The sequence below is a fragment of the Syngnathus scovelli genome, chromosome 14 (genome assembly GCF_024217435.2).
Source record: "Syngnathus scovelli strain Florida chromosome 14, RoL_Ssco_1.2, whole genome shotgun sequence".
In the NCBI taxonomy this organism is placed as follows: Eukaryota; Metazoa; Chordata; class Actinopteri; order Syngnathiformes; family Syngnathidae; genus Syngnathus; species Syngnathus scovelli.
Genome location: NC_090860.1, coordinates 1,749,013 through 1,821,101, shown reverse-complemented (window position 1 = coordinate 1,821,101; position 72,089 = coordinate 1,749,013). Strand labels below are relative to the sequence as shown.

At 43.9% G+C, this 72,089-nt stretch overlaps 4 non-coding genes across 4 annotated transcripts; 1 reads left to right on the top strand and 3 right to left on the bottom strand.

The window, feature by feature from the left end:
- Positions 1 to 54,354: 54,354 nt before the first annotated feature.
- Positions 54,355 to 54,466, bottom strand: LOC125981577 (U5 spliceosomal RNA). Its single transcript, XR_007486066.1, has one exon. It is a non-coding gene; the product is annotated as a U5 spliceosomal RNA (small nuclear RNA).
- A 5,699-nt stretch (positions 54,467 to 60,165) lies between these two features.
- Positions 60,166 to 60,277, bottom strand: LOC125981582 (U5 spliceosomal RNA). Its single transcript, XR_007486070.1, has one exon. It is a non-coding gene; the product is annotated as a U5 spliceosomal RNA (small nuclear RNA).
- Positions 60,278 to 67,791: 7,514 nt separating this feature from the next.
- Positions 67,792 to 67,864, bottom strand: trnak-cuu (transfer RNA lysine (anticodon CUU)). The gene has a single exon. It is a non-coding gene; the product is annotated as a tRNA-Lys (tRNA).
- A 751-nt stretch (positions 67,865 to 68,615) lies between these two features.
- Positions 68,616 to 68,688, top strand: trnat-agu (transfer RNA threonine (anticodon AGU)). Its single transcript has one exon. It is a non-coding gene; the product is annotated as a tRNA-Thr (tRNA).
- Positions 68,689 to 72,089: the final 3,401 nt, after the last annotated feature.

Sequence of the window (72,089 nt, the reverse complement as noted above, 5' to 3'; positions counted from 1 at the left end):
CTTCTAAACAACAGCCGACGGCTTGCGAAGAGCCTGTAGCGGAGCCACACAGGATGCGTCCCAGAAACCCACGAGAGCGGGTTAAACACAATTACAATGAGAGAGCGCGTCGCGACCGCATCAAGAGGTCTGTGACCGAGCTGGCCATGCTCGTGAACAGATACGGCTATCACCTGCACAGGACGGACACAGAGACTGTCTTGAGTATGGCTATACAATGTATCGGTGAGATATTGAATGGGCGCAGTCAATAAAATATGTACACCGTTGTCTCTTACTGAAATACATTGTTTATCACGTGAGCCTATGGGGCCTGCACAGGATGGACACTGTTATGATATGGGTGAGGCTGGATGTGGTTACGATGTTTACACTGTGTGACATGGTGTATTGCTATTAAAATGGATGTCTTTAGCTGGCTAGAGTTGGCCAAATGCATGTACAATACACTATTGCACAAGGAGGTTGTCGGCCGTAGTTCCCGCGGGGAGGAGGAGTGCCATCGGGCTATAGAAGCCATCACAGGCAAAAGATTTGCAAAAAGCAGATGCATTAAAAACCCGGTAACGGGTCACTACTTGGAACTCGACTGCTACAACGGGGCGCTCAAACTGGCCGTAGAGTACAACGGCCGACAGCACTACAGCCACGTGCGCCACTTCCACGGGCCCGACAAGCACAAGTTTGTAGAGCAGAGGTACAGAGACGAGCTCAAGACGCGACTGTGTAAGGAGCAGGGCATAAAACTAATTGTAGTGCCCTACACGGTAGCAGTGGGTGACATAGAGAGCTACCTCAGGAGACATGTTTAAGGATTTCGTTGTAGACTTTATACTGGTGCACTGTTGCCAGATGGACAAGAGCTTTGCCCTGTCCATGTACAAATCCAATGCCCGGACATTCAAAAGCGCCTTCACCCACTCCAAGGTGGACCCGGTCTACAACTACGAGTGGTACGAGAAACTGGGCGACACCATCATCGCCAGCGTCATGTCCCAGTACTACCTTGAGAGGTTCCCCAAGCTGGCACGTGAGCCACCTGTAACTATCGCGCGCACCGTGTCCCAGCTAGCCATCACGTATCAATCCGGTACCACCATGAGCACTGTGGCGCACAAGATGGGCTTCCTCAAGTGGATCGTAACTCACACGGGCACGGGCCCGCTCACATATCAGGAGCAGCGTCATTTGCTTGAAGACACGTTTGAGGCTGTGGTGGGTGCCATTTCGGTGGCCATGGACAGTGTTACGGGCATCAAGTGTTCAGGCCATATAGCCTGCTACCGATTTCTCAAGTATGCGTATGGCTTGGTGCCCATGAGACTGGACGGTCTCATTGACAACAAGAGCATGCTCAAGGAGCTGGTGGACATGCACCGTGACAAGCTGGGCCCCTTTGCCTTTACGTACAGCAACAACACCATGACCCTCACGGTGGGTACCAAGTACAGCCACTCAGAGGTTAACACAAAGGGCGTGTCCAAGAGGGACCTGGAGAAGATTGTGGCTGGCAAGGTGCTGACCCAGTTGGCCGAGGATGGCTTTGTGCACCGGTCTGTCAGGTCCTAGACGACCATGGTCCAGTCGTAAGGCATGCCCAGCTCCTTGCACATCTCCACTGCCCCACGGTCTAGGGGCAGCACCTCCCCATTAGAATACACACCGATCACTATAAGCCTATGAGCAAACAGCGTCTTGTCTGGGTGCGGGTTTACCATGGTGCACAGACCCGTGGCTGGATCGTAAGTGACTCCGGGCATGCCAGGCACATTGGGTGCGATATCCTGGGCCTGCATCCTCACTGCGGGCCTCACAACCCGAGGCATCAGAGTGTTATTGAGAATGTGCAGTTTGGTAAACCGGTTCGAAAAAATGGAGGTGGATATATGCGGCCACTTGTTCCCGTGGAACATTCTCAGCATAGCATACGAGACTGTCCGAGTGAGGCCCAGGGCCACAGTGCGCACCGCTCTGGATATCGCCCTGCGCAGCTCTTTTTACACGGCCAAGACCCAGGGTGAGTACATGCAGTACAGTGGCGGGGGGTCTTGCGAAAAGGTGGCGTACTGTCGGACAGTGCGAGCCCGCAAAGATCAGCTGGCCCTGGAACAACGCATTTACATCGTGGCCAAAACGTATCTGGCACAGCACAACCGCACCGGCGTGAGGGTGACATGTGCCCAGTACGGTGAGCTGCTGCGCAAAGCGGCGGCCAGGGTCGGTCAGTGTTCCAGATATGTCACAGACGCCCAGGCGCTTTCGTATTATGCCAGAGCCGTAACAGTCTTTGAACTCGATGAGCTGGCCCTGCCTGTTAGAAAAATTGTATATATATGTTATCATGCGTTCTCTAATGAGTACTTATTCACAATATTACTGTTCAGTATGCTTGCTGCTTTGCCTTGCTTATTCTTATCTTGTACAACAGAACAGAAGGATTACGGCTGGGTCAGGGGCGAGATGACGGTTGTGTCAAACAAGATGCTGCTGACAGCTCAGCGTCCACCAGAACAGATCGTGAAAACAACACGTCAAACAATGCGTCATGAACCTTCTGATCTTCCTTAAAGAACGTCACTTTCTCTTTTTATCTCTCGGAATATTGCTTAAACTGTTTTGCTGATATAGCCATATCTGCACGCAACACTTTGTGCGTTACTTTTTGTTTCTTTTCTTACGAGACAAAGCCACAATCTCTCCCCCCCCCCCCTTAAGGGCTAATCGTCTCACACTGTGGGTAGGGCATTCCAAATAAAAAGAGCGAGGAGTGTAAAACATATTTTTAGTGTAGTCGGATTGCTGTAAGTCTGAATGCACTACTCGCGAGAAAAGACTCAATATTCTGTGTTAGATAAATTGTATATATATGTTATCATACGTTCCCTAATGAGTACTTATTAATAAAGTTATTGCGCAGAATGCTTGCTGTTTCTTCTTGCAGACATCACCCAGTCCACAACAAGTCAAACGATGCTGTCTGGAGCTTCCTGACCTTCTACACATCTGGGAATCCAAGAAAGTTGTTGATGTCTGCACATGTCATTTTGTCTATGCACTCTTTCCACATGACTACTTTGTTTCCCATAACATTTTATCCTTGCACACTTTTCGTTTCTCATGGGATCCTGTCTGCGACTTCTAGTTTCACATAGAATCTCGTTTCTTCTCTCATGAGACAAAGCCCACGTTTTCCCCCCACCTATCAGGGGCTAGTCTCACATTGTAGGTAGGGCATTCCTGAATAAAAAGAGAGGAGAGTAAACAAGACCTTTAGTGTAGTTGGATTGATGTATGTCTGAATGCACTCCTCGCGAGAAAAGACTCAACATTCTGCCTCACTGGTTTTGTCTGCTGATCCTTTTGCTGATTCTGAACCTAACAGATTTTTGGGGGCTCGTCCGGGATCTCAAAAGACCTATTTCGGGGTTCCGGCCGACTTTTCGACGCAGGACAAGTCCTTGGCCAAGGCATATAGATAGAGAAACCCTTTTCACGGGGCTGTCTCGATCAGTCGGTTGGACGCCGGAGTGGTTGACGAGATCATCAGAGGAGAAGGCCCAGCAGACTGTGAGTACGAATCTTGATTCTGTTGAAAGTAATGAAAGTGCAGTGACAAGAGGTCACTTAAAACCTTGACAATTCTAGACCCTATCAAGTGCAATTAGAAACAGTTAAATTCCGCTGGGATGATGGAGTCCCCTGACTGATGAGTCAGTTAAATTCCATGGGAGAGCGGACCCATCTGTTTTCTAAAGAAGTACAGGTAATTTGGAGCAGTTAAATTCCGCTGAGGTGTCGTGGGGCCTCCTAGTTAACCTTCCTAATTTGTTAGCTTTCTGCTGCCATCTGGGGTGTTTTTTTTTTTTTTTAACTCTTGTTTAGCTGGTTTGGCTTCTTTATCCATGAAAAGATAGGTTTTATATCTACTTTGAGAAAAAGGCAAAAATAAGTTTTTCTTACACAATAGGAAGGTTAAAGAGTTTAGATTTTGTAAAGATCCACGGGAGGGCGGACTCCCCTGCTTGCCTGTGAGACGATAAGGATGCGCATTGTGTGTGTGTGTGTGTGTGTGTATGGTTTGACTGAGAGTGATCTCATTTGAGCTCTCCTTTATGTAAACAGTGGTTTTGTGTAAAAGCAGAGGAAAGGGGACTTACCACTCATTGAATATTTTACCACTGTCCGGTGAATAAAGTTTGCTTTAGGACACTGTAGGTGCCATTCGAATTGCCAACTCCAAAATTTAGAGAAATAAACCATGGGAAAATCAAATAGCAAACAAAAGACGCTACCCCGACATGAATTGAAATGCAAGGGGTCGGCACCGACAATATAAAATATCTTGACAAATGCATATTTTGGACAGAGGGGATTGCATTATGTGACGTGGCGGTGGCGAGGCTCTCCGCACTTCAGTTGCTCCCCCCACCCTTGTTATCAGCTGGGAAGATTGTCATGTCTATGTTGTGGGCCTGTGTGTTCGTTTCTGTGTATGTTTGTCTTTGTGTAGCAGTTCGTTATAAAGGATGGAATTGCGTTAAATTGGTGCACGAAAGCGGTGTGCTAGACAATGGTTTATCAGATTTGCATTGTTAAATGTAAAAATTAGAAATGATAGAATAATCTGAGGGTTGTGGTCAGAAACTCGTCCAACGAGGAGAGTGCCCAGCCCTCATAAAAATGTGAGAGTAGGAAAGAACATACATCGTAGTATTGGATAAAATTAAAGTATTGATTCGTTATGACATAAGACTATACAAGGACACATGTAAGGACAAGTCAAAGATTTGGATCACTTAGAGTGAAAAACAACATTGCAAGGGGGGCACTTTTTATCAAAAGAACACCAAGTAAAGTATTAAGTAGTGGGCATTCGTGATTGGGATTGAATTAAGGATAAAATTAGGTCAGTGATTAGAAATCAATGGTGCTCTACACAAAAAGGCTTAAATTTTAATGGGGAAATATTTGGAGTACTGGCCCCCTCTCTGCACGTTGTTGGTCTACATAGGTCATGGGCCTAGTTTATTTGGTTTTGTTTGTGGTTTGGGTTTATTGTGTTTATTGTTAAGGTGTTCCTTGGTATTCTCTTATCCCCTGCATTACAAATGTCTTCTTGATGCAGATAGGTTAACAGGCTGGGACTTTAGTGAGGAGATAATTTGTCGACTGATGGGGGTTAGTAATTGTCCAAATTCTAGTCACATGTTTTGAGGGACCACAGCAACAACATTATATTTAATTTCCAGGCCATTATTTGGTATGATATGACAGTGTCTAGCTAAATAGACTGTTCTATCAACAAAATGTGAGAGTGAAGGAGGAGGGTTGATTTGTAATCTGACATTTGGGTCCCATTTTGAAGAGTCTCTGCAGGAGCATAGATTGTTTTTGTTTGTTTATTTTTAAAGATATATTTAACAGTTTATCTCGGTGCAGTAAGGATATAGCAATTTTGCAGGACTTAAAATTAAAAATTAAAAAGCAAAATTACATTCTCATTTTCCCAGATGAGAGGAAAATCTAAAGATAAGGAAGACAAAGAAAAGATAAGAAATAACTTGCTGTTGCACAGACAGGAAGATGATGACACAGTGTCAGCACGAGCGCGCTTAAAAACCGCAGCTGAGAATGTGATGAATGGAGATGAGAAAAATGATCAAATTACAAAGACAGATGTTGGCAAAGCGAACCATCCTTTCCGTCTTTGTACCCCAAATTAAACAACTCATTGCTTCCTATAATTTGAGAGGTGATGAAGTACAACAGGTTTTCATGGCATCCTTAACCAAACATTGGGCAAGAGTTAAAGACACCTGGAGTCCTTTTGATCTCCAGGGCCGTCCATTGGAATATAACGAGGTGCCATTACAAATACAAATTGACCAACTATTGCAGGATAGAAATATTTCAACGTAGAGCAAATTACACAGACATTGGCCGGACTAAACAAAAACAAGATAAGTTGTTTGAAGACTTTAGACACAGACCAGAAAGAGTGTTCAACTGATGTCTATGATCAACAACTCAAAAATGCTCTACATGCAAATTTGCGACCAGTATTATGTCGACAACGAATAGATTCGACAATTTTTTTCCCTATAAAATGGTGCCGTTTGGTTTTGAAGTACATAGTGGCTTCAAAGGAGAAAAAGCATGATTTAAGATACGCGATTGATCAATGAGAAGGCCCTTGTGCCAGGGGTGTCAAACTCATTTGTTCGCGGGCCGAGGTTTAGTCATGGCTTCTTTTGGAGGGCCAGTATGACTGTCATACCCGAGTAGATGTGTGAGCGCCTCATATTGTGGGGGCTGCGGAACAAGCTGACGAGTACCTCGCTTTCAAATCAGACAAGTAAAAACTGGTCTGATATTTGAAATTTAACATATTACTAAAAGTGAAGATAATTTGCGATTCGAGTGATGGCACATGTATGTGAAGCACAATTTGACACCTGTGCCTTATACAAAGGTAAAGTTGGATTGGAATTTGATGAAACGGATATGGACATCCACATATTCCATTAGAGTTTAAATTGCTTGCAATGCAATTGCGAATTAGTTAACACCTGTGTGGTTGATTGAGTGAGTGAGTGAGTGAGTGAGTGAGTGAGTGAGTGAGTGAGTGAGTGAGTGAGTGAGTGAGTGAGTGAGTGAGTGAGTGAGTGAGTGAGTGAGTGAGTGAGTGAGTGAGTGAGTGAGTGAGTGAGTGAGTGAGTGAGTGACTTTTCTGTCGCCTGCACGTCATCTTTCCTGCATGGCTACGTTGCTGTCTCAGCTGCTCTCAATCCTGCCACTCTCATTCCCCTTCCTGACGACGGCGGATTCCATGATTGTGTCGATGCTGCCCAACAGATTGCAAAGGCTCGGCCTGATTTAGAAGATACGCCTCTGCCAGATGGTCATGTGGGTTTTGTTGATGGGTCTTCTAAGAAAATGAATCTGATGTGACCCTTACTGGGTATGCCATTGTTACTGCCGACGAAGTCTTGGAGGCTGCTAAACAGCCATCCAATATGTCTGCACAGGCCGCTGAGCTCATTGCTTTGACTGGGGCCTGCAAATTGTTTGCAAACAAATCCGTCACTATCTGGGCTGATAGTCATGTATGCTTTTGCTACATTGCACGTTTTTGCTCAGCAGTGGAGCAACCGTGGCATGATAACTTCTGCAGGGAAGCCCGTCGCCCATTCCACATTACTGACTCAATTTTTGGACGCTGTCCAGCTACCTTTAAAGGTAGCGGTTTGCAAGTGTGCTGCTCACACTGCGTGCTCTGATCCTGTTTCTCTCGGTAATGCTTTTGCTGACATATCCGCGAAGGCCGCTGCAGAAGGCCTGCTCCGTGTCCTCTCGTCTCTCACAGCTCATGATTCGATGTCACACATCTCCCCTGATGTGTTGCTTGACACTGTTGTCTTTTTGTGTGACCTTTGGGCAAACCTGTCTTGCCTCGTAACTTGTTCAAATGGGCTGCTATTTCGAGTCATGGGGTCACCCATGTCTCGACGGGGGGTATGGTGAAACAAGTTGAAGCTATTTATACAACATACGGCTTTGCAGCTTTTTCAAAACAATTCTGCAGAGCGTGTTTGATCTGTGCTAAACATATCCCACAAGGCAATTTAAGACCTCAGAGAGGGAAATTCCCGACTCCATTGTATCCATTTCAGACAATACATATGGATTATATCCAATTACATAAATGTGAAGGGAAAGAATATTGTTTGGTCATAATAGACGCATTTTCCAAATGGGTAGAAACATTTCCTACCAAACATGCTGATGCACTCACAGTGGCAAAATCATTATGCAAAGACATCATTCCAAGATACGGTATTCCAGAAAAAAATTACAGCGACAATGGTCCACATTTTGTAAATCAGTGCATAACATTGGGAGAATGTTCCACATAAATCTAAAGAACCATTGTTCCTATCGTTCACAATCAGTTGTTGAGAGCTCTAACGCGACTATAAAAAACAGATTAAAGAAATGTATGGAAGAAACCAAACGACCATGGGCTCAGTGCTTAGACCTGGTCAAAATGTACATAAATATTACAAGTACAACAGGGCTAACTCCCTATGAAACTATGTTTGGAAGACCTTACAGGCTTCCTCAGTTCAAGACCACATGGGAGATCCCCGAGGAAGCCACGTTAGCTGATTACATGAGAAAAAATGTTGGAACGTCAAAATAATCTAACCAATAACACTGATGATGAACCCATTTCTCCGCAGGAAGACCCCAAAGTGGTACCGGGAGACTGGGTCTTGATCAAGAGTATCAAGAGGAAGAATTGGCATTCACCCAAGTGGGAAGGTCCTTTTTTGGTACTACTCACGACACCTAATGCTTTGAAAATAGCCGAACGCAACACGTGGATTCATTTATCTCATTGTAAAAAGGTGATCTCTGCAGACCCAACCTAAAGTACGGAAGGTGAGCAAAGTCTGGTAATAGTGCCTGATCCTGGTGCCAAGATCCAGGGTTGACACGAAAGCTAGCAGAAGCCAATTTCCAAGACACCAACCCGAAGCTCAGGGTGTTGACTCTGAGGAGATCCAAAAACATGAGCATTAGAGAGTCATTTGGTGAGTGCTTTAATCAGGCTGTGGCCTGCGCTAAGTCTCCCATGTGTTTTTGGTTGCTTTTGCTGGTTTGTGTTACCATTGTGTTTTTTCGGGGGTTATTTTATTTGGAGGGATAGAGTACCATGAGCCTCGAACATTCTTCTCTCAGGCGACTGCTAACGCTAATTCTAATCGATATGGCTCATGGGGAGAAATTGCTAGACATAAGCGCGACACTAAATCCCCTTTTGATCGTTTTGTTTGTGTTCCAGGAGCCGTCTGCGTTCCAACTTGCGTACCATGGCTTTTGTCTTGTGTTAGAGATTTGCTCACTCCAACTTATTTTGCAAGAACCAAACAGGAGACAAGCAAGTTCTTTTAGACACCTGCAGGTGGAGAGTCCATTCGTCGCTGTCTGAACAGCGATTATCGAATGAAGTCTAAAAGTCTCCTCCCTGCAAGGGCATATTTATTAGGAGGAACAGAGTGGGGTGGGAGTGGACAGGTTTGGTGAACCCCCGGCCTCTGATAAGATCAGAGCAGGGGGTGTTTTACACTATTGTGGGAAACAGAACAACTTTGATTGCTTCCCCTGCAGCTGGTCAATCAAGCAGAGGAAGCAACCACTTCATCTTACTCTGCATTGTGAGGGCCAGACGTGATTGATTTAATCATTACATTGTGAGGGCAAGACATGATTGATTTAATCATTACAGTCTACATTCCAACATAATCATAGGATCAAACTAACCTGAAAACACCTAACATCTCCCTCCTGATTTATCATATGATTATGCCACCCCAAACAACAACGATAAGCAAGAAAAAAAACATATATACGTATAATGAAGAAAGTAGAATGGTAAAAATAAAAACAACAAACAATGATAGCAACACTTTCCAGTGAAGATGAGGCATTACCTCAACACCCCAGATCAAACTTATTGTGTAAGCGAAAAACCTGCTGGCCAGATGTTATTAGCAGGAAAATTCTTACACGGCCCCTGTGCCACAGGCGACCAGAATGCTATCAATAAAAACAAAAAGAAAAACACAGAAACAGTATATCTGAGGGAAGAGCGCAAGGACAACTTTGTCTCCGACGGACCATACTTTATGGTCATCTGGAACGTTCGCACCCCAGACAGGGTCATGAGGGTCAAAGGTTGCAACTGCTCTGCGTCGAGTCCAGAAGAGTTGTGTGCTCCTGTCAGCTGATGATGTCATATCCTGTAGGTGTGGTCTGTCACCCACACTGGTGCACACACTCCTGTCCAGTTGGCGGGCAGCATCGGATAAACCACCTTGGATGTAACATGTGTAATTCACTCCAGCTGGTCTCTCTGTGTAGGCCACTTGTGGTATTGTTCGTCCTTTAACAGTCACATTGAGATTTGCCCAGAAGTGTTCATCATAGGCACCGTCTGCAAGTCCAGAGTGGGATGGGTCGGCATCACTGATTGTGACTGCTCGGCGTTGATATCCAACTCCTCCCATGGATGCCATACGTTTCGCTTCAGTGACATTCATTGCTCTGGCCTCCAAGCGAACTTGCGTGGAGGAAGGGGGGAGTTTCGAACACGCATAGCACGCCTCCTGTGTGTGAGCTCTCACAGTGAACCTGAGGGTTGTCCACCTGTGAGGGGGAGAGATCAGGCGGCAGTAAATTTGCATTGGACACATCTTTCAGTTTGAGCGTCCTGATTAGATAATCTGCCCAGGACTGCTCTTCATCTGTTGCTTGCAACTCTCGTAGTCAATGTTAGTGCCCATTTAACTGGCAAACAGGAGTTTTTTTTGTTTTTGTTTTTTTTTTGTTTGTTTTTTGTTTTTTTTTTGTTTTTTTTGAAACAAGCTCTACAAAAAAAAATGTTTGTTTTGTTTTGAAAATATTTTGAATATGAATCAAATCCATATGTTGTATAAAGCTGACTGACCTGCCCCACTATCCCTCCTCTTGAGCCATGTGACGCGCACCATGGCTCAATATTGCAGCCCATTTGCATAGGTTCTTTGGTAGGGTAGGTCATTTATAGATGCCCTTCTCTAATCTTGCCCCTGTTTTGACAACTAGCTTAGCAAGTAAATGGATGGCCTCCCCGAATGGGGAGCGACTCAGCTAGCAAATGATTAGACATTTTCACTTTGTTGTAGTTTCTTTAGTTACTTTTCAATCGTTTTCTCATTGTTTATCACAAGAATCTTAGAAATTTGAATACAAATCAAAACGTATGTTTTATTTTACTCAATTGTATGATTTAGAGAATCCATATGTAGTAAAGTTTTGTAGTACTACATATGATTTCATCATCATTTAGTTTGACTTTCTTTCCAAAACGCTTCTTAATTTCTCAGTTCACACATCTTCTACATGTGTTACTGGTTCTCCATTTTTTTCTAGTTAATTATCAATCCAAAAGTTACGTGTTTCTTTCTAACATTCAACCTGCTCAAAATCACTCTTTCATCAAAGTCGCTCTACTAATTTTCTATAGTAGTCGCCAACAACTTCAACCATTCAACCTGTAATTTCTTTTCATTCAGGCTATCATTCATCAATGCTCATCATATGTATCTCACACAGTCTCCAAAAAGGAGTCTTCCTATCACATCGGTCCCAATTCATCCAAGCTCACCACACAACACTCATATATCACTTTCAACTCAGGTTTCCTGGTAGAACAATCCACCAATTCAAAAAAAAGACTTAACTAAACCAAACAACTGGCAAATTAATCTGAATTTTTTTCTTTGTTTTTAAATTTGAAGAACTCAATCTCTCAGATTTAGCTTGCATTTAGAATTTTGCATAATCTTATAACACAACCAATCAATTATTCCTATTAAATGTAGCATTGCAAAATCTTAAATTCACAATTTAGCTTCTTCCAATTCCTGAAAGCATGTTCTGTCATTTTTTTTTTTTCCGAATTTCTCATGTGGGCTCGACACTTTACATGCACTAGTGTGGATTAGTTTCTGCTTGCAAACAGATTTCTTTTTCCTCTCATTTTTATCTTTCAAAATCATTTCTGTTCTGCGGTGCAAATTGGATAGACCACAGTCTAGCAATTTTTTTTATACTAAAACTTTAGCGAATGTTCATCATTTTAACATATACGCACACACATGCACAGCTCTCGCATGCAAAAGGTAGGTCTCAGCCACAATGATTCGTCACAGGCTGGCCATTTCCTGTGGTCGATCATGAGCTGGTCCCTCCCATGCACACGAGGACAGCACATTCTAATTTTATTTATTTATCTTCTAGAAGCAAGTTGCATTTCTTTACCACTTGATTTGCATATTTTAACTTCAGTGTAACACAATTTGAGCTCTAGTCATTTGTAATTTGGGCATACAAACAGCATTGTCATACTTCTTGGATGGACAGGACTTCTAATAATCTAAAAAAAATTCTAATAATCTGACAATGACATGTTTTGCTGTCATATGGGCATCTATTCTTTCTTTCTCTGTATGAGCATAAGCGGTCAAAGAGGAGGAAGCTTGTCATGCTAAAAATTTGGCTTCTCCTCTGCTCTTTCCTCCACCCTTTGATTGATATTGTTTTGCAAAACGACACTCTCGTGTGAAGTGTCCTCGTCTCCCACAGTTCCAACAGTTGTCAGAATCTCGTGGGGGTTTTAAATTATATGGCGGCCTGCGACCTTGTTGGCCTCTACCTCTCCCTCTGCCTAGCTGGGACCCTTGGAAGAAGACTGTTGTATCTTCATCTAGTTCATCATCATCATTATCTAGATGAAATACATCCGAACTTTTGCCTTTTTTGATCACCTTTTCAGCATGTCTGGCCCATTGCATAGTTGTTGTCACACTTGCAACATCCACTTCCACCAAATGTTTCCTCACCCAGTTGCCTATTTCAGGGCGGAAATTAGTGAGGAGCGCATTTTTAAGCTGTTGTTGATAAGCACTCTCAGCTGTATCATTGAATGGGATGCCACTATGCACCCTGAATTCTTTTTCAAATCTCAATTGAATGGCGGCCTCATCACTTTTCAACTTTCTATCTTTTGTCTTTTGGATTTGTTTTCTTCTTTCTTGTGAAGCTTTCAACCACATTTTAGCACAATCCAATTCACTCTCTTTTCTTTTCTTTTTCAGTCCTATCTTCCTAGCCACACTGTCCTCCAAAACTTCAACCACTATCTTCCACACTTCAACTTTCAACTTCCCTTCTACACCATACTTTTTCTTCCACTTTGGCATGTATTGCATACAATTAAGAAATCTACTCGCCATGTACTTCTCATCTCCGTCAAGAGGTAGAGATTTACCGTTTTTATTTCCCATCTTAATTCTAGTAGTTTTAGGTTTTACAATCTCTGTCTCAAAAATATTATTATTATTATTATTACTATTATTCCTTATTTATTTCTTTGAGGATCCTCAATGCAGGTTTAAATTGACCTTTCAACAAATTACTAGCCTGTTTTTTTGCCATGGATCAACGCTAGAACTGCTTCTTAGTCAATTTATCCTACCAGTCACACACTCAATCACACTAACTCCAGCGCTTTTTTAGGCCTCATGGCTCGGACAAACCAAAGCCGTATCTCATAGCTCGGATAAACCAAAGCCGAATCTCATAGCTCGGACAAACCAAAGCCGAATCTCATAGCTCGGACAAACCAAAGCCGAATCTCATAGCTCGGACAAACCAAAGCCGTATCTCATAGCTCGGACAAACCAAAGCCGTATCTCATAGCTCGGACAAACCAAAGCCGAATCTCATAGCTCGGACAAACCAAAGCCGTATCTTTAGCGCTTTAACTTACTTGTCCCCTGGTTCGTTGCACCGCCGGATCCCGTCAATCCACCTCTGTCAGACGAAGGCAGACCTAAGATGCTGGCCCAGCGAAGAATTCTCTTCCCAGGACTTTCTTTTCCAGGTCCTCCTAATGGACGCTGGCTTGTCGACAATGCAGCACGTACTCCTTCGCCGGTCAGATGGTGGGTATGAGGATCCCGGGTTTCGGCACCAAAATGTTAGAGATTTGCTCACTCCAACTTATTTTGCAAGAACCAAACAGGAGACAAGCAAGTTCTTTTAGACACCTGCAGGTGGAGAGTCCATTCGTCGCTGTCTGAACAGCGATTATCGAATGAAGTCTAAAAGTCTCCTCCCTGCAAGGGCATATTTATTAGGAGGAACAGAGTGGGGGTGGGAGTGGACAGGTTTGGTGAACCCCCGGCCTCTGATAAGATCAGAGCAGGGGGTGTTTTACACTATTGTGGGAAACAGAACAACTTTGATTGCTTCCCCTGCAGCTGGTCAATCAAGCAGAGGAAGCAACCACTTCATCTTACTCTGCATTGTGAGGGCCAGACGTGATTGATTTAATCATTACATTGTGAGGGCAAGACATGATTGATTTAATCATTACAGTCTACATTCCAACATAATCATAGGATCAAACTAACCTGAAAACCCTAACATCTTGGACTTACAATAAGTCATTAATGTTTACTGTGGCTCCTAATACATCTTCTTCTATTATTTTACCTATGAAGAGTTTGAAAGGTTTCGAAATGGTCACCCCGCTCTCTGGTTCCAGTGAAGAGGCTGTGTTCTTTGCTAAACGAGTGACTTTGAAAAATCAGGGCAAAAGCCTCCTTTTGTCTCTTACACTCACTGATGGTCAAATTCTTCCTCCAAATGCCACCTTGTTTAACACTTCTTGTTGGGGTTTTCAGCTGTGGGCTTGGTCCTCTGGAATCGATCCTCGCTTTCCTATTGCTATTTGCCTTAATGAAACAATGTCGATCGCTGACCGTCCCGTTACAAATGATTACACCCTGTCAGCAGGAGCAAAAATCACAAGTATGCTCCTCACTGATGTAGACAGCTATTTTGTAGCCTCCACAGGAATAAGCGGTCAAACCAACAACTGGCTTCTTCTGGCTGAGCAGGCCGCGAAGATGGCTAACACCAGTTGCATTGCATGCATGGGTCCAAGACCTCTTTTGAAAATAATACCTGCAAATATAGTTCCTAAGTGTGCTGTTGCTTTAATGTAAAACTCATCCATTTCACCCACTCATGATTGTTTTAAATGTGATAAGGTTTACCCTGTTGCCTCTATGACGAAGTATAAACCCCTTTTTTTCGTTCTATGTAGCTAAGGGTAATTTTACTTGCATTAGATTACCTGGTACCGGTGAGAAGCTCGGCGCTCTACCTACTCCATGGTGTGGGTCCATGACCAATGTCACTGCCCCTTTTTTGCCCATTGCTCGTAGTGATATTTGGTTTTGGTGTAATAGTAACAAACTTTATGATAGGTTGCCTTTCAACAGCTCCGGAATTTGCGATTTGGTAACCCTATTGCTACCTGTTCATTTGATGCCGATGTCCTCTTATGATCTAACATCTTTTGCTAAGTCCGTGGTTCCCGTATTCTGGCCGAGAACGAAACGAAACGCCGAATGGCGGGGCGCGGCTAATCCAATTTACATAGACGCCATTGGTGTTCCTAGAGGAGTACCGGATGAGTATAAGCTGGTGAATCAGATAGCAGCTGGTTTTGAATCCGCCCTGTGTTGGTGGTGTACTATTAACAAAAATGTTGACAGGATTAACTACGTCCATTACAACGTGCAGAGGCTTGGAAACTGGTCCGAGGCGGGTTTCAAGGCGGTCCACTCCCAACTGGCCGCTACTTCCCTCATGGCTTTCCAGAACCGAATGGCCCTTGACATGCTACTCTCAAAAGAGGGCGGTGTCTGCGCCATGTTCGGTGAGCAATGTTGCACGTTTATTCCGAATAATACTGCAGCCGGCGGAAGCCTGTCCCAGGTCCTTGAGGGCCTGCGGACCTTGAACGGGAAGATGAAGGAGCACAGTGAGGTGAACACAGAGGTTTGGACCGACTGGCTGAACGTGTTCGGAAAGTACCGCACCCTGGTTTCCTCTGCCCTGGTCTCCATAGCCGTTTTCTCTGCCATTTTGACCTTGTTTGGATGTTGTTGCATCCCTTGTCTCCGATCCCTAATTAACAGACTAATTACAACTGCTATCTCTCCACCAGCTGAGACTTTCCCATTGCTCCAAAGGGATGACCTTTTGATCGACGCGGGTTCCTTCTCTAGTGACGACCCGGTCGGCGACTCTATTGTGGTAAACCTGTCCGGTTTGTTTCTTGACCCTAGCTTTGCCGATTATGACTCAGTTTCCTCCTGAGTGTAAGTTAGTTCTTGCGAAATGTGATCCCTTGGCTGAAAATCTTTTTGAAGTGGCCATATGGGTGATGGGTTGTTCTCCGGGAACTTATGATAAGACAGGGGGGAATTGTTAGATAAATTGTATATATATGTTATCATGCGTTCCCTAATGAGTACTTATTAATAAAGTTATTGCGCAGAATGCTTGCTGTTTCTTCTTGCAGACATCACCCAGTCCACAACAAGTCAAACGATGCTGTCTGGAGCTTCCTGACCTTCTCCAAGAAAGTTGTTGATGTCTGTACATGTCATTTTGTCTGTGCACTCTTTTCACATGACTACTTTGTTTCCCATTGTATTTTGTCCTTGCACACTTTTCGTTTCTCATGGGATCCTGTCTGCGACTTCTAGTTTCACATAGAATCTCGTTTCTTCTCTCATGAGACAAAGCCCACGCTTTCCCCCCCACCTATCAGGGGCTAGTCTCACATTGTAGGTAGGGCATTCCTAAATAAAAAGAGAGGAGTGTAAACAAGACCTTTAGTGTATTTTGGATTGCTGTAAGTCTGGATGCACTCCTCGCGAGAAAAGACTCAACATTCTGTCTCACTGGTTTTGTCTGCTGATCCTTTTGCTGAATCTGAACCTAACAGCCGCTGTTATTTTTTTCCTTTGTCTTGTTGCTTTGCTTTGATGGCTTTTAACTTTCGCACTTACTGGCTTTCTTTGTGGCGCCGTTGTGTGGCAGCCTTATAGGAGCCTATTGAGTTGCGCTCATGTCATCTTTGTGTCTTTTATATACCCGCTCTGTGGTATGAATATTGCTGGGGCCTGAATATCCCCACCCCCGGGATCTATAAAGTTTCAATGAATCAATGAATGAATGAATCAATCAATGAATCAATCAATGAAGCAATCAATGAATCAACCAATGAACGAAAGAATCAATCAATCAATCAATCAATCAATCATCTGACTTAGCTCCCACAATAGCTCCTACAAGATGTCTCCGGGGTCTCTTAGCTGGCTCGTATCTTTGTTTGTTAGCCTTGGAAACTCCTCTATTTTGTTTAGCAGTGTGTCCTCAATTGCTTCTGAGAAACGGTGACACTCTTCAAACCGTTCCCAAATCATCTTTACGCCTCTAGTGGGTAGTGCATGAACCCTTTTTGTCTGCTCTGCAGATCTTGGACCTAGCCACCTTGTTAGTAGGTCGAACTCCTCTGTTTCTGATAAATTTAAGTCTTTAGTTGCGCCAATAAATGATACTTTCCATGCCCAATAGTTTTGCGGTTTGTCGTCAAATTGCAGTAAACCAACGCTGACGAGTTACCGCATTTTCACGATTAAAACGTGCACCGTAATGAAAGGCGCAGTCTCAGTTATGTGTGCCATGACTGGGTTTAACGCACATAGGGCGCACCGCATCATAGGGCGCGTGTTTTATATATACAATCCACGCCCACGCTCTCAACTACGTCCGCCTTACAACGACACACACATACACATACACATACACACACGTACACACACGTACACGCATACACACACACAAATACACACACAAACACACACACACACACACACACACACACACACACACACAGCAGTGACTCTCCAATACACATCGATACCAAATGATCAGGTGACGCTTTCCCGCCTTTTCCGGACAGTATAAAACCTTCTGACCTGGAGATGGGGGTGAGTTACATCTGCTGAAGTTCCATGTGTACTGACCGCCATTAAACAACCCAAGATTTGCCAATAAAGAACCAACCGTTACCCCACATCTTAGTTTTCCTGACCCAACAACGGACATCATCAACACGCAACAGCCGTTGGTGGAATCGAACCCGCACTTTCTTAACTGTGAAGCGGACATGCTAACCAATTCACCAACGAGCCGCCAAAGAATATAAATATTACTATATTGAGTCAAATACAAACCAGATTACAGATACAGGGGAGCCTTGGTTTTCGAGCACAATCCGTTCCAGAAGGCTGTTCGAGAAGTGAATCGTTCGAATTCCGAATCATGTTCTCTCATTACAAATAATGAAAAAAACAAAAATCCATTCCAAGAAAAAAAAAAAAAAACGCCCTTTTTAAGCATTTTTTCATTCGCACATTTTTGTCCAATCACGTAACTGCAGCGTGTCGCCGACTGCACAACTGATGGTCGCATTATTGTGACAGAGCTGTCACTAAAATTTAGAATATAGTTTGAAAGTCCTGATGTACTTTCCAAAATTTAAGTGGACCTCAGTGCGCAGGGAGCTTAATTTGGTCGGATCGCGCAACTGCAACTCACCGGGCGCTCACTGTCGCATTGCTTTAGGAGCGTCTTTGTGTTTTGGGATGTTTTTACTGCTCCCACTTGCTTCCTTTGGAGGCATGATTAGAGTTGATGCAATCCTCAGAGTAACGAGAATGTACCGTATTTGCCGGTGTATTAGTCGACCTTTTTCGATCCAAAATCGACCGAAAAAAATCGACCTCGACTCATACACCGAGTCATAAAATTTAACTTCGTATTCATCACTTCAAATGTGATGGTAACCAAGGCCGTTTCTCATGCATCTCATTGTGCGTGGGTGTGCGTCCGTCAGGCTCATCAAACAGCGAGAAACTGAATCATTATAAAGCGTTTGTTGCATTAACACACATCCTCAGCAACAATTTCAAATATTCTCACCTCAATAATGGACATCGAAAGCCAGGCAGCGACGATGACTGCTAGGGGGAAGTACTGGGTATTGAGCGAATGTGCGAGTCATCGCGCGTCAAGCAACGACAATAACTACCGGTACGTAAACATTCAATCGCCATGTCTAAATGAATGTCATTGGCACTTTGAAAATATTCGGCAAACTTGGCCAGACTTCCAGGGGAAGAGACCGAATTTTCACTTGTTCTGGCCGACCGGAGGAACCAGCCGAGGCGGACACATTACGGCGGTTGAGTCGTTGGCACTTAGAAAATATTCGTCAAACTTGGCCGGACTTGCAGGGGAAGAGGCCGAATTTTCACTTGTGGTGGCCGACACAGGGAACCAGCCGAGGCGGACACTTTACGGCGGTTGAGTCGTTCGCACTTTGAAAATATTTGCCAAACTTGGCCAGACTTCCAGGGGAAGAGGCCGAATTTTCACTTGTGGTGGCCGACATGGGGAACCAGCCGAGGCGGACACTTTACGGCGGTTGAGTCGTTGGCACTTAGAAAATATTCGCCAAACTTGGCCGGACTTCCAGGGGAAGAGGCCGAATTTTCACTTGTGGTGGCCGACACGGGGAACCAGCCGAGACGGACACTTTACGGCGGTTGAGTCGTTCGCACTTTGAAAATATTCGCCAAACTTGGCCGGACTTGCAGGGGAAGAGGCCAAATTTTCACTTGTGGTGGCCGACACGGGGAACCAGCCGAGGCGGACACTTTAAGGCGGTTGAGTCGTTCGCACTTTGAAAATATTTGCCAAACTTGGCCAGACTTCCAGGGGAAGAGGCCGAATTTTCACTTGTTCTGGCCGACATGGGGAACCAGCCGAGGCGAACTCTTTATGGCGCAAGAGCCGTTGGCACTTAGAAAATATTCGCCAAACGCTCTCGATGGGACAGAAGACGACCTTATCTGGGAGGAGGAGGAGGAAACTGAGGATAGAGAAGACCAAGAAGATGCCCTTTATGACGACAAACTAAACGAAAACGAATGGAACGAGCTTTTCGGAAATAGCGACGATGAAGACGAATTTTGAACTCGATGTACCGGCAATCACTTTATAATTATAATTTGTTGTTTCTTAACTAAAAATAAACCAGTTTCTAAGAGTGTTCATTGTTGTTAGTCTCTCTCGGCGCGTAAAATCACAGGGTCATGAAGTAAATTTAAAATGGCGTATAGATCGCTCGCTACAAACTCGCAAATTTGAACACATTTCGTCAATAAATTTCGCATATTTCTGATTGAATTTTGAAGTTTAATATAATGCAACAATTGAGCTCGACTTATACAAAGGATATATCATAAAATCATAAATTTCCGTCGAATTTTAGGGGGTCGACTTATTCACCGAGTCGACTTATACACCAGCAAATACGTTAATAACAAACTGAGTCAATTCTGCAGAAAAGATAATTGGAATCAACCTCCCATCTATCCAAGACTTGTACCTGTCCAGGACCAGGAAACGTGCAAGTAACATCTCAACAGACCCTTCGCACCCAGGTTGCAGCCTGTTTGAACTACTCCCCTCCGGACGCCGTTATAGAGCTCTGTACACTAAAACCAGCAGACACAGAGACAGCTTCTTCCCCCAGGCTGTCGCTCTGATGAACTCACACCACTCTTAGAGTCTCAGAGTCATTACTGTGCAATAACATCCCGCTTGCCACACCTTTTTTGTCTACACTGTTTTTACTATGTGTCCTCTCTGCATCCATTGCAGCCTGGTCATCCTAGATGAGGGACCCTCCCATCGGTGGTCTCTTCTCAAGGTTTCTCATTTCCCCTAGCTGGAGTTTTGAGTTTTTCCTTGCCCTCTTTGGAGTTTAAGATCAGGAGGTGTTTGAGAATATCTTTCGTTCTTCACATGTCCTGAGTGTTGTTGTTAGTCATCCAAATGTTGAACAGAGGCTGTGATTTACCGAAGTCAAATTCCTTGTTTGGCACGCTCAAACATGGCGAATAAAAAACTCTTGAATCTTGAATCTTGAATCTTGGCATGCGGGTCCTCTCGGTTCATCTCGCGAGGTTCGACAACCGAATTTTGTCCGACATCCGAAGCAAAAAATTCCGGAATTTTTTGTTCAAATAAAGATTTGTTCGAGAACCGGGATGTTGGAAAACAGTTGTACCACTCCAAAACAATTTAAAGCAAACCTTCGATGAGAATGGGATTTGAACCCATGCATGCAGAGCACAATGGATTAGCAATCCATCACCTTAACCTCTCAGCCACCTCATCTTGTGTTGACAAGTCATGTTACGTACGTTGTGCCAAGATACTTTGGATGTGAAGCTTGTGAAAATCCGACGAGGATGTGATATGAAATGATGAGTGGAGAGCACAATGGAGTAGCAACCCATCGCCTAAATATCTCAGCCATCGCATCTCATGCATGAGTTGAATAGGCGACATGATATGGTATGTACGGTGTAGTATATGCCGCAAGGTAAAATGATACGATACTTTGGCTGTGTAATGAAGAAAAGGTAAGCCACAAAATAAGTGACACTGTAAACAAAGAAAAACGTTTTTTCAATGTTGTCTCACCCCAAATCTTTGGGATCATCGGATCTGCACAGTTGGATAGTTCCACCAACATTTTAACATCAACATTCTTTCATGGTCTGCCTGGGTGTCTTGGCTGAAGATCCTAAAGAAAAGACCCTAAACTTATTGTATGCGATTGCATATTGGTCATGATCGTATAGCGTTGTGGCCGTAGCATCACCGGAACGAATCTGGGTCATGGCGTAAGTAAATTACCTTGCTGAATTTGTCCGTTGTTCACTGTTGCCAAACAGCCTTCTGTTGAACACAGACTTCCAGACACGTCCACCTATGTTTTAACATCAACATTATTTCATAAAGTTCGTCCAAATTCATCTTGGTGAAACTCCCGCAAGTGTTCCCATCTTTTTTTAGGCCTGTCTTCCACGAGGCAGCGGTAGACACAAAATTATGATCCTGAAAGGACACGCCCAAACTGGCTATATCAATCTGAATTCATTAATCACTAAAATGCAGTCCTCAGGTCCATGTCATATTCGCTACCAATCGGAATGTAACGGAGTCAGCTAATTTACTACGTGGCTCGTTGGCCTAGCGCAGGGGTCACCAGCCTTTCTTAAACCGAGAGCTACTTCCTGGGTACTGATTATGGCAAAGGGCTACCAGTTTGAAGCACACTTCTGAAATAGCCAATTTGTTCAATTTGGCTTTCACCATGTGTTATTATTGTCATTTCCAGTTCACATGTAAGTGTGATTTTAACAAGAATAGCAAAAATACAGTCAAACCTTGGTTTTTGACAACAATCCGTTCCAGAAGGCGGTTCGAATAGCGAATCGGTCAAATTCCGAATCTATTTTTCCCATTAAAAATAATGGAAAAAAATATATTTCGTTTCAAGACAAAAACCCACGCCTTTGTTTAAAGCATTTTTTCATTTGCGCATATTTGTCTGATCGCGCAACTGCAACGCACCGCCGAAGGCGCAACCGTAGAGCGTCGCCCACCGCGCAACTGCACCGCGTTTGTTACAATAATGTGACAGAGCCGTCGCTGAAATTTAGAAAATATTTTTGAAGTTCTGATGGACTTTCCAAAATTTAAGTGGACCTCAGTGCGCAGGGAGCTTAATTTGGTCCAATCGCGCAACCGCAGCGCGCCGGGCGCTCGCTGTCGCGTTGCTTTAAGAGCGTCTTTGTGTTTTAGGATGGCTTTACCGCTCCCACTTGCTTTCTTTGGAGGCATGATTAGGGGTTATATATTACTCAAAGTAACGAAAATACAATAACAACGAAGTCAGTCGGCATCCGGGCTGCACGGTCGAGTTTTCTCGGGTCCTCCCGGCTCATCTCGCGAGGTTCGACCTCCGAATTTTTTTCGACAACCGAAGCAAAAGAATCTCAATTTTTTTTTTTTTCGAATTCCGATTTGTTCGAGAACCGGGACGTTCGAAAACCGAGGTTTGATTGTAAAATAAATAGATGCAGTTCACTGACAAGTGTTGCTATTTGAGATCATTTTAGAGCAGTCCTGCGGGCGACTCATGCGGTCCTCACGGGCGACCTGGTGCCCGTGGGCACCATGTTGGTGACCACTGCTCGACAGTGTAGAGCGCACGTAGAGTGCTTGGAACATAAGCACTCACAGCACAAAGCAGGTGATAAAAAGTGCAGTGGGACACCATGGAAAAATATTTAAGAGGGTTGAAAAAAAACGGCAGAAAGAGACGGAGATACGAGAATTGAGAGTCACACGAAAGCTAAGGCAAGGCAATACTATGACGAAGCGTACGTAGGAAAGACACCGGTGTGTTTACTGTACCTTACAATGTATGAAGCGGACAGTATGAAGCCAAATAAATTAAGGTGGCACTTATGAAGTCATTGCACCCCAATCACGCTGATAAGATGTGTCAAATGCACCTCTTTCCATAAGGTGCCCCCGGCTACCCGGTCACGGGTTTGTCTTAGCCGGGTTCGGAGATTCGTCCGTAATCTAACCACCCGAGTTAAATTAACTCCACCGGAATCAATCTAATTTCTGTACGACGCCAATCCCTCTCAAGTCACCCGAAGCTCGAGCCGAGTAACTCAATTCGAGGCAAGACTTCGAAGTGACCGCATCGTATTGATGGCTCCCCGCTAATGTTTGAAGTTCTTATTATGTTACGGATATTTTTAGATGTCTTTGTTAAGACCTCAGGGATTCGTTTGTATAGCGCACCCAAGCACTAGTTTTGCCGAAGTAAATGTTGATATGGGTCCCTTCCACTTGGTCGCTCATGCAGTGAGCCGACCAACTTGTTTATTCGAAAGAGAATCGAATTAATAAAAGTGTGACAATAATAGCATTTAAGAAGAAAATTAATGCACTTTATATTATTAATTCTAACTCCTTATATGTAGATTTTGCACTTAACTGTCGGAGTGCTTCACCCCACTTGATTGCTTTAAATAGAGTAACAACTTTCTTAAAACGAATAAAAATGTCTTACTGTATTTAGATTTGCCCTGTAATTAATTTGGAAGGCAAGTCTATTTTTCGATCGTGTCCTGACTTTTGACGCGGCCCGACAAATTTAGGAACTGGGCCGCGCCCGACGGACAATCAAAATACTTTTATCCTTCACCAACTCTAATAATCCATTTTAACCATCGTCGTTATTTTATTCAGAGGAAGTAAATTTTTAAACGAATTCACTTTTAACGAAATTCACTCTTCCCTTAAATATCTACGAAAGTTATTTAATTCTCTAATATGTTCGGAGTTACTTTTTACGCGGCCCGTCAAAAGGGGAAACGGGCCTGCGCCCTTCAAATAATTAAATTACTTTCAGTTCTACACCAACCCAATAATCCGATTTAAACACTTCCGTTAATTTATTCAGACGAAGCAAACTTTCAAACGGATTGAAATTCACTCGTGTCTCAAATAACTACGAAAGTTATTCAATTCTCTAAAATTGTCTGATGTTACTTTTATTTATTACGGTCCTATGTTATACCATAATAACCCCCCGTACATTAATCAAATCGTCAAATCAACCCCAAACCATCGATTGCACATTCAGTACAAATCAGCGCACAACGAAGTAAATAATATACGAAACACATTTATTGAAGAAACATGAAATAGAATTACAAATCTCAATTACTCCAGAAACCGAACAATTTCACTCACTGATACCCGTGTTAATAAAATCATTCAATCCCAGAACAATTCGATTGCAAAACACAGTTCATGAAAGAGGGAAAAGGTAGACACCAGCTGCGTGCTATTTTTGGTGGAAGCAAAGTCGAGTGATCAATCCGATCTTACTTCTAAAATCCAAATTAGAGAAACAGGCTGGCCTCGAGGGAGCCGGCGGCCCGATGACTATTCCCCACTCTCGCTAAAATACATAAAAGTCGTTTTCTCTCACCTAGTTTCTCCTGTAAAGTTGTCCAGTTCAATTCTTTGGAGTAAATCCAAGTTAATTTCAGACCAGCGATCCTGCGTCTCACACAAAGATCCCGGGACTCTGGAAAAAATCTTGAAACTCCTTCGGGCTTCTTCACGTATGAGCGCTCTTTGGGGGGAAAAGCCTCGTAGCTGCCTCTGCAGGACTTTTTATAGACTTGTCTGGTACCTATATCCTCTCTATAGGGTAAGACCGCCTAGTTTCCCACGCCCTATAGAATTTGGTCAGTTTTCCCACGCTGTATAGGGTTTGGACAATTTTCCCCCGTTCGTACACCTGCTGTCCTTCAGCAGATGTTTCCGCTTTGACCACGCATTACTTTCTCCGAACCCGGCTAAGACAAACCCGTTACCGGGTAGCCGGGGGCACCTTATAGAAAGAGGTGCGTTTGACAAAACATATATACTTCATCATATCAATCAATGTGTAAATAATTTACCCAAACATAGTTGCTCAATCAGAGCACAGACACAGCACACAGAGCTTTGTGACTTTCACTTACACATAGGCAGTGAGCACAGGCACGGCACACAGAGCTCAGTTAAGTTCCATGACACATAGTCACAAAACATTCAGTAAATAACAGGACATTCAGGTGATAACAGAACACACCTTATCCTTCCCTCCCATTCCCTTCCAAGTTCCTGCTTTTGGTCAGTATAAAGCCTTCTGATCTGGAGTGTGACGTTGTTTCATCTGCTGAAGTGCCTTGTGCACTGACTGCCATTAAACAACCTAACATCTGTTACAAAAACTGTTACTGCACATTTTTGTTTTCCTTGCTTAACGATGGACATCTTGAACAAAACGCAACAGGCCGTTTTAGCTATAGTATTTGTTAGGGTTTTTCAGATTATCCTTATCGTATGATTATGTTGGAATGCAACCGGTAATAAATAACCTACCTTGTCCCATCCTCCACAAGGTCGTAAAACATCCCCTGATATGTTTTGACTAGAGGACAAGGGCTTTCTATTCAGCCTACTCATACCCCCACTCTGTTTCTCTTAATAAATATGCCCTTGCAGGGTGGAGAGTTCAGACCTCCATTCGAACATCGCTGTACGCACAGCGACGAATGGACTCTCCACCTGCAGTGAGCGAATCTTTAACATTTTGGTGCCGAAACCCGGGATCCCTCATACCCGCTATCTGTCTGATGAAGAAGGACGTGCTGCATTGTCGACAAGCCAGCGTCCATTAGGAGGACCTGAAGAAGAAAGTCCTGGGAAGAGAATTATTCGCTGGGCCAGCATCTTAGGTCTGCCTTCGTCTGACAGAGGTGGATTGACGGGACCCGGCAGTGCAACGAACCAGGGGATAAGTAAGTTAAAGGCCTGAAGTTGTGTGATTGTGTTGTTGTGAAACGCGTAAAATGTAGAGGTGCACGAGAGCCATCTTGGGTTCAAGTCCCAGTGGAATGAACAGGCTAAGAAAAGCAGAGCTTCTTTTTTGTTCATCGAAGAGGTGCGTAGATTCTTCTTTGTCTGTTCTTCCGAGCTGAGGGATCTGGCTTGGGTTAGAGTCCCAGTGGAAGGAACGTGCTAAGAAACACAGAGCTTCTTTTTTGTTAATCAAAGAAGGGGGTAGATTTTTCTTTGTATGTTTTTCCAAGCCAAAGAACAGCTTGGGTTCAAGTCCCAGTGGAAGAAACGGACTAAGAAAAACAGCTTCTTTTTCTTAATTGAAGAAGGGCGTAGATTTTTTCTTTTGTCCGTTTTTCCAAAGCTGTTTGGGAGGGTTTTACACCCATCCCTGGATAGGCCTAAAAAAGCGCTGGAGTTTGTGTGATTGAGTGTGTGACTGGTAGGATAAACTGCCTAAATGGCAGTTCTAGCATTGATCCACGGCAATAAAACAGGCTAGTAATTTGTTGAAAGGTCAATTTAAACCTGCATTGAGGATCCTCAAAGGAAAAAAAACAAAAAAAAAAAAAACGACAGAACATGCTTTCAGGAATTAGAAGAAGCTAAATTGTGAATTTAAGATTTTGCAATGCTTCATTTAATAGGAATAATTGATTGGTTGTGTTATAAGATTATACAAAATTCTAAATGCAAGCTAAATCTGAGAGATTGAGTTCTTCAAATTTAAAAACAAAGAAAAAATTCAGATTAATTTGCCAGTTGTTTGTTTTAGTTAAGTTTTTTTTGAATTGGTGGATTGTTCTACCAGGAAACTTGAGTTGAAAATGATATATGAATGTTGTGTGGTGAGCTTGGATGAATTGGGACCAATGTGATAGTATAAGTCCTTTTTGGAGACTGTGTGAGATGCATATGATGAGCATTGATGAATGATTGCCTGAATGAAAAGTTGAATGGTTGAAGTCGTTGGCGATTACTATGGGAAATTAGTAGAGCGACTTTGATGACAGAGTGATTTTGAGCAGGTTGAATGCTAAAAAGAAAACGTAGCTTTTGGATTGATAATTAACTAGAGAAAAAACTGGAGAACCAGTAACACATGTAGAAGATGTGTGAACTGAGAAATTAAGAAGCGTTTTGGAAAGAAAGTCAAATTAAATGATCATGGAATCGTATGTAGTAAAGAACACATTCTCCCAGAAAGTTTGTCAAGGTGTGAGGCATGGGCGTTGCCAAGCATCAGAAGGAGGGAGTGAGTAGGACAGATAGTGGAAGATAGTAATATTACAACACTTTATGACAATGCATTTTCGAATACATTTGGTGTTATACTGTGGTAAGTTTTTTGTTCTGGTATCATGCAATGTATATCTCACTAGTAAGCGTAAGTGTGACCAGGTCATGTTTTGGGTCAGGTTCGTGAAGAATTGTTTGGACCTTGGTCCATGAACGTAGACTAATTGGCACGAGACACATCTGGTTTCCATTAACAACTGACAAGATATGCACCGTGTAGAGTTGGGGAGGCTGACTGTGGGGTCATAGATTGTCCAGCAGCCCCGTGTGCGCCCACCCAAGTGAGGAAAGGAGTGCTTTCTCGTAAATAATGAGAAGATCCGTATTGGGAGTAATCTGTTGGTCCTTTCTTTAAGACCCTTTTTTAAATGGTTTTCTGGTGTAGATAGGTTAGCAACACGAGAGATTTAGAGGTTCAAAAGAAAGACAGTTAAAAGAAAACATTTTTGATTTGGACAATTGCAGGCTAACAGGAACATGAGAATGATAAGAACTACGAGGTGGGATCCAATTTCATTGGGGAGATTGAGAACTTACAGCACCATATTCTAAGTCACATTTTTGAGCAAGCATGACACAGGTAATAACATTTAAGAGGTAAAGACATATATCAGGGCTTGATGTGGAACGCAGACCTCGATGAGTTGATTTTCAATAATGATACTGAAGACAACATACTGTCCGATTAAATTGGAACTCTTGATAAAATGTAGCTCAAAAATAGGATGAGTTGCAGGATTTACAATATAAAAACGAGACCGCTGTTATTAGAAGAATTTGAAGTTTGGTAAACAAACGTTACCAGCAAATTGATGGAAGCAGCTACATTTGGAGATAGTCTTACAAGTTTGATGTCCCAGCCTGTCATTCTCAGTGTCAGGGTCCCTGTTAGGGTTTTACAGAGTATCCTTATCATAGGATTATGTTGGAATGCAACAAGTAATAAATACCTTACCTTGTCCTCCTTATCACAAGATCGTAAAACATCCCCTGAGACATTTAGACTAGAGGACAAGGGCTTTCTATTCAGCCCACTCATACCCACACTGTGTTTCTCTTAATATATATCCTCTTGCAGGAAGGAGAGTTCAGAGCTCTATTCGAACATCGCTGTACGCACAGCGACGAATGGACTCTCCACCTGCAGGTGTCTAAAAGGACTTACTTGTCTCCCGTGTGGTTCTTGCAAAATAAGTTGGAGTGAGCAAATATCTAACATTTTGGTGCCGAAACCCGGGATCCCTCATACCCGCTATCTGGCTGACAAAGGAGGACGTGCTGCATTGTCGACAAGCCAGCGTCCATTAGGAGGACCTGGAGAAGAAAGTCCTGGGAAGAGAATTCTTCGCTGGGCCAGCATCTTAGGTCTGCCTTCGTCTGACAGAGGTGGATTGACGGGACCCGGCAGTGCAACAAACCAAGGGGGCAAGTAAGTTAAAGGCCTGAAGTTGTGTGATTGTGTTGTTGTTTGTTAAACGCGTAAAAAAGGTGCACGAGAGATACGGCTTTGGTTTGTCCGAGCTATGAGATACGGCTTTGGTTTGTCCGAGCTATGAGATACGGCTTTGGTTTGTCCGAGCTATGAGGCCTAAAAAAAAAGCGCTGGAGTTTGTGTGATTGAGTGTGTGACTGGTAGGATAAATTGACTAAAAAGCAGTTCTAGCGTTGATCCACGGCAATAAAACAGGCTAGTAATCTGTTGAAGGGTCAATTTAAACCTGCATTGAGGATCCTCAAAGAAAAAAAAAAATTGAAAAAAAATTGTAAAACCTTAAACTACTAAAATTAAGATGGGAAATAAGAACGGTAAATCTCTTGCTCTGCTCTTCTTTGAGATGAGAAGTTCATGGCAAGTAGATTTCTTAATTGTATGCAATACATGCTGAAGTGGTAGAAGTGCTAGAGTGTGGTTGAGATCTTCACAAAGAGATGAGAACGAATTCAAGAGACAAAAGCTAGAAAGATGAAAACTGATGAGGTCATAAGTGTTTGTCAGACCAAGACAATAAGGCCCCTGTGAGCAGGTGCAAGGCCGCAGCTCAGGCCGCAGCTCAAGCCGCGGCTCAAGCGAGGGGCAAGATGAGTTTAATAATAATAATAATAATAATAATAATAATAATAATAATAATAATAATAATAATAATAGTAAGGTGGCAAATTACAAATGACTAGAGATCAATTTGTGTTACACTAAAGTTAAAATATGCAAATCAAGTGGTAAAGAAATGCAACTTGCTTCTAGAAGATAAGTGAATAAAATTAGAATGTGCTGTCCTCGTGTGCATGGGAGGGACCAGCTCATGATCGACCACAGGAAATGGCCAGCCTGTGATGAATCATTGTTGCTGAGACCTACCTTCCGCACGCGAGAGCTGTGCATGTGTGTGCGTATGTGTTAAAGTTAAAGTTAAAGTCCCAAATTGATTAAGATTGGCTAAACCTTTAGTATAAAGAAATTTGCTAGAGCAGAAACCAATCCACACTAGTGCATGTTAAGTGTCGAACCCACATGAGGAATTCGAAAAAGAAAAAAAAAATGACAGAACATGCTTTCAGGAGTTGGAAGAAGCTAAATTGTGAATTTAAGATTTTGCAATGCTACATTTAATAGGAATAATTGATTAGTTGTGTTATAAGATTATACATAATTCTAAATGCAAGCTAAATCTGAGAGTTTGAGTTCTTCAAATTTAAAAACAAAGAAAAAATTCAGATTACTTACAATTACAGAATTGGTGGATTGTTCTACCAAGAAACCTGAGTTGAAAATGATATATGAATGTTGTGTGGTGAGCTTGGATGAATTGGGACCAATGTGATAGGAAGACTCCTTTTTGGAGACTGTGTGAGATGCATATGATGAGCATTGATTAATGATTGCCTGAATGAAAGGTTGAATGGTTGAAGTCGTTGGCGACTACTATGGAAAATTAGTAGAGCGACTTTGATGAAAGAGTGATTTTGAGCCGGTTGAATGTTAGAAAGAAACAGAAGCTTTTGGATTGATAATTAACTAGAAAAAGAACTGGAGAACCAGTAACACATGTAGAAGATGTGTGAACTGAGAAATTGAGAAGCGTTTTGGATAGAAAGTCAAATTAAATGATGATGGAATCGTATGTAGGAAAGAACGCATTCTCCCAAAAAGTTTGTCAAGGTGTGAGGCATGGGCGTTGCCAAGCCTCAAAAGGAGGGAGTGAGTAGGACAGATAGTGGAAGATAGTAATAATACAAGACTTTATGACAATGAATTTTCGAATACATTTGGTGTTATACTGTGGTAAATTTTTTGTTCTGGTGTTGATAGGTTCGCAACACGAGAGATTTAGAGGTTCAAAAGAAAGACAGTTAAAAGAAAACATTTTTGATTTGGACAATTGCAGGCTAACAGGAACATGAGAACGATAAGAACTACGAGGTGGGATCCAATTTCATTGGGGTGATTGAGAATTCACAGCACCATACTCTAAGTCCCATTTTTGAGCAAGCATGACAATAACATGCGAGAGGTCAAGACATACAGATCAGGGCTTGATGTGGAACGCAGACCTCGATGAGTTGATTTTCAATAATGATACTGAAGAGAACATACTGTCCGATTAAATTGGAACTACAGATAAAATGTAGCTCAAAAATAGGATGAGTTGCAGGATTCACGATATAAAAACGAGACCGCTGTTATTAGAAGAATTTGAAGATTGGTAAACAAACGTTACCAGCAAATTGATGGAAGCAGCTACATTTGGAGATAGTCTTACAAGTTTGATGTCCCAGCCTGTCATTCTCAGTGTCAGGGTCCCTGAAACCCAATCCGAGACTTCGCCTGCAGCCGTGAACAACTACAAAATGGTGCCTGGCTCTGAACCACCTTTGACCTTTGGCTAAGGACAAGAAAAGACTGCTGTTGTGCTTGGCGGGGGACAAGTACACTCCGGAGGTCAGACAACATCCTCGGGGACGAGAAAAGACAGTGAAAAGCGGAGGAACTCACGATGATAAAAATTGACTCATTTGAACAATGGACTGATTCAAGAGTGATGGATGGGGTCGCTCTGAAGCAACAACAAAAGAACACCAACTTGAGAGGGTGAAGTGCGGCAAAAGGATATGGACTTGGAGTGTCCGACAACCAAATCGCACTCCTTGCTACGGCGTTACCAAATTTGGTGAAGCTTGGTTCAAAGTGGAAGGGAGGTTCATTGTGCACTGAGTTTTACAGAACTGAGGAGATTTGATAAATAAATAAATAAAAATTTGAAAAATACGTAGGGCTACAGAGAAAAGCATTATAATAAGAGATTGAACGGATTTGGATAAAACAAATAGGCTAAAACGGTAGGAAACAAGAGCAAGATCTGATATTTTGGCTCATCAAGCTTAAGACGTAGAGGTCGAGTTATATAAATTTTAGAACAGGACATTTGGCAGTCAGGAGGAAGCTAGGTTGCTCAATGAACAAAAACCTACTCAATACAATAGTAAGGTTTTTTGTACCACAGTGGAGGTTGGATGGTCAGAAAGTTAGGTACGTTCAATTTTTGACATTCACACAATCATGCATAGGAGTCACAAGGCGACAGTTAACAAGACAATGACTGCAATAGGGGCCACCTACGACTGCACCGACATGAAAAAGTAGAAGCGAGGGAGCAGTATGGGATTATATGCTAAAACGTCTGCTATACAGTTACCGATAGGAGATTCTATCAAAAGAAGCTACACGAGAGATGGATTAGAATCCCTTTGTCTGAGTGTTCTGTGTTTGTGCGTAATCTCTGTAAAATTGTGACAGTCTGTTGTCGTTCGTCTGAACTTTGTATGCCGTTTCGTGTATGTGTGCGTGCAGATGTGTGTGTGTGTGTGTGTGTGCGCACACCCTGTGTGGGTGCGAGCGTGTGAGGGGAAAGAAGGCATGGGTAAGACAATATATTTTAAACGAGGAGGCAATAAATGGGAAAGCCCCTATCATAAGTAGTCTTTGGTTAGAGGGAATCATTAGGAAGTGTTCTAACTCTTCCCGCAAACACTCCTATTTGCACTACAATGGGCACTACAATTGACTACGAGAGTTGCAAACAACAGATGAAGAGCAGTCCTTGGCAGATTATATGATCAGGACGCTCAAACTGTGTCAAAGACAAATTTACTGCCGCCTGATCTTTCCTCCTCACAGGTTGACAACCCCATCAATCTAGGAGACTGGGTCTACATAAAGGTCATCAAACGAAGGACCTGGGCGAGCCACGACGGGAGGGACCATTCCAAGTTTGCTGAGTGGCCAGCTGGATTCACCTCAGCCACTGCAAGTTGCAGAGAGTGCTGGACCCCTAATTCGGAGTGGTGGGTCGTCTCAATGATGGTGAAGCGGACAACGATCCCCACTCCGCTAGGCGAGGGGATGTCCCGGTGTCTCTGCTATCCTAGTAGCAATGGGGATCCATATGCCAGATGGATCCTCTGCTGCGTTGTGGTTGGAGCGTGCTATGGTCTATAGACTCATCTGAACAGACCAAATGACAATGTTGACCATGGAAAACGATGGTCACACGATGAGAACTTTGAAGCCATACGAAACCAACACTTGGTACCGGTATGTAAAGGTCACTGTGAGAGCTCACACACGGGAGGGGTGTTATGTGTGTTCGAAACTCCCCTCTTCCTCCACACAAGGTCACTTGGAGGCCAGAGCAATGAATGTCACGGAAGCGAAACGTATGGCATCCATGGGAGGAGTTGGATATCAACACCGAGCTGTCACAATCAGTGATGCCGACCCATCCCACTCTGGACTTGCAGACGGTGCCTATGATGAACACTTCTGGGCAAATCTCAATGTGACTGTTAGAGGATGAACAATACCACAAGTGGCCTACACAGAGAGACCAGCTGGATGAATTACACATGTTACATCCAAGGTAACAGGACCCACAAATGCATTAACGACGACTGCTCTCCAGGAGGAAACTGGATGGGAGCTTTGGACCTCACCGCTGTGTGCCAGGATGAGAGAGCCGTTTTCAAGGTGTAAGGGCTCTACTACCAACATGGCTGCACCATCGGACGGGACCTACTTCATCCAGAAGTTCAGAGGCACTGCCTCACCTGCATCCTATGAGTGCACGTGCCTTTTCAGAACGGATCGTGGTTTTGTGGTCACAGGAGTTGTCCGATGCTGCCTGCCAACTGGACACGAGCCTGTGCGCCAGTGTGTGTGACAGAACACACCTACAGACTAGAACATCATCAGCTGACGGAAACACTAGCACATATAAAACTTCTTAGACGTGACAGATGTGATAATGATAATGAGACGTGGATTGCGTAGATGCTGTTCTGTTGAGCATGTGTTACGGAAACTTGATGATTTGACCATCAAATATGCTTCGCAAGTGATGGATACAATGATGTACTGTTTCTGTGTTTTTCTTTTTATCTTATTTTTTTTAAAATTTTCGCATTCTGGTCGCCTAAGGCAGAGGGACCGTGTGAGAATTTTCCTGCTAATAACATCTGGCCAGCAGGTTTTTCGCTTACACAATAAGTTTGATCTGGGGTATTAAGGTAATACCTAATCTTCACTGGAAAGCGTTGCTATCGTTGTTTGTTGTTGTTTTTATTTCTGCTATTCTTCTTTCTTCATTATGCATATATGTATGTTTTTTTACTTGTCTTTGTTGTTTAGGGTGGCATAATCATATGATAAAACAGGAGAGAGATGTTAGGGTTTTACAGAGTATCCTTATCATAGGATTATGTTGGAATGCAACAGGTAATAAATACCTTACCTTGTCCTCCTTATCACAAGATCGTAAAACATCCCCTGAGATGTTTAGACTAGAGGACAAGAGCTTTCTATTCAGCCCACTCATACCCCCACTCTGTTTCTCTTAATAAATATCCTCTTGTAGTAAGGAGAGTTCAGAGCTCTATTCGAACATCGCTGTACGCACAGCGACGAATGGACTCTCCACCTGCAGGTGTCTAAAAGGACTTACTTGTCTCCCGTGTGGTTCTTGCAAAATAAGTTGGAGTGAGCAAATCTCTAACAGTCCCTGAAACCCAATCAGAGACTTCGCCTGCAGCCGTGAACAACTACAAAATGGTGCCTGGCTCTGAAGCACCTTTGACCTTTGGTGAAGGACAAGAAAAGACTGCTGTTGTGCTTGGAGGAGGACAAGTACACTCCGGAGGAAATACAACATCCTCGGGGACGGAAAAGACAGTGAAAAGTGGAGGAACTCACAATGATGAAAATTGACTCATTTGAACAATGGACTCATTCAAGAGTGATGGATGGGGTCGCTCTGAAGCAACAACAAAAGAACACCAACTTGAGAGGGTGAAGTGCGGCAAAAAGATATGGACTTGGAGTGTCCGACGACCAAATCACACTCCTTGCTACGGCGTTACCAAATTTGGTGAAGCTTGGTTCAAAGTGGAAGGGAGGTCCATTGTGCACTGAGTTTGACAGAACTGAGGAGATTTGATAAATAAATTAAAAAAATGAAAAATACGTAGGGCTACAGAGAAAAACATTATTATCAGAGATTGAACGGATTTGGATAAAACAAATAGGCTAAAACGGTGGGAAACAAGAGCAAGATCTGATATTTTGGCTCATCAAGCTTATGACGTAGAGGTCGAGTTATATAAATTTTAGAACAGGACATTTGGCAGTCAGGAGGAAGCTAGGTTGCTCAATGTACCTACTCAATACAATAGTAAGGTTTTTTGTACCACAGTGGAGGTTGAATGGTCAGAAAGTTAGGTACGTTCAATTTTGACATTCACACAATCATGCATAGGAGTCACAAGGTGACAGTTAACAAGACAATGACTGCAATAGGGGCCACCTACGACTGCACCGACATGAAAAAGTAGAAGCGAGAGAGCAGAGTATGGGATTACATGCTAAAACGTCTGCTATACAGTTACCGATAGGAGATTCTATCAAAAGAAGCTACATGAGAGATGGATTAGAATCCCTTTGTCTGTGTGCTCTGTGTTTGTGCGTAATCTCTGTAAAATTGTGAGTCTTTTGTCGTTCGTCTGAACTTTGTATGCCGTTTTTTGTATGTGTGCGTGCAGATGTGTGGGTGTGTGTGTGTGTGTGTGTGTGCGCGCACACCCTGTGTGGGTGCGGGCGTGTGAGGAGAAAGAAGACATGGGTAAGACAATCTCTTTTAAACCAGGAGGCAATAAATTGGAACGCCCCTGTCATAAGTAGTCTTTGGTTAAAGGGAATCATTAGGAGGTGTTCAAACTCTTCCCGCAAACACTCCTATTTGCCAGTTAAATGGGCACTACAATTGACTACGAGAGTTGCAAACAACAGATGAAGAGCAGTCCTTGGCAGATTATATGATCAGGATGCTCAAACTGTGTCAAAGACAAATTTACTGCCGCTTGATCTTTACTCCTCACAGGTCGACAACCCCATCAATCCAGGAGACTGGGTCTACATCAAGGTCATCAAAAGAAAGAACTGGGCCAGCCACGGCGGGGGGGGACCATTCCAAGTCTTGCTGACTACAGCAGTGACGATCGCTGTACGGCCCAGTTGGATTCACCTCAGCCACTGCAAGTTGCAGAGAGTGCTGGACCCCTAATTCGGAGTAGTGGGGCGTCTCAATGATGGTGAAGCGAACAACGATCCCCACTCCGCTAGGCGAGGGGATGTCTCGGTGTCTCTGCTAACCAGTAGCAATGGGGAGCCATATGCCAGATGGATCCTCTGCTGCGTTGTGGTTGGAGCGTGCTATGGTCTATGGACTCATCTGAACAGACCAAGTGACAATATTGACCATGGAAAACGATGGTCACACGATGAGAATTTTGAAGCCATACAAAACCAACACTTGGTACCAGTATGTAAAGGTCACTGTGAGAGCTCACACACGGGACGGGTGTTATGTGTATTCGAAACTACCCTCTTCCTCCACACAAGGTCACTTGGAGGCCAGAGCAATGAATGTCACTGAAGCGAAACGTATGGCATCCATGGGAGGAGATGGATATCAACACCGAGCTGTCACAATCACTGATGCCGACCCATCCCACAATGGACTTGCAGACTATGATGAACACTTCTGGGCAAATCTCAATGTGACTGTTAGAGGATGAACAATACCACAAGTGGCCTACACAGAGAGACCAGCTGGAGTGAATTACACATGTTACATCCAAGGTAACAGAACCCACAAATGCATTAACGACGACTGCTCTCCAGGAGGAAACTGGATGGGAGTTTTGGACACCACCGCTGTGTGCCAGGATGAGAGAGCCGTTTTCAAGGTGTAAGGGCTCTACTACCAACATGGCTGCACCATCGGACGGGACCTACTTCATCCAGAAGTTCAGAAGCACTGCCTCACCTGCATCCTGTGAGTGCACGTGCCTGTTCAGAACGGATCGTGGTTTTGTGGTCACCAGAGTTGTCCGATGCTGCCTGCCAACCGGACGTGAGTGTGTGCGCCAGTGTGAGTGACAGACCACACCTACAGACTGGAACATCATCAGCTGACGACAACGCGAGCACATATACAACTTCTTTGACGTGACAGATGTGATAATAATAACGAGACGTGGATTGCGTAGATGCTGTTCTGTTGAGCATGTTTTACGGAAACTTGTTGATTTGACCATCAAAATTGCTTTGCAAGTAATGGATACAATGATGTACTGTTTCTGTGTTTTTCTTTTTATTTATTTTTTTTTATTGATAGCATTCTGGTCGCCTAAGGCAGAGGGACCGTGTGAGAATTTTTCCTGCTAATAACATCTGGCCAGCAGGTTTTTCGCTTACACAATAAGTTTGATCTGGGGTATTAAGGTAATACCTAATCTTCACTGGAAAGTGTTGCTATCATTGTTTTTTTTATTTTTTTTATTTTTACTATTCTTCTTTCTTCATTATACATGTATATATGTTTTTTTTACTTGTCTTTGTTGTTTGGGGTGGCATAATCATATGATAAAACAGGAGGGAGATGTTAGGGTTTTTCAGATTATCCTTATCGTATGATTATGTTGGAATGCAACCGGTAATAAATAACCTATCTCGTCCCATCCTCCACAAGGTCGTAAAACATCCCCTGATATGTTTTGACTAGAGGACAAGGGCTTTCTATTCAGCCTACTCATACCCCCACTCTGTTTCTCTTAATAAATATGCCCTTGCAGGGTGGAGAGTTAAGACCTCCATTCGAACATCGCTGCACGCACAGCGACGAATGGACTCTCCACCTGCAGGTGTCTAAAAGGACTTACTTGTCTCCCGTGTGGTTCTTGCAAAATAAGTTGGAGTGAGCGAATCTCTAACAGTATTCACGGGCTCGGCTCGGCAAACTGAGGTTCAATTCCCTGACGCGGAGTCTATTTCTTTGTGTTTGAAAATTTCTTTTGTTGCACAGTTTTGAAGAGCAAATCAAAAGGATCATCAGACTTGTTTCCATCCAGTTTCAATCCAGGGACCTTCAGGGTGTGAGGCGAATGTGACAACCACTGTCAGGCTGGGAACAAGGCGGAGGACTCGGATGCAGAGTCGTTTCTTTCTCTGATTTATTCCAGCACACACACTGATCAAAAGTACAACTCAAAACGCCTCTTGCGAGGGAAAACACGTGGCAAAAAGTACAAACAAAAGCGTCGCACTGGGGCGAGACAAAAAGGCTATGGGGATCACGGCACTAACAAAAAGCGTCGCTCGGTGGCGAGACAAAAAGGCTATGGGGATCAAGGCACTAACAAAAAGCGTCGCTCTGTGGCGAGACAAAAAGGAGGAGTCTTACTGAGAGCTCGGACGTCAAAGAATCGCTGGTGGTCGGGACGAGGCAAGACACACTGGCACAAGACAAGGGGAAGACACGGACTAAATACACACAAAAGGGCGGGGACACAGGTGCTGACAATTAGTGTCAACTACACAGGTGCACACAATCGGGATCAGGGAAGACAAGACAACCAAACACCGAGGAAGGAAACACGAACTGAAACGGAAGGGATGACAAAATAAAACAGGAAGTAAAGTTACGACACCGACGAGACAGAAAACCGGAAAAATAAACGCGACCGCATGACAACCACTACACCATGGAAACTACACTACATGTATAGCCTTTTGAAGAGCTTGGCAAAATTTCAACAAAAGTGCGAATGGTTTTCACCCAGTCTCAAATCAGGTACCCTTTAGCGAAACTACCGTAATTTCCGGTGTATAAGCTGCGACTTTTTTCCAAAATGTTGAACCCTGCGGCTTATAGTCAGGTGCGGCCTATATAAAAAAAAATCGTGATTTTTGTGATGACTTGATCACTTTTACTCTTAACACTATTATATATAGTAAAAGCTACAAAACAAACTGACAGATGACTCGTTTTCAAATCAGATGAGTAAAAACTGGTCAAATATTTTTAAAAAAAGATATTATTAAAAGTGAAGACAATTTGCAATTCTAGTAATGGCACACGAATTTGATGCACAATTTGTCTTCGTGGGCCACATAGAATGATGTGGCGGGCCGTACCTGCCCCCCGGGCCTTGAGTTTGACACCTGTGCTCTAAACCCTTTCTCTTACTCTGCCATGTGACTCAGAGATTACACAAAGCAGTGGCGCTGTTTGGACCATCTGCATTGTATTGAAACCCAATCAATCAGCATTTAAATTCAATTATGCTCACCAAAAACAAGTTGTAATGAATGTGAACTTTTAATGCATTTTATTCAGAAGGTTACTTTGAACCCTGAGGCTTAAATGGCGGCGCGGCGTACTTATGGATTTTTACGGCCTCCGGCCTCCAGGTGGCGCTCTCGCAGGAAGCAAGAGCGAGACGGGCGAAGAAGAGATAATGCGCCGAAGAAGACGTGCTAGTTTGTGTTCACAACATTTCGCGCATCACGCAGAACGCGATCAAGACGGACATTACTGAAAGGAAGCTTTTATACACAAACCGTCATTATGGGGGAAAAAATAAATGCATATGATGCCGCTTTTAAGCTAAAGGCAGTCGATGTTGATGACATTGTGTTGCGGCACCCTTTTCTTTATTTCGTGGTCCCGTCTACTCGTGTCGCTCGCAAGTTTAATGTAATTTAGCGCTTCGTGCATGAATAAGATGAGCATGAACAGACCCTCATCATGGAAAATGCCAGAAGAAATGGATAAAAACGACAACGAAAGAGATATTGAGAAAGTGTGTGGCGAAGGATATCTAACGCTATTCCAATCGGAAATTGAGGAGGAAGACTTCGACGGTTTCAGTGCACAGGAGGAAGATGAAGACGATGAAGCTCTTTTTTTTACTTTTACTTTAACCAGCCCTGTTAGTGCTCTGCTACCGTGTTGCTGCTGTGTTACCGCCGCGTCTCAGTGACTTTTACCGGTATGTTTTATTTAATCAAACCCTATTAGTGCTGTGTTACTTCCGTGTTGCTGCGGTATTATTGCTGCGTCACAGGCAGTGTTTGGAAAGAAATGTTAAGGTATGTTATTAAAACTTTAAAAAAGCTTTCTGTGTCCAGTATTTCTTTGTTGATAACTCAGGTGCACACTTCCGTGTTGCTGCGATACTACTGCTGCGTCACAGGCAATGTTTAGAAAGACATGTTAAAGCATGTTATTGAAACTTCAAAAAGGATTTCTGTGTACTGTCTTTCTTTGTAAAAAACTCGTGTGCACGTGCGGCTTATGTAAGAAAAAAAATAAATTATCCCCGAATTTTAGCTGGTGCGGCTTATTCACCGGTGCAGCTTATACACCGGAAATTACGGTATTCAATATCGGCTTGGCAAATCGGGCTTCATCTCCCCGACGCGGAGTTTATTTCTTTGTATGAAAAAATAGTTTTTGCTGGCACACTTTTGAAAAGCAAATCAAAAAGTTCACAAGTGCCTGCTTTTTTCTTCACTCACTTTTGTTGAACTTTTGCCGGGCTTCTCAAAATGCTTTGGACGTCACAGCAGTTTCCATAACGTAGTAGTCATCGTGTTCTTCTCAGCTGGAAACACCCCCTCTTTGAGACTGAGTGGAAACAACATTTTCTAAATATATTTGTCAGTGCTGTCTGCTTTGCAAAGTGTGCCAGGGACACTTCGGCAAACAGGAGCCAGAAGGTCTCTGAGTCAGCAACAGCCAGGTGTGCGACACTACGCTACAACGGTCACCTGACCACATGTCGGACGAACCAGCCTCTAATCTGTGTTTGCATTTTTTTTTTCCTTCAACTGTCAAGCCAACTCTTTACTTCTTGGCTTGGCTAGCTGATTGCAGACCCACTCCAGAGCTGCCTCCAGTTCATCCAACCAAGAAGACATTCAGTGAGTGCATCTTATCAGAGCCTCATGCAGCGCTTTAGCACAATCCTAGCTGCTACCTGGAGCTTTTGCAAAAATGCATGAAAATGGAAAAATATGTTTTTTTTTTGTTTTTTGTGTTTTTTAAATATGGTTTTTAGATGGTAATCATGACACAAACATTCTTATTCTGTAGAAAATGTATGTAGTTGTGAATATATTAAAAATACTGAATATCAGAATGGCGCAAAATTGCGTCATAGCAAGCGACACAGCACAGGCGAGTTGTAAACAAACAGGTGTTTGAGTGACGGGCCATGGATTCTAAAGGCAAAAAGAGAAAGATTGCTGATAAGAACAGAGGGTTTAAGAAAGAATGGACTCAACCATTTGCTTTCATTGCCAATGCTGAAGGATTGCCTGAATGTTTGATTTGCAATGAGAAGTTGTCAAATATGACAAAAAGAGCAATTTGGAGTGCATGCTAAAGCATGCTAAATTTGCTTCTGATCACCCAGTTGGAACTGAGAGGAAAGGTGCAATTTGAGGAACGAAAAAACAGTTTCAAGAAGAGGATTGCATCTCCAAACTCTACTACTGCTGCAAGTTTTGTTGCAGCCCGGTAGATAATAAAGCGCGGAATGTCATGCGGTCACGTTTATTTTCCGGATTTCTGTCTTGTCGGTGTCGTAACTTCACTTCCTGTTTTATTTTGTCATCCCTTCAGTTTCAGTTCGTGGTCCCTTCCTCTGTTTCTGTTGTCTTGTATTCCCTGATCCCGATTGTGTGCACCTGTGTGGTTGACGCTAATTGTCAGCACCTGTGTCCCAGCCCTTTTGTGTGTATTTAGTCCGTGTCTTCCCCTTGTCTTGTGCCAGTGTGTCTTGCCTCGTCCCGACCACCAGCGATTCCTTGCCGTCCTAAGTCCTAGTAAGATTCCTCTTTTCTGTCTCGCCACAGAGCGACGCTTTTTGTTAGTGCCTTGTTCTCCCTAGCTCTTTTTGTCTCGCCCGAGTGCGACGCCTTTTGTTTGGATTTTTGCCGAGTGTTTCCCTCACAAGAGGCGCTTTGAGTTGTCTTTTTGGTCATCTTATTTTGGAATAAATCAGTGCAAAGAAAGACTCTGCATCCGAGTCCTCCGCCTTGTTCCATGCCTGACACGGAAAACCATTCACCGATGGCGAGTACATGAAGGATTCATTCGTTAAAATATCAGAGTGCCTATTTTTGGACTTTAAAAACAAAACCAACATCATTCCGAAAATTAAAGACATGCCTCTCTCTGCAAAATCAGTGAATAAAATGGTAATTTGAATGGTAAACAATATTACATGTTAGAGATTTGCTCACTCCAACTTATTTTGCAAGAACCACACGGGAGACAAGGCAAGTTCTTTTAGACACCTGCAGGTGGAGAGATCACTCGCTACAGGAATGAAATATAAGAGTCTCCTCCCTGCAAGGGCATATTTATTAGGAAGAACAGAGTGGGGGTGAGAGTGGACAGGTTTGGTGAACCCCCGGCCTCTGATAAGATCAGAGCAGGGGGTGTTTTACACTGTTGTGGGAAACAGAACAACTTTGATTGCTTCCCCTGCAGCTGGTCAATCAAGCAGAGGAAGCAACCACTTCATCTTACTCTGCATTGTGAGGGCAAGACAAGATTGATTTAATCATTATAGTCTACATTCCAACATAATCCTACGATAAAGATAACCTGGAAAACCCTAACAATTACCAATCAGCAAATCAAGGACATCAATTCAGCTCCAGCTTTCACAATTGCCTGTGATGAGTCGTGTGACGTGACCGATATCGAACAGACACCTCTGCTATGCAGGTACGTTGGACATCCTCCAACAGAAGCTCATCCAGCTCGCGGTGCCTGCCTCCACCTGTCAGTGGATCACCAGCTTCCTGACCAACAGGAGACAGCGTGTGAGGCTGGGGAGCATCACATCTGACACCCTGACCACCAATACTGGAGCCCCTCAGGTGTGCGTCCTCTCCCCACTGCTCTTCTCCCTCTACGCCAACGATTTCTCCGCAAGTGACTCTTCTGTGAAGCTCCTGAAGTATGCAGACGACACCACTCTCATCGGACTGATCCAGAACGGTGATGAGACTGCGTACAGACAGGAGTTGGAGCGGCTGGTCCACTGGTGCAACCAAAACCACCTGGACCTGAACCCGCTCAAGACCGTGGAGATGACAGTGGACTACAGGTGAGGCCCTTCACCACTTTCACCCCTCACTATCCACAGTAATACTATTCTCTCATCAGACACCTTCAAGTTCCTGGGAACCACAATCTCTCGGGACCTGAAATGGACCGGCCACATAGACTCTGTCCGGAAGAAGGCCCAGCAGAGGCTGTACTTCCTGAGACAGCTCAAGAAGTTCAACCTGCCGCGGGAACTGCTGAAAACCTTCTACACTGCCATCATCCAGTCTGTCCTCTGCACCTCCATCACTGTCTGGTTTGGATCGGCCTACAAACAAGACAAGCACAGACTGCAACGGACAATAAGGACTGCAGAAAAGATAATTGGAATCAACCTCCCATCTATCCGAGACTTGTACCTGTCCAGGACCAGGAAACGTGCAAGTAACTGTCATGCGGTCGCGTTTATTTTTCCGGGTTTCTGTCTCGTCGATGTCGTAATTTTACTTCCGGTTTTATTTTGTCGTTCCTTCCGTTTCAGTTTGTGTTTCCTTCCTCGGTGTTGGTTGGCTTGTCTTCCCTGATCCCGATTGTGTGCACCTGCGTAATCGATACTAATTGTCATCACCTGTGTCCCCGCCCTTTTGTGTGTATTTAGTCCGTGTCTTCCCCTTGTTTTGTGCCAGTGTGTCTTGCCTTGTCCCGACCACCAGCGATCCAATGATGTCCGAACTCTCTGTAAGAACCCTCCTTTTTGTCTCGCCACCGAGCGACGCTTTTGTTTGTGCCTTGGTCTCCATCGCCTTTTTGTCTCGCCCCAGTGCGACTCCTTTAGTTGGTACTTTTTGCTACGTGTTTTCCCTCGTAAGAGGCGTTTTGATTTGTACTTTTAGCCTTTTGACTCGCCTCAGTGCGACAGCTTTTGTTTGTACTTTTTGCCACGTGTTTTCCCTCGCAAGAGGCGATTTGATTTGTACTTTTGCTCTGTGTACTTGCTGGAATAAATCCAAGATAGAAACGACTCTGCATCCGAGTCCTTCGCCTTGTTCCCGGCCTGACAGTAACATCTCAACAGACCCTTCGCACCCAGGTTGCAGCCTGTTTGAACTACTCCCCTCCGGATGCCGTTATAGAGCTCTGTACACTAAAACCAGCAGACACAGAGACAGCTTCTTCCCCCAGGCTGTCGCTCTGATGAACTCACACCACTCTTAGAGTCTCAGAGTCATTACCGTGCAATAACATCCAGCTTTCCACACCTTTTTGTCTACACTGTTTGTACTATGTGTCCTCTCTGCATCCATTGCAGCCTGGTCATCCTAGAAGAGGGACCCTCCCATCTGTGGTCTCTTCTCAAGGTTTCTCATTTCCCCTAGCTGGAGTTTTGAGTTTTTCCTTGCCGTCTTGGGAGTTTAAGATCAGTTTAGGATCAGGGGATGTTTGAGAATATCTTTCATTTTTCACATGTCCTGAGTGTTGTTGTTAGTCACCTAAATGTTGAACAGAGGCTGTGATTTACCGAAGTCAAATTCCTTGTTTGGCACGCTCAAACATGGCGAATAAAAAACTCTTGAATCTTGAATCTTGAAGAAGAAATTGATACCACTAAAAGGCCAAACACGGGGGGAGGACATCTGCGAGGCTGTGCTGCAGTGTTTAAATGACAGCGATACACACTGGCCATCTGATTTCAGACCCTACAGACGGCACACCAAGTTTGAGAGGGTCGCAAAAATTTGTGACCTTACGACAGAAAGCATTGGATCGAAATTTGTTTGCATTCCATTGCATAGTGCACCAAGAGGCGCTGTGTGCGTAAACATTCCCACCAGATTGTATGGAGGTAATGAACCTTGTCATCCAAATTGTGAAGAAAACAATCGCAAAAGCATTAAACCACCACCAGTTCCGTGAATTGCTAGATGAAGTTGAGAGCGAATATGCCGATCTCCTGCTGCTCAACAAAGTCTGCTGGGTATCCAGAGGCAACGTCTTGCGTCGCTTTGTTGCTTTGTATTTGTAGCCTACTTAATTATTTTAATAGTAGGCATACAGGTCATGTATTGACAGTCTATATTGCCTTATAAAAAGTTTTTAGATTTTTGCCGCTCTAGACAGGTATGTTTTTTTTTGGGGGGGGGGGGGGGTCAACATGGCTTTTTGAACATTTTGGGTTGCCGACCACTGGCCTAACACGTGAACGATCCCCAGTTCGAGACTGGGTGGAAAAAGCTTCTTCTACTATTTCTTGTCATTGTTGGTTCCTATGCAAAGTCCATGACACATTAAAACGATTTTGCGCTGCAATTATGTTGTGGTACCTGATTTGAGACTGGGTGAAAATTGGCTTCTTTCACTAATTCAGATGGAACCATGCTGAGTCTGATACATTCCATTTGGTAGTTCTTAGCCGTGTCTAAATTCAAAGTCAAAAGTCAAAGTCTGCTTTATTGTCAATTTCTTCACATGTCAAGACACACAAAGAGATCGAAATTACGTTCCCACTATCCCACGGTGACAAGACATAGTACACAATATACATACAAGTAAACAATGAATAAATAAGAGTGATGATGTCATGCTGTCATGTGTCGTCCTGGTCACTTCCTGTTTTATTGTGTAATTTTCCTCTCGTTCCAGTTGGTGTGTCCTTCCCCTGTGCGTCCGGTCACGTGACTCCCTGATTCCAAGTGTGTGCACCTGCGCCAATGACCAACTGTCTTCACTTGTGTTCCCCTCCTGTGTCCATATAACCCGCGCCTTTCCCTGTGTCCAGTGCCAGTGCGTCTTGCCTTGCTCAGAACACTAGCGATCACGAAACCCTCGAGTTCCACGTAGAAGCCTTCTTTGAACGACTTTGATCACCTATGTTAACTTGGTTACATAGTTATCTTCGTTATAGTATTTCCCTCGGTTCGAGGCGCTTTGATTTCCCCTTTTTCTCTCTCGGTTCGAGGCGCCTTAGTTTCCCCCTTTTTTCCCTCATATTGAGGCGCTTTTTGTTACTACTGCCATTGGAGAAAATAAACACATCTTTGGACTTTGGAAACTCTGCATTCGAGTCCTCTCCCTGCTCCGCGCCTGACAGATGAATAAATAATAAATAAACAAATAATATAATAAATACGAGGAGCAAAAATGGAGCAAGTGTGCATACAGCAGACAGTCAGAATATAGCGCAAAAATACAGGACGCTACGCAGAAGGGGGGAGAGAGTTCAGGATCCTAACGGCCTGAAGTATGAAGCTGTTGGTGAGTCTGGTGGTGCGGGAGCGCAGGCTCCTGTACCTCTTCCCAGAGGGCAGAAGATCAAACAATGAGTGAACGGGGTGACTCACACCACTCACAATCGTGGTTGCCTTGCGGGTGAGATGGGAGGTGTAAATGTCCTTCAGGGAGGGGAATGAAGCACCATTAATCTTACCAGCCGTGTTCACTATGCGCTGCAGGGCCTTCATGTTGTATTCAGTGTAGCTACCACCCGAAACATCACGTGTCACACAAATGCAGCCTGTAAATGATGCGCATGTGACATTGGCCTGTCGAAAATGGCAGAGAACGGGAGACAGCTTTGTTTCAAAGTAGGCCTCATTCGATAGTTGAATCCGAGACCTCTCCTACCCTAAGCGAGAATCATGCCCCTCGACCAACGAGCCCTGTATCAAATTAGCTGACGCCGTTACATTCCGATTGGTAGCGAATATGACATTGACCTGAGGACTGCATTTCGGTGATTAACGAATTTTGATAAATATCATGGCGTGGGTTTTCTCCGGGCACTCCGGTTTCCTCCCACATTCCAAAAACATGCTTGGTAGGCCGATTGAAGACTCCAAATTGTCCCTAGGTGTGAGTGTGAGTGCGATTGGTTGTCTGTCTCTGTGTGCCCTGCGATTGGCTGGCAACCAGTTCAGGGTGTCCCCCACCTACTGCCTGATGACGGCTGGGATAGGCTCCAGCACGCCCGCGACCCCCGTGGGGACTAAGCGGTTCAGAAAATGGATGGATGGATCATGGCCAGTTTGCGCGTATTCTTTCAGGGTCATAATTGTATGTCTACCGCTGCCTCGTGGCAGCCAGGCCTAAAAAAAGATAGGAATGCCTGAGGGAGTTTCACCAAGATGAATTAAGAAAAACTTGATGAAATAAAGTGGATATTAAAACATAGGTGGACGTAATGTCTGGAAGCTTGTGTTTAACAGAAGACTGTTTGGCAACAATGAACAATGGACAAATTCAGCCAGGTAATTTAATTAGGCCGTGACCCAGATTTGTTCCGGGGATGCTGCGGCCACAACGCTACACGATCATGCAATAGCATACAATGAGTTTAGGGTCTTTTTTTAGGATCTGCAGCCAGGACACCCAGGCATACAATGAAAGAATGTTGATGTTAAAATGTTGGTGGAACTATCAGACTTCCAAAGACTTGAGATGAGACAACATTGGAAAAACTTGACAGTGTCCTTAAGTCACTTCAATGCATAAGTTTCAAGTGCACATAGCTAATGTTGACCAAAATGTGCCATATAAGGTAGCGAGGAATTGAAACTAGAATCTTCTGTTCCGTAGTCAGATGCATTATCCATTGTGTCCATTGCCCAGGAATAGGTTGTACCTTCCAAGCTTGTGTGTAATACTTTTGCAAACATGATTCAACCGGAGTTGCTGGGGCCGCAACGCAGAGTACTTATCACTATACGATCATGGCTTATATGCGGAAGCATAAAATGAGTTCAAAACCTTTAGGATCTTCAACCAGGACACCTAGGCAGACCATGAAAGAATGTTGATGTCAAAATGTTGGTGGAATTATCCAACTGCGCAGATCCGATAATCCCAAAGATTTGGGGTGAGACAACATTGAAAAAACGTTTTTCTTTGTTGACAGTGTCACTTCTTTTGTGGCTTACCTCTTCATCATTTCACATCTAAAGTATCGTATCATATTACCTTGCGGGTTATACTACACCGTACATACCATATCATGTCGCCCATACAACTCATGCATGAGATGCAGTGGCTGAGATATTCAGGCGATGTGTTGCTACCCGATTGTGGTCTCCACTCATCATTTCATATCACATCCTCGCCGGATTTTCAATATCTTCACATCGAAAGTATCTTGGCACAACGTATATAATGTGATGTGTCAACACAAATTGTCCAAGAAGAGGCGGCCGAGAGTTTAAGGTGATGGATTGACAATCCGCTGTGCTCTGCACGCATGGATTCCCATCCTCGTCGAAGGGTGGTTTTGAATCTGGAATCTGGCTTGTATTTGACTCTACATAGTAATATTTATATGCTCTTTGGCGGCTAGGTGGTACACTGGTTAGCACGTCCACTTCACAGTTAGGAAAGTGCGGGTTCGATTCCACCAACAGCTGTTGCATGTTGTTGATGATGTCTGTTGCTGGGTCAGGAAAACTAAGATGTGGAGTAACGGTTTGTTCTTTATTGGCAAGATCTTGGAATTGTTTAATGGCGGTCAATGCACACGGCACTTCAGCAGATGTAACAACATCCCCCATCTCCAGGTCAAGCTATTATACTGTCCGGAAAAGGTGGGAAAGCGTCACCTGACTATTTGGTATCTATGTTTATAAGAGAGTCACTGTCCTGTGTGTGTGTGTGTGTGTGTGTGTGTGTGTGTGCGCGCGTGCGTGCGTGCGTGCGTGCGCGCGTGCGTGCGCGCGCGCGTGCGCGCGTGTGTGTAAGTGTGAGTACGTGTGTGTGTGTGTCTATTCCATGGTGTAATGGTTAGCACTCTGGACTCTGAATCCAGTGATCCGAGTTTTAAGTTTCAGTGGTACCTCAAATAATTGGTCAAATAGTATTTGATAAAGTAATCACATGTTCTCCGAGTTACAATGTCAACTGGTGGAACTTACTTTAGATCTTGGATGGTTCGAAAGCTAATGCTCTTCTAGATTACCGTATAATGTTGGCATGGTGTGATTGTGAGCACTCTGAATCTAGCAATACAAGCTCAGGTCTTGGTGGAACTTACAATTTGTAGTCATTTGTCTGGAACAAAAATTTGGAAATTCCAATCCAGTACATTGTGTACAGCACTATGAGTGTGTAATCACTGCTTCCACTAATTTTGTCAGTTTAGTAAAATGAGCGCCTTAGAGAGTGCATTGTGCTTAGAAAAATGATGCCCCTCCTTCTGTCACTGCCAGGGTTCCATAGTGTAATGGTAAGTACTCTGGACACTGAATCCAGCATTCTGAGTTCAAGTCTTGGTGGGACCTCAAATATATTGTCATATAGCTGGGTAGAAATTGTGAAATGGTTGCTTGTGTGCTGCCCCATGAAAGCCTATGCTTCTATACACCTGAGGGTTCCTTGAACACTCAACTCTGAAACCAGTGATCCCAGCTCAAGTCTCGGTTGGACCTCAACCCTTTGGTCATATACGGTCATATGCAAAAGTTTCATTCGTATGCAAAATCAATTTCAAGATTTTCCTTTATAAATCATTGGCTGTTCAGATCAGCAATATCAGTTAAATATATCATATAACGGACAGAGACAAAGACATTTGAAAAGTGAAATGAAGTTCATGGGAGTTACAGATTTGTCAAGAAGAATGGTCCAATATACCTTCAACCAGAATCCACACTCACATTAGAAGCAGCTATAGAAGCTTTAGGAAGTATCTAGAGCAGTGGTTCTTAACCTTGTTGGCGGTACCAAACCCCAGCAGTTTCATATGCGCATTCACCAAACCCCTCTTTAGTGATTTTTTTTTTTCTTCAAGACAGAGATGTTTTTACTGGTGCACAAAATGAGCCGTGCATAAACATCACCTTGTTCAAAGAATAAAACAAACACAATGCATGAATTCACAACAAATGACATACCAGCAAATCAGTGTGACTTCTGCTTTTGCCTTTGCGAGACCAGTTCAGATATGTGGATATATAAATCAAGTGTGTTCGGACCTCTGCAGTGGAGGCTCTGTCGAACCCCTGAAAACGACTCACCGAACCCCCAGGGTTTGACCGAACCCAGGTTAAGAACCACTGGTCTAGAGGCTGTTATTTCTGCAAAAGGAGGATCTACTAAATTTATGTACCTGCCTACCTTTGTTGAAATAATGATTGCACACTGTCTGCAAATCCAATAAACTTCTTTTCACTTCTCAAATATCACTGTCGCCATCCACCGTGTATGGATTCGGGCTAGCCCGCAAGATTAAATTGGGCTAGTTGATCAACAGCAATGTTTTAAAGAAGGGTTCGTCTGGGAGTTGAACCCAGGACCTCCCACACCCAAAGCGAGAATCATACCCTTAGACCAACGAACAAGAATGAGGGCTTGCGGACCATGTTACATTCCGTGTAACGTTGGCCTGTCAAACGCTCCACATAATGATAGACAACAGTGTTTGCAAGAGGAGCTTGTCCGGGAGCTAAACCCAGGCAATCATGCACCCAAAGCAAGAATCATGCAAGAATCATTCCCCTGTACCAATGAGCCCCATAGTCGACCAGCTGACCCCGTTACATTCCGATTGGTAGCCCATGTGACATGGACCTGAAGACTGAATGTCAGTGATTAATGGAATAAATGGAATCTGGTTGGCCTAATGCTCCTAATTCCCTAACTTCAAGCCCTAACGCTAACTCTAAAACCCTAATAATAACCAAACCCTAATAATTAACCCCTAACCTGCTAACTCGCTAACGGTAACCCCCTCACATTTAACCCTAACCTTCAATGCTCCCCCTAAAGGTAGTGCCCTCTAAACTTGAAGGCAGGCATATATGAACCAGACCAGCAGATTGTCCCATTTCAGTACTGTTTTAGAAACCTTTACAGATTACAAATCCACATAATTGGTATATGCACATGTGTTCCGTGAGCGTTCTCCTTTCTGTCCCCTCCCTTTCCTTTCTTCCGCCAAGCAGTGCATCTTGCCCCAACAGAGGGCATGTTCCTCGTTAGTATCGTGAATAGTATCTCTGCTTGTTGCGTGAAAGACCGGGGTTCGCTTTTCAACCCAAGTGCGTTAACCTATGTTTGCAGCAGAGTTATTATATAGCTGCATTGGTTGTGCGTGCGTCTGAACTTGAGTGACCTGTAAGTTTTTCAAATTGAACTGAAACTTTCATCTGTAGCCACCTTCTACTAAATCAGTGGTCCCCAACCTCTTTTGTGCCACGGACCGGTTACGTGTCAGAAATATTTTCGTGGACCGGCCTTTATATAAATAAATAACACATTTATACACCGTATGTTTCGGACTATAAGTCGAGGTTTTTTTTCATACTTTGGGTGGGGGGGCAACTTTTACTCAGGAGCGACTTATATGTGAATTTTTTCACAAATTTTTACTTTATCATTAACACTTTACTTATTTACTAGTATAGTTGATCACTTCACATGTTATTTTCACTTTTTAACCGCATGAGGGGGCACTATGGCTGTGGAATAATTGGAGCCTCACTGACAATGAGTTCCATTTACTGACTTCCGAAGTCGGGAGATTTAGTGATTTGGAGTTATACAGATTATTCGATAAACTTGTTATTTATTTTATAGTTATTTGATATGTAGTTTATTTAGAGTAGCAACGTGTATGTTGTTAGACTTCAGTAGTTTCCGATTTTTTAGGGAGGCCGTGAAGGCAGCAGGGCGTGGGGGGGGGGGGGCGGAAAGAGCGATCCTGGGCGCTTGCGTGTGTTGGCTCACATGTTGAGCTCTTGATTTGTGAAATAAAGAGCCGGCCTGTTACCAAACCCACGTCTTGTCTGGTACTTCTGTAACGCTACGATATAGTTATATATGTAGATCTGTGGAATAATTGGAGCCGCCAACTGAAAATGAGGCTGACATCGGCGCCGCACGTAGGTCCGGAATCGACAGCTGTTTATTTTGGGTTTTTTTTTACACATAGGATGAATATTCCGGTGGATTTAATAATTTGGAGTGACACGGATGGTTTGTTAAAATTGATGTTTATATTACATTTATTTGATATATCTAGTCTGACGTCCGTGGCACACGTATTCTTTCCGGCGTCAATTTTTTTTTCTTTTTTTTTTTTTCTCAAGTGACACGGAAGACGAAGATTCTGATGGATTTATTGATTTGGAGTGACATGCATGGTTCGATAAAATAGTTGTTTATATTTTTGTTATTTCATACATAGTTTATATATTGTTATATGGGCCTGTAGCAAAATTTGAACTGCAACGCGCCGCTGACATCGGACTTGTTGACTTGACTTAAATCACTGACATTCAGTCTTCAGGTCCATGTCACATGGGCTACCAATCGGAATATAACGGGGTCAGCTGGTCTAGTATGGGGCTCATTGGTGCAGGGGAATGATTCTTGCCTAGGGTTCTTTGATTACCCGGGTAAAACTCCCGGACGGGCTCTTCTTTGAAACACTGTTGTCTATTGTTGTGTGGAGTGTTTGACAGGCGTATGTTACACAGAATGTACCATGGTCTGCAAGCTTTCTTTGAGGCTCGTTGGTCTAGGGCATGGGTGTCAAACTCATTTTTGTCGCGGGCCACATTGTAGTCAAAGTTTCCCTCGACGGGCCATTATGACTGTCAACCCAAATAAATAAACGCCTCATATTATATACAGTATAAGCTACAAAACAAACTGACAAATAATTGCTTTTTCAAATCAGACTCGTGGAAACTTTTCACATATTTCAAAAATAATTTTAAGAAGATTCTTAAAAGTTCCGACAATTTGCAATGTTAGTATGACATAGATTTAATGCACAATTTGTCGTTGCGGGCCACAGAAAATGATACGGTGGGCCATAACTGGCCTCCGGGCCTCGAGTTTGACACCAGTGGTCTAGGGGTATGAATCTTGCTTTGGGTGTGAGAGGTCTGGGGTTTAACTCCCAGATGATCCCTTCGTTAAAACATTGCTGTTGATCAACTAGCCCCATTTCATCTGAGGTGCATGTCACATGGGCTGTCAATTGAAACGAAACGGGTTGTGTTCATTTACCTTGGGTCTCTTGAATCTGTTGTTTCGATTCTCTTCACTTGTTTAGCAACAGTGACCAGCAGACAAATTCAACAAGGTCATTTGATTATACCATAACCCGGATTCGAATGCAGCATTAACCACTACACGATCATGGCCTGTATGCAGTAGCGTTAATAAGCTGCACATGTTGGCCATGATCGTATAGTGGTTAGTACTCTGTGTTGTGGCTGCAGCAACCCCGGTTCGAATCCGGGTCATGGCACACTTTTCACCAATTACTGTGTGGAATTTGTCCCTTTCTTACTATTGCTAAACAGCCATCTTTTGGACAATGACGATTTTCCACACGTTTGCGGTCTTAAATTGTAGGGCGAGTGGCGCAATGGATAAAGCATCATGGCGTATTCAAATAATGTAATGCAACCCCAGTTTGAATCTGGTTAATAGCCGAATGAACTTGTTGCAGTTATTTTTTATTCACCCTCAACAGTCTTACGTTGGACCATGACAAATTTACATACACGCAAGCTTACAGAAAATGACAACTTCCCGTGGGGCTAGTGGCTCGTTCCTTGCTCTGAACGGACAGCCAAAACGATTCCTAACACTTACTAATCAAGTCCTAACCAATTCCTGTGTGTGTATGGGGGGGGGGGGCAAAGGAACCAATCAGATGGCCCGAATCCATGCATGGCCGATGACGGCACAGTGATATTTGAGAATTGAAATGAAGTTTATAGGATTTGCAGACAGTGTACAATCATTATTTAAACAAAAGTAGGCAGGCGCATACATTTGGAAACCCCAACAGAAAAATGACATCAATATTTAGTAGTTCCTCCTTTTGCAGAAATAACAGCCTCTGAACCAGTAGTTCTTAACCTGGATTCGGTCAAACTCTAGGGGTTCGGTGAGTCGGTCTCAGGGGTTTAGCAGAGCCTCCCTCCACTGCGGAGGTCCGAACACACCTGATTTATAAATTCGTGATAACGTATATCTGAACTGGTCTCGCAAAGGCAACAGCAGAAGTACTACTGATTTGCTGGTATGTCATTTGTCGTGAATTCATGCATTGTGTTGGTTTTATTCTTTCAACAAGATGGTGTCCATGCACTTCTGCATAAGTTCCGCTCTAGTCTTCTGGCCCAACTCTTTCGTACATATGATGACCATGGAAAGTTCTTTGCGAATGATCAATCTTTGCCTTTCATGTTCATCGGGACTACCCTTTTAATACCCTTGTAATACACTTACACTGTGTATTTGGATAGAGACTGCTGAAAGGGGACACATATATGCCTCGTGAACTACATGCATTACTGCGGGTGAAGAAGAGTGAACAAATAAGTCAGCAGACAAGCTTGCCGATTTATTAGTGCCCAGAAGAGCAGCACTCTGTTCCGTACTGTAACCTGTTAGGTTTGTTCCCGGTTCTTTATCTTTAATGCTCGATATGCTAACAGCAATTACCAAGAGGCAGCCTTCACAGTTTAACTCTTTAATGTATGCCAGAATGATCGATGCACAGCTGTGGAGCCCTTTCTGCCAGATGCGAAAGAAGGTCCCTCTCTCAGCGCCAAGCTTCCTGCTCTTATACTACTCTGGGCCGCCTTCCTGCAAGGAGGCGACTCTGCCTAATCTGTATGATAACGTGTGACCTTGTAGTCTTAACTGAGAGCGAATTCTACATATGTGCAAAGGGTGTCATAGAGAAGAGAAAGCTAATAAAGCAAGAGAAGGGTTGCAGCGATATAACGGCATAGCTCAAGCTACCCAGCTAAACACATGTGCCAAAGAGGCCTATTCTAACAAACCGTTGGTGAGAATGGCTAGAGATAGACTCTTATTGTTCCTCCCCACGGAAATCTTTAGTAAAAGGCGAACGATTTATTCGATCTGAAGAGAAAAAAGAGTGAGCTGATAATCTGGGTGAAAACGGGCCACCCCACTGCTGGTCTCACCAAATTCACAGGCGGTCTCACACTCAAATTGCAGCAACCATTCCTTCTAATACAAACAATAGACGTTCATAGATTTACTATACTTAGAAGGCCTCAACCTAAATAGAAGGTTTAAACGAACGAGTATTTTGTGTTCATTAATGTCTTTTTTACTTAAAACATTGTTGGCGCACAGGATTGTAGGTACCTGATCGAACACATTCTTTCAAACAGCGATTGGGCGTCTATTTTGAGTATTGAAGGTAAAAACAGTTGTATGTCTTGGTACGTGTACTTTTGATATCAGAGAATGGGAAATGATCCCATCTCTGTGTTTTATTTGAAAACATGTGATTTCATAACGACACAAATCGGGAAAGAAAATACGATCGTAATTTCTCAAATGATTTCTCAAATTTCAGAAGTGCTCTATATCTCTCGTGTCGCAAATAATTGAGGCTTTTGTCGTTGCAGTGGAGGTGAATTTGGAGTGTAATTCACCTCCACTGCGACGGTGGCGTTCGAGATTTGACATTTGAATATAAATCTGTCCGTTACATTCCGATTGGTAGCGAATATGACATGGACCTGAGGACTGCATTTTAGTGATGAACGAATTCTGATTAATATCATAGCCGGTTTGGGCGTGTCCTTTCAGGGTCATATTTTGTTTCTACCGCTGCCTCGTGGCAGCCAGGCCTAAAAAAAGATGGGAACACCTGAGGGAGGGAGTTTCACCAAGATGAATTTGGAAGAACTTTATGAAATAAAGTTGATGTTAAAACATAGGTGGACGTAATGTCTGGAAGCCTGCGTTCAACAGAAGGCTGTTTGGCAACAGTGAACAACGGACAAATTCAGCAAGGTAATTTACTGACGCCATGACCCAGATTCGTTCCGGTGATGCTACGGCCACAACACTATACGATCATGACCAATATGCAATCGCATACAATAAGTTTAGGGTCTTTTCTTTAGGATCTTCAGCCAAGACACCCATGAAAGAATGTTGATGTTAAAATGTCGGTGGAACTATCCAACTGTGCAGATCCGATGATCCCAAAGATTTGGGGTGAGACAACATTGAAAAAACGTTTTGCTTTGTTTACAGTGTCACTTATTTTGTGGCTTACCTTTTCTTCGTTACACATCTAAAGTATCGTATCATTTTACCTTGCGGCTTATACTACACCGTACATACCATATCACGTCGCCTATTCAACTCATGCATGAGATGCGATGGCTGAAATATTTAGGCGATGGGTTGCTACTCCATTGTGCTCTCCACTCATCATTTCATATCACATCCTCGTCGTTCATTCACATCCAAAGTATCTTGGCACAACATACGTAACATGACTTATCAACACAAGACGAGGTGGCCGAGAGGTTAAGGCGATGGCTTGCTAATCCGTTGTGCTCTGCACGCATGGGTTCAAATCCCATCCTCGTCGAAGGCTTGCTTTGAGAGAATATTTGCCACAAACTAAACAGGAAAGAGGGTTCTCACCTGTGTATGTGTTTTGAACTGTCGCTTCTCTGAGAATCTTTGACCACAAACTGAGCAGGCAAAAGGTTTTTCTCACCAGTGTGGGTTCTTGTGTGTCTTTTGAAGTTTCCCATCTCTGAGAATCTTTGGCCACAAACTGACTAAGAAAAAGGCTTTTCACCTGTGTGTGTTCTTGCATGTGTTTCTAAATTTACCTTCTGAGAGAATCTTTGGCCACAAACTGAGCAGGAAAAAGGGTTCTTACCAGTGTGGGTTGTTGTGTGTCTTTTCAAGCTTCCTTTCTCTGAGAATCTTTGGCCACAAGCTGAGCAGGAAACATTTTTTTCACCTGTGTGTGTTCTTCCATGTGTTTTTAAGTTTACCTTCTGGGAGAATCTTTGAAATTCTGCTGGAATGTAATGGGGTCAGCTGGTCTACTATGGGGCTCATTGGTGCAGGGGAATGATTCTCGCCTAGGGTTCTTTGATTGCCCGGGTTAAACTCCCGGACGAGCTCTTCTTTGAAACACTGTTGTCTATCGTTGTGTGGAGTCAAAGTCAAAGTCAAAGTCAAAGTCAGCTTTATTGTCAATTTCTCCACATGCCAAAGACACACAAAGAAACCGAAATTTCGTTCCCCCCTATCCCACGGTGACAAGACATGGCTCACAACAGACAAACAAGTAAACAAGTATAACAAAAGCGTGCTGAATAAATAATTAATAAATAACACAACAATAAATAAATAAATAAATAAATAAATAAATAAATAAATAAGAGGAGCAGAAAAAAAAGGAGCAAGTGCGCGTACAGCAGACATTCCCGAAAATAGCGCAACAGTGCCGCACGCTACGCAGAAGGGGGTAGCGAGTTCAGGGCCCTAACAGCCTGGAGAAAGAAGCTGTTGGCGAGTCTGGTGGTGCGGGAGCGCAGGCTCCTGTACCTCTTCCCAGAGGGCAGAAGGTCAAACAAAGAGTGAGCCGGGTGACTCACATCTCTGGCAATCGAGGTTGCCTTGCGGGTGAGATGGGAGGTGTAAATGTCCTTCAGGGAGGGGAGCGAAGCACCAATAGTCTTACCAGCCGTATTCACTATGCGCTGCAGGGCCTTCAAGTTCTGTTCAGTGCAGTTACCACCCCAGACAGTGATGCAACTGGTGAGGACGCTCTCAATGGTGCCATGGTAGAATTGTAGACAGGACTGCCTGAGGAGCACATGCACGCCTGAGCTTCCGCAGGAAGTACAGGCGGCGCTGAGCTTTCTTTGCCAGTGACGAGGTGTTTGCGGACCAGGAGAGGTCCTCACTGATGTGCACCCCCAGGAACTTGGTGCAGCTCACCCTCTCCACCACAGCACCGTCGATGATCAGCGGCAGGTGTGTTGTGTGACCCTTCCGGAAGTCAACAATGATTTCCTTGGTCTTATTGACGTTCAGCAGGAGGTTGTTGTCCCTGCACCACGTGGTCAGAAGGTCAACTTCCGACCTGTACCGAGTCTCGTCGCCTTTCGTGATGAGACCCACCAGAGTCGTGTCGTCAGCAAACTTCACTATGTGCTTGTCGCTGTAGGTCGCAGTGCAGTCATGCGTCAGCAGGGTGAAGAGCAATGGACTGAGCACGCAGCCCTGGGGGGCCCCCGTGCTCAGCGTGATGCTGGCGGAGATTTTGTCGCCAACACGCACCACCTGAGGCCTCTGACAGAGGAAGTCCAGTATCCAGTTGCAGAGGGAGGTACTGAGGCCCAGCTCGTCGAGTTTGCAGATGAGTCGCTGCGGCACAATGGTGTTGAAGGCAGAGCTGAAGTCCACAAACAGCAACCTCACATATGAGTCCTTTCTCATATGACAGGCCAATGTTACACAGAATGTACCATGGTCTGCAAGCTTTCTTTGAGGCTCGTTGGTCTAGGGCATGGGTGTCAAACTCATTTTTGTCGCGGGCCACATTGTAGTCAAAGTTTCCCTCGACGGGCCATTATGACTGTCAACCCAAATAAATAAACGCCTCATATTATATACAGTATAAGCTACAAAACAAACTGACAAATAATTGCTTTTTCAAATCAGACTCGTGGAAACTTTTCACATATTTCAAAAATAATTTTAAGAAGATTCTTAAAAGTTCCGACAATTTGCAATGTTAGTATGACATAGATTTAATGCACAATTTGTCGTTGCGGGCCACAGAAAATGATACGGTGGGCCATAACTGGCCCCCGGGCCTCGAGTTTGACACCAGTGGTCTAGGGGTATGAATCTTGCTTTGGGTGTGAGAGGTCTCGGGTTTAACTCCCAGATGATCCCTTCGTTAAAACATTGCTGTTGATCAACTAGCCCCATTTCATCTGAGGTGCATGTCACATGGGCTGTCAATTGAAACGAAACGGGTTGTGTTCATTTACCTTGGGTCTCTTGAATCTGTTGTTTCGATTCTCATCACTTGAATCTGCCGTCATGTGTCATCCATTGCGCCACTCACCCTACAAGACTGTATCGACTGTAAACTTGTGTGGAAAACTGTCATTGTCCAAAGGAAGGCTGTTTAGCAACAGTGACCAGCAGACAAATTCATCAAAGTAATTTGATTATACCATAACCCGGATTCGAATGGAACACAACCATTAACCACTACACGATCATGGCCTGTATGCAGTAGCGTTAAATAAGTTGCACATATTGGCCATGATCATATAGTGGTTAGTACTCGGCGTTGTGGCTGCAGCAACAACCCTGGTTCGAATCAGGGTCATGGCATACTCAAATAACTATGTGGAATTTGTCCCTTGCTCACTATTGCTGAACAGCCATCTTTTGGACAATGACGATTTTCCTCACGTTTGCGGTCGATAGCCTTAACTTGTAGGGCAAATGGCGCAATGGATAAAGCATCATGGCATATTCAAATAATGTCACCCATTTTTTTTTTGTTTTTCATTTTTGCAAAAGTGTTACACACAAGTTTATAAGCCACATATTCCTGTGGGGCTCGTGGAGCAATGGATAACGCATCTGTCTACAAATCAAAAGATTCCAGGACTCCTGGCCAGCTCACATACCATTTTGTGGTCAACATTAGCTATGTGTAATTTATGTAAACTTTTGGGTTGAAGTAACTCACAGACACTGTCAAAAATTAGTCTTTCCAATTTTGTCTGATCTCAAGTCTTAGGAATCATCGGATCTGCGTAGTTATTGGATAGTTCAACCAACATTTTAACATCGACATTCTTTCATGGTCTGCCTGGGTGTCGTGGCTGAAGTTCCTAGAGAAAAGACCCTAAACATGCAACTGCATATTGGCCATAATATAGCAATGAGGCGGCTGCAACCCCAGTTTGAATCTGGTTAATAGCAGAATAAACTTGTTGCAGTTATTTTTTATTCACCCTAAACAGTCTTACGTTGGACCATGACAAATTTACATACACACAAGCTTACAGAAAATGACAACTTCCCGTGGGGCTAGTGGCTTGTTTCTTGCTCTGAACAGACAGGCAAAACGATTCCTAGCATTTACTAATCAAGTCCTAACCAATTCCTGTGTGTATGGGGGGGCAAAGGAACGAATCAGATGGCCCGAATCCATGCATGGCGGATGATGGCAGTGATCAACACAGATATTTGAGAAGTGAAATGAAGTTTATAGGATTTGCAGACAGTGTGCAATCATTATTTAAACAAAAGTAGGCAGGTGCATACATTTGGAAACTCCAACAGAAAAATGACAGCAATATTTAGTAGATCCTCCTTTTGCAGAAATGACTGCCTCTAAACCAGTGGTTCTTAACCTGGATTTGGTCAAACTCTAGGGGTTCGGTGAGTCGGTCTCAGGGGTTCAGCAGAGCCTCCACTGCGGAGGTCCGAACACACCAGATTTATAAATTCGTGATAAAGCATATCTGAACTGGTCTCGCAAAGGCAATAGCAGAAGTCACACCGATTTGCTGGTATGTCATTTGTCGTGAATTCATGCATTGTGTTGGTTTTATTCTTTCAGCAAGGTGGTGTTCATGCACTTCTGCATGAGTTCCGCTCTATTCTGGCCCAACTCTTTCGGTGCAGCCGTTGTACATATGATGACCCTGGAAAGTTCTTGGCGAATTATCCATCTTTGCCTTTCATGTTCATCGGGTCTACCATTTTAATAGGTATCTACACTGTGTATTTGGATAGAGACTGCTGAAAGGGGAAGCATATATGCCGTTGGTGAGAATGGGTAGAGATAGACTCTTAGTGTTCCTCCCCACGGAAATCTTTAGTAAAAGGCGAAAGATTTATTCCATCTGAAAAGAAAGAGAGATCTGATAATCTGGGTCAAAACGGGCCACGTCACTGCTGGTCTCACCAAATTCACAGGCAGTCTCACACTCAAATTGCAGCAACCAGTCCTTCTAATACAAACAATAGACGTTGATAGATTTATTATACTTACAAGGACTCAACCTAAATAGAAGGTTTAAACAAGTATTTTGTTTTCATTAATGTCTTTTTTACTTTAAACATCTTTGGCGCACAGGATTGTAGGTACCTGATCAAACCTTCTTTCAAACAGCGTCACCTATCGATTGGGCGTCTATTATGAGTATTGAAGGTAAAAACAGTTGTATGTCTTGGTACGTGTACTTTTGGTATGAGAGAATGGGAAATGATCCCATCTCTGTGTTTTATTTGAAAACGTGTGATTTCATAACTTTATTCAAATCGGGAAACAAAATACGATCGTAATTTCTCAAATGATTTCTCAAATTTCAGAAGTGCTCTATATCTCTCGTGTCGCAAATAATTGAGGCTTTTCTCGTTGCTGGCATGGTTTGGAGTGTAATTTACCTCCACTGTGATGGTGGCGTTCGATATTTGACATTTGAATATAAATCTGTCAATTTACTTTAGAAAGTAAATGTTGTTTTCTAGAAATCCATACTGAGATGTATGAGGAACAACAATCGGGCGTATTCTTAAAAAGACAGACCTACAGCCGACAAAAAGGTTTTGATACGTTCATATCATATGACGAGTCAGGAACGTGGTAATTCCATATTATTTTGCATTGACTAATTTGGTTAATACAGTTTAGCAAGCAAATGCACAGTTCCATAGTACAGTTAATAACATGCTCAAAAGCATTCAGTGTGTCACAGCACCGCAGACCTAAACTCCATGTGCGTACGACTGCGTGTGATTTTTGTTTTAATCAGAAAGACCAGGGGAGAGCGCGAACGCAGTCCACGACTGTTGTGTTTATACGGAGTAGAGATGAACGCGAATGCAACTTCTTTATTCAGCAACTTTTTATTTTGTCCCCACTCATGTCTTACATAGCAGTACAATGCCCCTGGCGCACCACAGAGCCCCCAACTGTCAACATTATTTGAGACCTCCAATAACAAACTATATAATATTATAGTTTCAACATACGATAATACCACATCTCCCTTTTTCCAGGGATCATAGGGTAGACTGCCTTTGTCTCGTCAGACCTTAGAGCAGTGGTTCTTAACCTGGGTTCGATCGAACCCTAGTGAGTCGGCTACAGGGGTTCGGCAGAGCTGGTATGTCATTGCCCCGCCCCCGCCCCGCTCACCCCCCCCCCCCCCCCCCCCCCGCCCACGGATGGCTGAACACACCTGAATATCGTGTAAATTCGTGAAAACGCATATCTGAACTGTTCTTGCAAAGGCAACAGCAGAAGTCACACTGATTTGCTGGTATGTCATCCCCCCCTATATAGAGGGGTTCGGTGAATGTGCACATGAAACTGATGGGGTTCGTTTAACCCGCCCCCCAAAGAGGGGTTTGTTGAATGCACATATGGACCTGATGGGGTTCGGTACCTCCAAAAAGGTTAAGAACCACTGCCTTAGAGGATTATTCTGCCTCTTGTGTAGAAAGGTCTGTTCCTAACTTTTGCCAAGGTCTTTCAGGGCACCCTGATGGCACGAGTGCCTCTTTTGGGTTGTGTCGCTCTTGTATGCATGTCCTGCAGTTCAGTACCATTTTGTTCACTTGCTGGCTGAGTCCCGGCCACCACACAGATTGACGTGCACGTGATTTACATTCCAGGACACCTAAGTGTCCTTCGTGTAATTTTAACAGCACGTCGTTCCTCATTGCGGAAGATATTACCAGTCGTGTGTCCTTTAGCATCTTTCACTGTTAATGTGGCTCGCTCCGGCCAGTCATTTTTCAGCGCTGGTTCCTGTTTTGCATGTGCTGGCCATCCTTCCATGCACATGGTCATGACACGCGAGCAGACACTGTCGGCTTTCAACTGCTCTTTCAGGTTTTCTGTATATGATGAGCTGACAGGTAGACTCTCAGTGACACAGTCCACAAATATGTTTGTGCTCTCCATCAGCTCCTGGTCATCAGTGGATATGCGTCATTTTACAGGTTGCACGTGAAAGTGTGTCTGCTGTCCAAAGCGACTTTCCTGGTACGTGCACGATGGAGTATGAGTAGCGCATCACCCTCATCCTGAAACCCTGGATTCTCTGTGGCAAAAGATCCAGTGCTTGGGCTCCAAGCAGGATGAGAAGGGGTTTATGGTCGGTCTCCAGGCAAAACTCCTTTCCAATGAGGAAATCCCGAAACCGTTCACAAGCCCATGTGAGGCCCATGTGAGGCCCAGAGCTTCCTTCTCCACCTGTGTGTATCGTTGCTCAGTTGGAGTGAGTGACCGTGATGCGTAAGACACAGGCTTCCATCCTTCCCCTCATTTCTGAAGAATTACGCCCCCCAACCCATACGATGATGCATCAGCAGATACTTTGGTGTCTCTGCCCGGGTCATACATAGCCAGCACCGGAGGAGAGGACAGAGCTTTCTTTAGGTCTTCAAATGCTGCTGCCTGGTCCATGTCCCAGACCCAGCAGTTTTTTTCTTTGAGAAACATATACACATTCAAACCGGTTAAATCCACACACAATCGCAGCTGTCTTTTGTCCTTTTGGGGCACGACCACCATGCCGGCACACCAATCAGTTGGCTCCTTCACCCGACTAATGACGCCCAGAGCTTCCATGCGCTGGAGCTCTCTCTTGACTTCACCCACCAGTGGTAGTGGAATCCTCCTGGGTTTTTTTACTGAATATGGCACGGCACCTGGCTTGACCTTTATGGTGTATGGTTGTTGTAGCTAACCCAGACCGCTGCGCAACTTGGGGTAACTTGCCTTGAAAGTCTCCATGTCTATGCTGTCGACTCGGATAAGCAAGCCAAGAAATGTGCTCTGGTTTTGATCAATATATCAGTGTTTTTTTTCATTTGCCGTTCTCATCCCTGATGTTTAGCTCTGCTTCAAAATGAGGCTTGTCATCTTTCTGTGGCAACTGTGATTTTTTTCTGTGGCTCATCACCTGACACCTACCCACAGTTTGCGGTGTATTTGTCTCCCTAGACTCAATATATATATTTGTGTGTGTATATATAAACAGTGATCTCCAAGAACCACCATCATGTGTTTTTTTTTTTTTTTAACAACGATTACTTCTAGAACATTCCTTGAAAATAATACGTCCTCATCAGTGAGTTGTTTTAGAACAGGCCTGTCGGCTACTCATGTGGTAGTTGGGGGCTGCCTTTTGCCGATGGGCACAACTGTAGTGAATGCAAACTTCCTGTGTTGCAGAGAAGAACCAGCGGACACACATAGTCATTGCTTTTCTTTTTGTACCTTTAATCAGAAATCTGCTATTGGCTGTAATGAAGATTTGGCACACAAAACGTACCTATATTCCTGGACTTGGACTCTGACTCGGGGACTCGGACTCGGTCGGACTCTGTCATTTTTGCCGGACTCGGACTCAGACTCGGTGCTGATTTTGACCGAGTTCACCGAGTCCGACAATAAAAAAATCACGTTCAATTTTATTTTCATCATGCTGCTCAGAATGCGAGTAGGAATACTGTCCACAGCCCTGCTTACGATCAATGCGGCCACGTTGAGTTGCACTTAGGCTAATGTTTACATTATGTACCAATGTCAAGGACGATTATGTCACCCATCTTATATCATTGATGTGTTTCGATAGTTGTGGGGTCGTCACTAATTATTTGTGTTTAGATAAATGTCTGAGCTATAATGGTGTAATTAATGATTAAAAAATATTATCTTACATGTCCCGTGTTTCAGAATGGTTATTTAATTGGGCAAGAGTGTTTTCAAGCGTTTTGCCTCATGCCAATGGCACTCAGGGCTAAGGGTGGGCTTCAATGACCATTTTTGTAAAGCCACGCATTTAATACCATGTCAAATAATATATTAGAGTGTAGGTTATGTTCCAATGTATCCACTTCTATCGGTTAAATTGTCAACCGTACATTTATGTCTATGCCTCGAGTGATCTACGTTATGAACTAGCACAACTCCGGTGGGGCAGGGAAAATGTTATCGATCCGACGTCCGATTGGAACGTCGCCTCACTTTTACGTCCGCCCTCTCAGCAAGGGATCCTATATAAGCTGAACCAGCCAGTGTGAAAGCAGTTGCGTTCGTTCTGATAGATTTTTATCTAAATTAGCCTTGACTAAAGACGAAGCAGTCACATGAATTAACGGAAAAAATTGACAGCCGGACTAGGACCCGGACTCGGACTCGGTGGTCAAGAGGCCGGACTCGGTGCAAAAATCCGACCGAGTCCACAGCCCTGGCTCAAACCTCATTGAATAAAGTACATAAGCAGACAAGTATATTCACATATTAAATAAATAAAAGAAAACATTTTAAACATATAATTATACCTACACACCAAATCAATAAAGAAGACATAACTAGACATTTTTGATAAGTGGTAATGAGAAAGGTTTTTATAACTTTATGTTCTGATATATATATATATTTCTGAGCACTTTGAAATAACAAATGTTTTTTGATATATTGCCTGAATAGCTTAATGACCCTTAAGGAACTGTTCAATGCATGCCTGATGATTTTCTAAATCACGGACACTGCCAAAGTCGTCTAAAAATGTTCAGTACTTGATTGTATCTTATGTTTTGACTAATTCTAGACACCAGTTTTCGATTACTACTGAACGTTCTGGACAGAGGGAAATATTTTGCCTAACAAAGAAAAGATATGGTTGAAAGCATGATTAAACTAAGAATATGATGACGTAAGCAAGTACATGGAGATCAAAAGAACAAACAAACAAAAACATGGTAAGTGGTGAGTACAAACTTTGCATGGTCAGGGAACATTAATAAATAGGTAGATGATGTCACAGCCAAAAGCTCACATAATTCCGTACAAAATGACAAAATTGAAAGAATGATGAATGGATGAGGTGGAACAGTATATGTGCAAGAATGTTTACAGGAAGGTCACTTGGAGATAAAACCAGCAGGTGCCAGAGGGAGACAGCCAAGCCAAAGACGATCGTCAAGGCTGAAAGACGGAAAGGACAACAACAGCCCCCACAAATCGAATCTCCCATAATCAGCACCCAACCCCACGGAACCAGCTCTCACCGAACCAGCACCCACTCCCATGGAATCAAACTCTCCTGTGAACTTGCCCCACCCCAAAGACTCATCACCCATCAAACTCGGCCCACACTGGCCGACTGAATATAAGCTGACCAAAGAACCTTGAACGTGGCCTTTTCTGAATGGAGACTTTGCGCTCTTGAAAGGCCCAGCGCTGTATTGTACTTTCCTGAAGACAGAGCTTTCTGAACAAGAATTGTGATTGAACTCAACCAACCTGTGTAAGTCTAATTTCTGCTTCAGTGTCTTAGCATTTTCCTAAATCTGAAGAAATCAAACGAGCACACAGTGAGTAAATTGGATAACTGGTGATTGGCAATGACTTTTGCCGTGAGGCGCAGATAGTGCGCTCCCTAAATTGTGGACAAAATCCAACAGGTGCATGAACTCAATCTGTTCTTCAACAGATTTGATTCCGCCTCCCCCCCACCCCTTCACCTCGCTCCGCATCTTTTTCTGCCACCTTCGACACTCCAGCCCCCCCCGCCAGCTCACCAACCCCCTCCCCCGGAGTCACTCTTCTGTCTCCTGTCTCCACTCCATCACCCCGGTCTTCCGACATCCCCCTCTTCTTTACAGATCTTCAGGTTCACTTCAGAAAGATCAAAGCAGGGAAGACCCCGGGCCCAGACGGCATCTGGCCGAGACTGCTCAGGGATTGTGCGGACCAGCTGAGTGGTGTGGTCAGGTACCTGTTCAACCTAAGCCTGAGCCTGAACAAGGTCCCAGTACTGTGGAAGACCTCCTGCGTGGTCCCTGTACCAAAGGTGCCATGCCCCAAGGAGCCTAACCACTTCAGGCCTATTGCCTTGACTTCCCACCTGATGAAGACTATGAAGAGGATCATCCTGGGTCACCTGCGTTCACTAGTGGGAGTGCAGCTGGACCCCCTGCAGTTTGCTTACCTGCCTGGTGTTGGGGTGGACAATGCATTGATTTATTTACTGCACAGAACACTGCTTCACCTGGAGGACAACAGGAGCACTGGGAAGATCATGTTCTTTGTTTTCTTCAGCGCTTTTAACACCATCCAGCCGTCACTGCTTAGGGTGAAGATGGAGAAGGCGGGTGTGGACCAGTGCCTGACTGCATGGACAACGGACTTCCTCACCGACCGGCCGCAGTTTGTGAGGTTACATCGCAGTGAGTCCGACGTGGTGCACTGCAGCACTGGTGTCCCCCAGGGTAGGGTGCTCCTTTCCTTTTCACCCTGTTCACGTCAGACTTTACCCACGACACCGCACACTGCCACATCCAGAAGTTCTCCGACGACATGGCCATTGTTTGAAATGTCGCAGAGGGGAACGATCTGGAATATAGGTTGGTCATCAAAGACTTTGTCAGCTGGTGTGAGCTCAACCAGCATCAGGTGAACAACACCAGCAAGACGAAGGGGTTGATTGTGAGCTTCGGGAGGACAGCACCCATCTTCACTCCAATGAACATCCAGGGATCGGACAGTGAGGTAGTGGAGAACTACAAATTCCTGGGTGTTCGCCTTAACAACAAACTGGACTGGACTGGACTGATCACACCCATATCCTGTACAAAAAGGGCCAGAGTCGCCTCCATCTGCTGAGGAGACTGAGGTCCTTCGGTGTGTGCAGGGCTCTCCTCCGGACCTTCTATGACTCTATGGTGGCCTCGGCCATCATCTACGCTGTGGTCTGCTGGGGTGGGGGCAGTAGTGACCGGGACAGGGGGGGACTGAATAAGATGCTCAGAAGAGTGAGCTCTGTTCTGGGCTGTCCCCTGGACTCCATTGAGGTTGTGGGTGAGAGGAGGACGTTGATTAAGCTTAAATCCATCATGGACAACACCTCTCACCACCTCCATGAGAGTGTGCGGTTCCTGAGTAGCTCCTTTAGCGGCAGACTTTTGCACCCTCGGTGTAGGAAGGAACGGTTCCTCAGGTCCTTCATTCCCTCTGCTGTCAGACTTTACAACATGCATGCCGCCTGATAAAATGAATGTGTTTCGTCTCTACTAGCAGCACTTGTGTTTATCCTTGTCTGTTATTTACCCTTTTTTGTAATTCTGGCACTTCTTTTATTCTTGCACTCGTATTATTATTGCACTGATATGCGCTGCTGTGACAAGTGAATTTTCCTGCTGTGGGATGAATAAAGTTCAATCAATCAGTCAAGAGTTGGTTCAGACTGAAGTCAAGTTTTTGATTTCAAAGCATGACACGTTAAATTGACTATGAAAGGGATCGTCTGATCCGAAGTCAGGTGCCTTATCCATTAGGCCACATCGCCATGTGAAATACTCCATGTTTTCAGTGTGGCCTTGATAAGACTGTTTAACGGTTCCCAACAAGCAAGGATGCCCAATGTGGGAACCGAACCCACGGCCCTGAGTTTAAGAGTCTCATGTTCTCTCCACTGAGCTAACCAGGCTTTTCGACCTTGGAATTGTTTCATTTTTTCATTTTTTTTGAATGGGTTAGGGGAAATAGAGAAATGTTTTAAGTGTGGCCTCTGAAACACATCTATTGATAAGACTAAAGAATCAAAGGTTCCCGACAAGTGTGGGCTGCCCAATATGGGGATAGAACCCACAACCCTGAGATTAAGACTTGCATGCTCTACCACCTGAGCTAACCAGGCTTCTCCTATTAAGAACTGTTTCATTATTTCACTTTTTTTTAATGGGTTTGGTTCACGAAAACCAGAAGCCACGTTTTAAATCTGGCCTCTGAAACACATTCGTTGATAAGACTAAACATTTAAAGGTTCCCAACAAGTGGCAGCTGTCCAATGTTGTCTCTAGTTGGAAACCCCAGCCCGAGTTGGAAACCCTAATTGGAAACCCTTGCCCCAGTTGGAATTCCTAGTTTGAAACCCTACCCGGAGTTGGAACCCTAGTTGGAAACCCTAGCCCTAGTTGGAAATGCTGGCTCTAGTGTGCAATAGAGAAAGCATTTTTTCTTTTGGTTTTTGTCACTTTGTTGCACTGAAAATGGAGATTGGGGGGGAGTCAGCACAACAAAAAAGAAATCAGAAACCAAAACATTTCTGACAGTATAGAAAAGAATAATAAATAATACATAGAATAAGGTTTACTGTCTGTGAAGTTGAGTTTAATTGAAATGGCCAGTGGTTGAATCAATTTTACAGTAAAATAGCTTTGTAAAACCAACTATTCATGGCCTCGGTAGCGCAGGCGGTAGCGCGTCAGTCTAGTAAACTGAAAGTCGTGAGTTCAACCCTCACACGGGGCTATGTTTTATTTAGTCCTAACCCTAACTCGAGCCCTTGTTGGAAACCCTAGCCCCAGTTGGAAACCCAACTTTGAGAATGGTCAGACAGAAGTACCTTTTTGTTTTGATGAAGTTCAGTTTGATGGAAATGGCCGGTGGTTGAATCAATTTTACAGTAAAATAGAATTTTAAGACAGGTGCCACAAATTCTCGTTGGCGCAGGCGGTAGCGCGTCAGTGTCGTAATCTGAAAGTCGAGAGTTTGATCCTCACACGGTGCATGATTTATATATATTCCAACCCTAAATCTAGCCCTACCTGTAAACCCTAGTCCTAGTTGGAAATCCTAGCCCTAGCCTAGTTAAGTTTGATCAAAATGGGCGGTGGTTGAATCAATTTTACAGTAAAAAACAATTGCACAAATTGCAAATGCATAGCCTCGTTCGCGGAAGTGGTAGTGTGTCAGTCTCATAATCTGGAGGTCGTAAATTCGACCCTCACACAGGGCACACTTTTATATAGTCCTAACTCTAGCCCGAGTTGGAAACCCTCATCCTCGTTGGAAGCCCCAGTTGGAAACCCTGGCCACAATTTGAAACCTTAGTTGGCTTCCCTAACCCGAGTTGGAAACCCTAGTTTCAGAATGCTCAGACTAAAAGTCACTTTATCTTTCTGTGAAGTTCAGTTTGATTGAAATGGCCGGTGGTTGGATCAATTTTACAGTAAAAAAGAATTGTAAAACTGTAAATGCACAGCCTCATTAATGCAGGTGCTAGCATGCCAGTCTCACAATCTAAAGGTCAAGAGTTCGGTCCTCAGGTGGGGCAGACTTTTTATATACCTAGTCCAAACTAGCCCTAACCCTAACTCTAGCCCTAGTTGGAAACCCTAGTCCTAGTTGGAAACCTTAGTTGAAAACCCTATTTTCAGTAGGGAGCAGGTTGCTCAGACTAAAATAACTTTTTCTTCTTTTAAGGGGTAGGGCAGCAAAGTAAGCAGGGATTGTGAATATCAGCAAGCACAGGTTGCTCAACTGGAGTCAAGAGAAACAAATTAAAAATTGTACATCAGATGAAAAATGTGCCTCTTTCTTTTGGCTTTTGTCACTGACATTTGGGGTCACCACAACAAAGATCAAAACAGCACACAAACAGTTTACCTATATTTTCCTCTTTCAATTTGATGATACACTAGACATGAATACCTGTTTAGATTTGAAATCTTATCCATTAGGCCAGATAGCCATACAGGAAATTCTGACAAGTGATAGCAGTGCAATGATTTTTGAGCATATACAGTAAATCTACAGCCTAGATTCAAGTGGAGTTAACTGACTGGATCAGAAGATTAAGGGGTTCAAGTCCCTTCGTTGTCAATTTAATGAATGTCAAGAGGAAAGTAGCCTAGTGGATAATGTGTCTAACATTAAATAATAGTTTTTATTTTGTTTCTGCATTACCCAATACATCTCCTTCACATTGTGACACATTCTCCCATTATCTGTCTGTGTTAGGTAGAGAAAAAGATTTTAAAGGAAAGGTAAGTATTGTTGTGTTGTGTTTTGTTGTATTGTGTGTTGTCATTACCGTATTTTCTGGACTATAAGTCACGTTTCTCTTCATAGTTTGGGTGGGGGGGCGACTTATACTGAGGAGCAACTTATACGTGATTTTTTGTCACAAATTTTCAAAATAAAAAAAAAAAAGCGAAAAATGGATAAACGAACCGTGATGTAGCAAGGGATTACTGTAGTTTGAACTGCAAGTGACATCAGCGGCGCGGCGGTTGTTTACTTAAAGGACAAAGGATTCGATCACGGGATGACGAAGATGACGAAGGGCCCCATGTACTACCGGCATCTTTAGTGGCTTTGCTTGTAAGTGACACAGAGGACGAAGAGTTTTTTTTTTTTTTTTTCCCAATGATCATCACACACACATCTGGATGTGGTGAGATTTGTCCTCTGCATTCAACCCATCCCCGTGTGATTTTGATCCATCCCCTGGGGGAGAGGGGAGCAGTGAGCAGCAGCGGTGCCGCGCTCGGGAATCATTTGGTGATCTAACACCCAATTCCACCCCTTAATGTTGAGTGCCAAGCAGGGAGGCAATGGATCCCATTTTTATAGGTATGACCCGGCCGGGGTTTGAACCCACAACCTTCCAGTCTCAGGGCGGACACTCTACCACTAGTTTGAAGGATTTAATGATTTGGAGTGACACAGAAGGTTTGAAAAACTATTATATGTTTCACGCACACCCGGTCCTATTCTATGGAGCTCTCTTCCACCTCTGTGGCTGGAAGTGCCACCTCCAGGGATGGAAGTCCACGCCGCCACACGCCTGGAAGTCGATGCCGGTGCTTGGGGCTGTGTGGCGGTGAACTGTTTATGTTATTGTTATTTGATATATTTGTCATTTTCAAAACTTGTTCAGGAAAAAAAATATTATTCAGTGGTAATGTTGGACGTTTTCAATAAATACAAATTCATACAGTTTTAGGGTTCTCAGGTTAAAAAAGGCAATGCATGCACGGGGGCCCCCAGGGCTGCGTGCTCAGTCCATTGCTCTGCATGACTGCACTGCGACCTACAGCGACAACCGCATAGTGAAGTTTGCTGACGACACGACTCTGGTGGGTCTCATCACGAAGGGCGACGAGACTCGGTACAGGTCGGAAGTTGACCTTCTGACCATGTGGTGCAGGGACAACAACCTCCTGCTGAACGTCAATAAGACCAAGGAAATCGTTGTTGACTTCCGGAAGGGTCACACAACACACCTGCCGCTGATCATCGACGGTGCTGTGGTGGAGTGGGTGAGCTGCACCAAGTTCCTGGGGGTGCACATCAGTGAGGACCTCTCCTGGTCCGCAAACACCTCGTCACTGGCAAATAAAGCTCAGCGCCGCCTGTACTTCCTGCGGAAGCTCAGGCGTGCATGTGCTCCTCAGGCAGTCCTGTCTACATTATACCGTGGCACCATTGAGAGCGTCCTCACCAGTTGCATCGCTGTCTGGGGTGGTAACTGCACTGAACAGAACTTGAAGGCCCTGCAGCGCATAGTGAATACGGCTGGTAAGATTATTGGTGCTTCGCTCCCCTCCCTGAAGGACATTTACACCTCCCATCTCGCCCGCAAGGCAACCTCGATTGCCAGAGATGTGAGTCACCCGGCTCACTCTTTGTTTGACCTTCTGCCCTCTGGGAAGAGGTATAGGAGCCTGCGCTCCCGCACCACCAGACTCGCCAACAGCTTCTTTCTCCAGGCTGTTAGGGCCCTGAACTCGCTACCCCCTTCTGCGTAGCGTGCGGCACTGTTGCGCTATTTTCTGGAATGTCTGCTGTACGCACACTTGCTCCTTTTTTTGCTCCTCTTATTTATTTATTTATTTATTTATTTGTTGTGTTATTTATTCATTATT